At 43.7% G+C, this 72089-nt stretch overlaps 1 protein-coding gene across 2 annotated transcripts; it reads right to left on the reverse strand.

Annotated features, from left to right (window-relative positions):
* Positions 1-12551: 12551 nt before the first annotated feature.
* Positions 12552-40659, reverse strand: ADORA2A (adenosine A2a receptor). Of its 2 annotated transcripts, none has more exons than XM_040416420.1 (3): positions 40514-40659; positions 38338-38889; positions 12552-13599 (listed from the first exon to the last, which is right to left on the reverse strand). In XM_040416420.1, exons 2-3 carry the CDS (start codon positions 38679-38681, stop codon positions 12780-12782), a joined length of 1164 nt encoding a protein of 387 aa, XP_040272354.1. In that variant the 5' UTR covers positions 38682-38889; positions 40514-40659; the 3' UTR covers positions 12552-12779. The 2 variants fall into 2 exon arrangements, with proteins under 2 accessions (XP_040272354.1, XP_040272353.1); XM_040416419.1 differs by having other exon boundaries at positions 38338-38892.
* Positions 40660-72089: the final 31430 nt, after the last annotated feature.

Genomic DNA, 72089 nt, shown 5'->3' on the forward strand with positions numbered 1-72089 from the left:
TTGGGCCCTTGACCAGCACAGTAATACAAGCAGCCATGTTTTTAAGTTTTTACGGCTTCCTCCGGCCAGGAGAATTCACTGGCAGCTCTCCGGGACATGGCTGTCTCCGCAAAGAACAGCTGTCATGGCATAATGACTATTTCGTACTCAGCCTTTCACTGACCAAAACAAACCAAGCAGGGCCACCCACGGAGACTAAATATTTCCCTACCCAAAATAACTGGTGCCCAGTTCGGATCCTCAACAAATTATTATCCCTGTTACAGACAGCGCCTCGTAACAGTCCTCTCCTGCCCTTCAAAGACAAACCCCTCTCTTCAAACCAATTCACGTCCCATATCCGTTCTCTGGCAGCAGGCCTTGGGTACGACCCAGGAGTCATCTCGGGTCACTCGTTCCGCATCGGAGCGGCTTCGTCAGCGTCGAAACACCAAGTCCCTGCTCATGTCATTCGTTCCATGGGGCACTGGAGATCATCTTGTTTCATTAGATACATTCCAAACCCACACAGGGAAATATCCCAGGCTTTTCAGTCATTGGCGTTATAGGTCATGCGAGTTGGAAGTATATGAATAAACCGGTTTAGACAACATAGTGTACTTGTCTTTTTGCCCTCTCCAGGCTTACCCACGCCCGTGGCTCCCGGCACAACTCAGCCATAGTTCAGGTTCGGCATGCCTTACCCACGTCCAAGACGCATTCAGCCCTGCCCATAAGTATTAAGGCTGATTTCAGCCTGTATTTGTGGGCAGGGCGTTGGCTCCCTATATATACCTGCCAATTCCTTCCCTCAGGTGGTGTGTCTCACTTACCCCTCCCTCCCACCCCTTTTTCACACACTCCAATAGGGTACGCCCTCTCCAGGCTTACCCACGCCCGTGGCTCCCGGCACAACTCAGCCATAGTTCAGGTTCGGCATGCCTTACCCACGTCCAAGACGCATTCAGCCCTGCCCATAAATATATGTATGACCCGATATATATATATATTTTATTATACTTTTTTTAACTCTTTTTAAAAAAAAGAGACGTCATCAGCCGAGATAAATTATCAGAATAGATGGTATACAGAAAATAATAGAAAATAATACCTGAAATAACATCCACATCAACTACATTGTGTGATTTAAATTCCAAGAGCCACTGAGTATATATGCATATACATAAAGCCATTCAATGTACTGTATGTGATTTGGAATATATCCCTATAACCTCCTGGAGCCATTAAATGGTGAAAAAATGATTAGGCAATATGGCCAATGGTGTCACATATGGAATAAATAGATATATCCACCTATATATTTAACTCTATTTAAAAATTATTAGACAATATGACCAATGGTATCACATATGGTATAAATAGATATATCCACCTATATATTTAACTATGACAAGATCCCCCCTGATGAATTTACCTAAAGCCACTTTTTGCTACTGCCTGGGCGATGCATATACACTCACCTAAAGAATTATTAGGAACACCATACTAATGCGGTGTTGGACCCCCTTTTGCCTTCAGAACTGCCTTAATTCTACGTGGCATTGATTCAACAAGGTGCTGATAGCATTCTTTAGAAATGTTGGCCCATATTGATAGGATAGCATCTTGCAGTTGATGGAGATTTGAGGGATGCACATCCAGGGCACAAAGCTCCCGTTCCACCACATTCCAAAGATGCTCTATTGCGTTGAGATCTGGTGACTGTGGGGGCCATTTTAGTACAGTGAACTCATTGTCATGTTCAAGAAACCAATTTGAAATGATTCGAGCTTTGTGACATGGTGCATTATCCTGCTGGAAGTAGCCATCAGAGGATGGATACATGTTCTCATTCTGTTTACGCCAAATTCGGACTCTACCATTTGAATGTTTCAACAGAAATCGAGACTCATCAGACCAGGCAACATTTTTCCAGTCTTCAACAGTCCAATTTTGGTGAGCTCGTGCAAATTGTAGCCTCTTTTTCCTATTTGTAGTGGAGATGAGTGGTACCCGGTGGGGTCTTCTGTGTTGTAGCCCATCCGCCTCAAGGTTGTGCGTGTTGTGGCTTCACAAATGCTTTGCTGCATACCTCGGTTGTAACAAGTGGTTATTTCAGTCAACGTTGCTCTTCTATCAGCTTGAATCAGTCGGCCCATTCTACTCTGACCTCTAGCATCCACAAGGCATTTTTGCCCACAGGACTGCCGCATACTGGATGTTTTTCCCTTTTCACACCATTCTTTGTAAACCGTAGAAATGGTTGTGCGTGAAAATCCCAGTAACTGAGAAGATTGTGAAATACTCAGACCGGCCCGTCTGGCACCAACAACCATGCCACGCTCAAAATTGCTTAAATCACCTTTCTTTCCCATTCTGACATTCAGTTTGGAGTTCAGGAGATTGTCTTGACCAGGACCACCCCCTAAATGCATTGAAGCAACTGCCATGTGATTGGTTGACTAGATAATTGCAGTAATGAGAAATAGAACAGGTGTTCCTAATAATTATTTAGGTGAGTGTATATCCATATATAGGTGGATATATCTATTTATACCATATGTGATACTATTGGTCATATTGTCTAATCATTTTTAAATATACAGGGTGGGCCATTTATATGGATACACCTTAATAAAATGGGAATGGTTGGTAATATTAACTTCCTGTTTGTGGCACATTAGTATATGTGAGGGGGGAAACTTTTCAAGATGGGTGGTGACCATGGCGGCCATTTTGAAGTCGGCCATTTTGAATCCAACTTTTGTTTTTTCAATAGGAAGAGGGTCATGTGACACATCAAACTTATTGGGAATTTCACAAGAAAAACAATGGTGTGCTTGGTTTTAATGTAACTTTATTCTTTCATGAGTTATTTACAAGTTTCTGACCACTTATAAAATGTGTTCAATGTGCTGCCCATTGTGTTGGATTGTCAATGCAACCCTCTTCTCCCACTCTTCACACACTGATAGCAACACCGCAGGAGAAATGCTAGCACAGGCTTCCAGTATCCGTAGTTTCAGGTGCTGCACATCTCGTATCTTCACAGCATAGACGATTGCCTTCAGATGACCCCAAAGATAAAAGTCTAAGGGGGTCAGATCGGGAGACCTTGGGGGCCATTCAACTGGCCCACGACGACCAATCCACTTTCCAGGAAACTGTTCATCTAGGAATGCTCGGACCAGACACCCATAATGTGGTGGTGCACCATCTTGCTGGAAAAACTCAGGGAACATGCCAGCTTCAGTGCATAAAGAGGGAAACATATCATCATGTAGCAATTTCGCATATCCAGTGGCCTTGAGGTTTCCATTGATGAAGAATGGCCCCACTATCTTTGTACCCCATATACCACACCATACCATCAATTTTTTTGTTCCAACAGTCTTGGAGGGATCTATCCAATGTGGGTTAGTGTCAGACCAATAGCGGTGGTTTTGTTTGTTAACTTCACCATTCACATAAAAGTTTGCCTCATCACTGAACAAAATCTTCTGCGTAAACTGAGGGTCCTGTTCCAATTTTTGTTTTGCCCATTCTGCAAATTCAGTGCGCTGATCTGGGTCATCCTCGTTGAGATGCTGCAGTAGCTGGAGTTTGTAAGGGTGCCATTTGTGAGTAGCTAATATCCGCCGAAGCGATGTTCGACTAATGCCACTCTCCAGTGACATGCCGCGAGTGCTACGCTGTGGGCTCTTGCTGAATGAAGCTAGGACAGCCACTGATGTTTCTTCATTAGAGACAGATTTCATGTGTCCACATTTTAGCAAATCCAACACTGAACCAGTTTCACGAAACTTAGCGAGCAGTTTGCTAATTGTAGCATGGGATATGGGTGGTCTCGTAGGGTGTCTTGCATTGAAATCTGCTTCAATGACCCGGTTACTGCGTTCACCAGACATCAACACAATTTCTATCCGCTCCTCACGTGTTAACCTCGGCGACATGTCAATGGCTGTAAACAAAGAGAAACTTGTAAATAACTCATGAAAGAATAAAGTTACGTTAAAACCAAGCACACCATTGTTTTTCTTGTGAAATTCCCAATAAGTTTGATGTGTCACATGACCCTCTTCCTAATGAAAAAACAAAAGTTGGATTCAAAATGGCCGACTTCAAAATGGCCGCCATGGTCACCACCCATCTTGAAAAGTTTCCCCCCTCACATATACTAATGTGCCACAAACAGGAAGTTAATATCACCAACCATTCCCATTTTATTAAGGTGTATCCATATAAATGGCCCACCTTGTAGTTAAATATATAGGTGGATATATCTATTCATACCATATGTGACACCATTGGCCATATTGCCTAATCATTTTTTCATCATTTAATGGCTCCAGGAGGTTATAGGGATATATTACACATCACATACATTGAATGGCTTTATGTATATGCATATATACTCAGTGGCTCTCGGAATTTAAATCACACAATGTAGTTGATGTGGATGTTATTTCAGGTATTATCTTCTATTATTTTCTGTATACCATCTAATCTGATAATTTATCTCGGCTAATGACGTCTTTTTTAAAAAAAAGTTAAAAAAGTATAATAAAATATATATATCTGGTTATATATATATATATATATATATATATATATACAAACCGGATTCCAAAAAAGTTGGGACACTATACAAATCGTTAATAAAAAACTGAATGCAATGATGTGGAGGTGCCAACTTCTAATATTTTATTCAGAATAGAACATAAATCACGGAACAAAAGTTTAAACTGAGAAAATGTACCATTTTAAGGGAAATATATGTTGAATCAGAATTTCATGGTGTCAACAAATCCCCAAAAAGTTGGGACAAGGCCATTTTCACCACTGTGTGGCATCTCCCCTTCTTCTTACAACACTCAACAGACGTCTGGGGACCGAGGAGACCAGTTTCTCAAGTTTAGAAATAGGAATGCTCTCCCATTCTTATCTAATACAGGCCTCTAACTGTTCAATCGTCTTGGGCCTTCTTTGTTGCACCTTCCTCTTTATGATGCGCCAAATGTTCTCTATAGGTGAAAGATCTGGACTGCAGACTGGCCATTTCAGTACCCGGATCCTTCTCCTACGCAGCCATGATGTTGTGATTGGTGCAGAATGTGGTCTGGCATTATCTTGTTGAAAAATGCAGGGTCTTCCCTGAAAGAGATGACGTCTGGATGGGAGCATATGTTGTTCTAGAACCTGAATATATTTTTCTGCATTGATGGTGCCTTTCCAGACATGCAAGCTGCCCATGCCACACGCACTCATGCAACCCCATACCATCAGAGATGCAAGGCTTCTGAACTGATCATTGATAACAACTTGGGTTGTCCTTGTCCTCTTTGGTCCGGATGACATGGCATCCCAGATTTCCAAAAAGAACTTCGAATCGTGACTCGTCTGACCACAGAACAGTCTTCCATTTTGCCACACTCCATTTGAAATGATCCCTGGCCCAGTGAAAACGCCTGAGCTTGTGGATCTTGCTTAGAAATGGCTTCTTCTTTGCACTGTAGAGTTTCAGCTGGCAACGGCGGATGGCACTGTGGATTGTGTTCACTGACAATGGTTTCTGGAAGTATTCCTGAGCCCATTCTGTGATTTCCTTTACAGTAGCATTCCTGTTTGTGGTGCAGTGTCGTTTAAGGGCCCGGAGATCACGGGCATCCAGTATGGTTTTACGGCCTTGAACCTTACGCACAGAGATTGTTCCAGATTCTCTGAATCTTCGGATGATGTTATGCACAGTTGATGATGATAGATGCAAAGTCTTTGCAATTTTTCGCTGGGTAACACCTTTCTGATATTGCTCCACTATCTTTCTGCGCAACATTGTGGGAATTGGTGATCCTCTACCCATCTTGGGTTCTGAGAGACACTGCCATTCTGAGAAGCTCTTTTTATACCCAATCATGTTGCCAATTGACCTAATTAGTGTTAATTGGTCTTCCAGCTCTTCGTTATGCTCAAATTTACTTTTTCCAGCCTCTTATTGCTACTTGTCCCAACTTTTTTGGGATTTGTTGACACCGTGAAAATTGGAATCAACGTATTTTTCTTTAAAATGATAAATTTACTCGGATTAAACGTTTGATCTGTCATCTACGTTCTATTACAAATAAAATATTGACATTTGCCATCTCCACATCATTGCATTCAGTTTTTATTCACAATTTGTTTAGTGTCCCAACTTTTTTGGAATCCGGTTTGTATATATATATTAATTTTGCTCATTTTTTGCCCTTTATTCCCCTTTGTGATACTATAGATACAGATCTAATGTACGTTTGACTTGATCTTGATGTGCATACTATGAGATATGTGTTTTCTTTTTGCCTTAACTTTCTGATCATAGAGATGTTTATATGACTTCAATCACAGAATTCCGGAAGGAAATACACCGGAAACGATCTTGATCATATATTTGTAACCTTGTATTAAGTTTTATGTGAAACCACTGATCATGTAATCTACTTATTTGGATATAATTTGTAACTTATTTTTTTTGTCTGTATATTACAGTCTGATAAAGTCCTATGTACTGTATATGGCCGAAACGTCACGTGTAAAATTGCCGCAACTTCAATTAAAAATTATTCTTATTGCACCGCGTATTACTGGAGTTCTCTATCATTGATATTTACGTGATCTAAGTCATGTGGCCTGGGTGCATGTTACTCCTCTACTGATATTGATCCGATGAGGGATCTTATACAAGATGACTGAGCAGACAATTAGTTAATCGAGACAATCTCATGTTCAGTTTCACAGTTATGAAAATCTTTTCTGTTCCTAATCCTTTAACATAGCAGGAAAATATAAATTTTGCATAGGCGGCTATTCAAGGTAACAGGTTTGTTTATAGAGACTGTAGTCCTGTGATTGTACAGTCCACAACACGAATAGTGCTTACTGGGGATGGAGAAGAAGGTCAGAGCAAGCTACTTTATAGAAAGCGGAGACAAGCAGCATATACATATATTATGGTTTAGTGAAAATAATCCATTCCTGAGGTAATGTGAGGAATAGATGTATGAAAGTAGCACACACACAACCCCTAGTATCCAGAATCCAGCCAGTGAGACATCACCAGGAGTCATGCATGTCGCCAGCTGTCTCCTCTCTGGAAATACTCCCTGTGGGACTTGTTTTCTACCGCTCTCACCCTCTGCCCTGTGACCGTAAAATTGTTATAATGTTCTCACAACAGTCTTGGGATGAATAATCTTTCTCACAGATGGCTTATATCAAATATTTAAGTGACACAATAATCTAAAAATTGTCACGTTCAAACTCCCTTGCACATGCTTCCCTACAGACAACCTTTTTGACTCATTTCTTGAAATCAGTGCTATGCAGAAGGATTGTATGTATTATAGGGCACCGTGTTGGGAAAATTTAAAAAAATACACACCGCATAGTCGTAAAATAAAACCCATTCATCATGTTCCAGGATCAAGAAATTCTCATATTCGGTGAACATATCCACAGTTTGCACACTGAAGACAATAGATGACATCTCATGTTGGCCATAACATTAAAATTAAAGGGGTTTAACAAGACTTTCTAACTGATGGCCTATCCGCAGGATTGGCGGGGCTCTGACACCCCGCACCCCTGCCAGTTAGCTATTCCCAAGTAGCTCTAGCATGGGAGCAGCTCCATCCATCATGTAGTGGATCAAGCTGGTTACTACAGCATTGCTTCCATTGAAGAGAATGAGATCAGCGCTGCAGTTACTAACTTTTTCCACCACACAATGGATGGAGCTGTGTAGTTCCAGTGTCCTTATCTGGCACCGGGTCTACTCTGGAACAACTGATCAGCACGGGTGCGGAGTTTCTGATCCCCACTGATAAGATTTTCTGCATGTATAGACTCACAGATGACTGCTTTCCATAGTTTAAATCTCAAATCTTTGGTGTGCTAAAAGTTTTTGATGGTCTTGCAATTAAGTGTGGTATTGACATGCAACACTGGCAAGTAGTGTGCGCCATTTGACTTTCCTTTGCTTCTCTGTACCATGTAACTATATTTTAAAGGAGCAATAGTGTGTAATGCTACCCTCATGATCATGGATTCTCTAGCGAGTGACATGAGTGACATCACTTTAAACTACCTACTTTAGTCCATATTACGTTTAATATTCCAGATCATATTCCAGAGATTGGTGCTATACAATTGCTTTGGCGAATGAATGCTCGGCATGAGGATGAAAGTGATGGAGGTTTAAGGCTAAGAGGGATATTTATGACCTATGCTCAGGATAGGTCATCAATATCAGATCAGCAGAGGTCTGACACCTGGCACCCCCACCGATCAGTTGTTTAAGGTGGCTGCTGCGTTTCTCTGAGCACCACGGTCTCCTTGCATCTTACCAAACACTTGAATGGAACTGAGCTGCTCCTAGGACATGTAATAGATGAACATGACGTCACGAACATGTGATCACGGAGCGCCGGGAGTCGAATCTCTGCTGATCTGATATTGATGACTTATCCTGGGGATAAGTTATCCATTTCTAAATCTCCAAAAAACCCTTTAAATACATTTTTTTAAAGTGTTGATCGTTATGTATGCGAATACATGAGTGGATGCTGTGTGAATACGTTACATTTCGCTTTCACAGCCCCGCTCGTTGTCAATACTTATGTCAGAGCTGAGGTCTCCGCAGGAAGCTCTCACCGAAAATATTATAAAGTGCCAGGCAGAAGGGCTGGATATTGCATGTGCGGCCTGGGATTTGTTAGGATTGTGTCTAATTTTGCTGGACCTGTTATGCATCATCTTGAGGTCTCAGTCAAATTGTTCCATCTTGTGTTTGATTTCTGGAACCTTCTCATATTGTTAACATGGTTTCTGTTATAAAATTTTGCATTTTACACAGAGCAGAGGCAATTACATGAGCATTAAGTGGCTGCTGTTTAGTTAGTAGACATCCCTAGTCTAATGGACTCCAGAGGTAAGATTACAACCCAGAAGGGAGAGTAGTATAATCTTCTGATGAAGCTTTTAGAAATACTGTAAAACCTCTTTGAGCCAACCACCCAAAATTATATCAAAAAGGGTCTTCTAGTGGGTGGTCTTCTCAAAGTGGACAGATAGCGGTTTGGATAATATATAATGGAACTGAAAACCTGCCATGAGAAGTTTAGTCTGGATAAGAGATGGTCTTCTCAAAGAGGTGGTGTTTTTGAGAGGTTTCATTGTGTAGTCCAAGTGAAGGTAGGTGTGTCTTCAACTATGTGATGCTAATTTCACACTATTTGCAAGACTAGGAACAAACTAGTCCACCACAGGAGATGGAGAATCTTACATTCACCATTTAAAATGGTCCCTATGCTACTGATGGGTATCATTTCATATGACCAAGATGCTTAAAGAATTCTATTAGCCAGACATATGTCAAAATGGTGGTCTTGCCATACATCCGGGGGAAAGACTCTGCAGTACTCCTTCCACAGGCATTGCACTCATAGGGTGATATTTATCAAATCAGATACATCAGTCTTAAAATGTCGCAAGTAATGGCCATTGCTGTTTTTTGGTCAAATTTAGCGACATGTCGTAACGTATTTTGTTTCCGTGTCCGTTCTGTTTTTTTTGCGGATAGGATGCGGAGCCATTCATTTCAATGGATCCCAAAAAAAATGCGTACGGCACACTGTGTGCTGTCCTTATGCGTATGTCCATTCCATAGCCCCCCAAAAAAATAAAGCATGTCCTATTCTTGTCCAATTTGCGGACAAGGATAGGTATTGTTACAATGGATCCGCAAAAAAAAAACGGATGTAATACGGAAGCATTTTTTGCGGATCAGTGTTTTGCAGACCGCAAAACACATACGGTCATGTGAATGTAGCTTTAAAGTGGTCTATTGGGCCAGACGAAGCACTGAGGTGCGAAACGGCCGTCGCCTAAACTTAGCTGGAGCACATTTTGTATGTTGTCCACTCTCTACCAGGAATAAAAGAATCTGTTTCAGCGCATCAGCGGTGAGTGCCGTCCTTTTGTCTATTATTTGTTTAAAGTGGTCTATGTTTAAGGGATAATAGTGAGATTAGACCTGGATTATGACGTGTACTATGTGCGACTTTGGCAAAAGTCACAACTCCACGCCAGGCAACCCCCTGGTGTACTTTACACATATAAGTGTAAACCACATTGCAATCATGCCAAATATATTATTAGGTGACCTAGAACTTGCTGTATGTTTGTAGTCATAACTGCAAAATTTACTTGCCAATTCTCTTTTGCTGGAGCATGGGGCCTTAGAGTCCTTTTTCTGGTGGGTCAAAAGTACCTACAGTAAATCAATGAGCTGAAAAGATATTCTTAATACCCCTACCATCTGGACACTATAGCACTGCTTTCCTACACATAAGCCCCCCTGGGAAGACGTGTGAAACAGTCTATTTATGGAAACACACGACTTCTGTTTTGCAGCTGTTTTACGTGTGCAGTTTACATTCTGGAGAGAGGCGATGACAAAATGAACCACTGAGCTTGATGAACCCAAACATATTGCAAACGTACACAATGATGACCTTATAACAAACTGTAAGGTCCCTTTCACACGAGTAAGTTTTCCGCGCTGGTGCAATGCGTGACGTGAACGCATAGCACCCGCACTGAATCCTGACCCATTCATTTCAATGGCTCTGTGTACATGAGCGTCGTTTTTCACGCATCAGTTCTGCGTTGCGTGAAAATCGCAGCATGTTCTATATTCTGCGTTTTTCACGCAGCCCTGGCCCCATAGAAGTGAATGGGGCTGCGTGAAAAAAGCATTGCATCCACAAGCAAGTGCGGGTGCGATGCGTTTTTCACTGATGGTTGCTAAGAGATGTTGTTTGTAAACCTTCAGTTTTTTATCACGCGCGTGAAAAATGCATCAAAACGCATTGCACCTGCGCGGAAAAAACTGAACAACTGAACGCAATCGCAGACAAAACTGACTGAACTTGATTGCAAAATGGTGCGAGTTTCACTGAACGCACCCTGAACACATCCGGACCTAATCCGTCACGCTCGTGTGAAAGAGGCCTAAGGCCTCATGCACACAACCGTTGTGTGCATCCGTGTCCGTTGTTCCGTTTTCCGTGATTTTCTGCGGACCCATTGACTTTCAATGGGTCCGTTGAAAACTCGGAAAATGCACCGTTGTTCATCCGCGTCCGTGATCCGTGTTTCCTGTCCGTCAAAAAAATAGGACCTGTCCTATTTTTTTGACGGACAACGGTTCACGGACCCATTCAAGTTAATGGGTCCGTGAAAAAACACGGATGCACACAAGATTGTCATCCGCATCCGTGATCCGTAGGCTACTTTCACACAGACGGATCCGCAGATCCGTCTGCATAAAAGCTTTTTGATCTGAGTTTTTACTTCGTGAAAACTCAGATCCGACAGTATATTCTAACACAGAGGCGTTCCCATAGTGATTGTGCGTATCATAGCCCCCTGTAAGAGATCAGGTGCTGCCAGGCAGGAGGGGGCAGACCCCCCTCCCTCCCCAGTTTTAAATTCATTGGTGGCCAGTGCGGCCCCCCCTCCCTCCCCTGTATTACATTCATTGGTGGCCAGTGCGGCCCCCCTCCCTCCCCTGTATTACATTCATTGGTGGCCAGTGCGGCCCCCCTACCTCCCCTGTATTACATTCATTGGTGGCCAGTGCGGCCCCCCCTCCCTCCCCTGTATTACATTAATTGGTGGCCAGTGCGGCCCCCCTCCCTCCCCTGTATTTAATTCATTGGTGGCCAGTGCGGCCTCCCCTCTCCCCCCCCTCCAAATTAAAATCCCCCCCCCATCATTCGTGGCAGCGGAGAGTTCCGATCGGAGTCCCAGTTTAATCGCTCTCCCCCCAGTAACAGTTCCACTCTCCCTTTTTCTAGTCATATACAAGATCCTTAATGGAACACTAATCCTAGAAGTAAACAAGACATATAGTTGCCCTCACTGTCAATTGCATCACTTTCTGCATGATACTGACACAATCAGTCTTGTAGAAATCTCACAAGAACAAAGGGGTCAAAGGGGTTAATACCCTGCTGATCTGCTCCATCTTTGGCTTGAGGCCAACTAAGTGGTGGAGCTTAGCCAAACTTGTTATACAGCAGACAAGGCACAGCAGGGTGCTCCTGCTGCAACTACTTGTCTTATAGCTTGTCCTGTGACATTGAGGAGGAGGGACATTGATGACCTTCTGGACACAAAGGACATTTCTTTATATATTTTTCAGTGTAATATAAGACAAAATAGGCATAAGAGAAAGGATGAGATGAAGGGAGGAAGTGTTGGGATTTTTTCATGCCTTTCAAGTTAGAATTATGTATGTATGTCTGCGGTAGAGGCATGGAAGCCTGTATTGCTCAACTACATAATGATGATAATGAGATTTTTCAAGGTATGTACCTGTCACATGGTTCTTACCATCTTGAAATCCAATATCCTAAATACTGAATAAAATGTTAGTCTCTTACTGTTATTTCCAACTTTGACTTAAAAGGTATTCTACCAAGGGAACCCTTTTAAACCCACACAATATTTAGTTATCAGTAATCACAATGATTAGCAGAAATTCTGTAAAATATCTGTAAAATGGACATTTTTGAATGTACAGATCTGTACCTGCTTGTACATTGTATGTTGAGGGGCAAAAACCACAAAAACTTTGAATTTTGTTTAATAAATAAATGAGTGTCAAAACATAGCAACAAAAAGTCCACATAATCTCCAATTTGAGAAGCCCACCATCGTCTCTGTTCACAACATGTAAATGTCTATGCTCAAAGTAAACTTCAAGAATGTATTAGTTTTTCTTTCTGTTGGTTTTCTGATTCTTGATTTGTTGTCCGGTCAACTCTCTCCCCAGTACGATACCCATTTTGATGCCAGGCTTCTTTCAATTTACAGCTACTCCCATTGATTTCCATGCATCCATTGAAAGTAGTCTGATTCGTTCCTGACACTAAATCAGTTCCGTGTGTTAAAGACTTGCCACTGGCTGTACGTGTCTGAGAAGGTTGTGCTCGACCAAAGATATGTTGATGCAATATCTTCCGAAATGTCTGGCGGAACTCACGTATGCGGTAGGCATATATTAACGGATTCACCACTGAGTTAGCATGAGAAAATAGAATTGCAAAGTACATGAGTAAAGGTGGGGGGCGCACACAAGCCTCACAGAAGAGAGTAAAGCAGTTGATGATGTGCAGGGGTAACCAGCAGATTGCAAATAGGCCCACAATAATAGCCAGTGACTTGGCGGCGTGGACTTCTCGTTGCAGTGTTGACCGAGAGCGTTCACCACATGTCACTTTTGACTCAGTCTGTTTTAGCTGGCGTCTGGCTGCCATGAAGATTCTTAAATAAATCCCCAGCATGAGCACTAATGGTACCAACACACATGCAAAAAAATTATAATATACCATATAATCCATAGTCACAACATTTTCAAATAGGCACTCTAACATGGGGGCGCTGCATCGAGATGAGTTTTCTGCTACAATATCCTTCCTGTTCCAGCCTAGCATGGGAGTAAGACCAATAACAAAGGACAGCAGCCAGCAGACAGCAATGATCACGTTGGCTCTTCGACTGGTTACCAGACTGTTATACCTGAGAAGAGAAATGAAGATATAACTAAAGCTGAAAAATGAGCATTAGACCACATAGTATTGTCACATAGGAACCCATTTAAATTCTAGGTACAACTTAAAAAAGCAGATGTGAAGAAAAGATATAAAAAGACAAGTTGGAGATAACATGGAAGTTAGGTCATTGAGGGGAGACAACCTGGGAATTTTCAATGCTTTTTACAGAAATCTTCCCATCCATGGGATAACAGCTGGAAGATTTCTGTTTCCATACAGAAGTGACAGTGTCCAAGTATAAGAGTAGACAAAAACATCTGGTATGTGGTCACTAGGGACCTGCAAAAGCATGGACTTCTCCCTGACCACAACTACTCCAGACAGAGCTTTCTTGCTTTCAATATATTATAGCACGTTCACCAGGTTAATACAAATAACTGAAAATTAATTTTTCTAAAACGTTTAGGCAGTCAACACATAACTTTAGGAGACATGTAGCCAGAAAAATGAAGCAGTCATATGACCTGCAGTCCAAGCTGTAAAGACAAATGAAGTGTATTATTCAGAATGACATGGTTGTAAAGGGCAATAAAGTGAGTTAAATGGAAAGATTATGGTACCAGTAACATTATCATAAAATTGACCTACAAATCTAAATATAGATGCATGGTATATATAACAACCATAAAAAATTTACAAGAAACTCTATATGCAGCAATATTGTATTCATAGCATGAATGTATGTGCATATTGGAGGGGAAGGGGGTTAAAGCGAACCTTTCACCTGGATTTCACTTAATAAACTATCAAAAGTACCTTATAGATCATCCTCATTGTGTTAGCACACGGTCTTGTCCCGCTTTTCTGCCATGTATATGCATGGAAAAATCGCCTTATAAAGTACTCTTGACTCTACAAGTCACGGTAGAAGTCAAGGGGGTAGCCCTTCCCTCACTCCAGGCTGTAACTCCCCTACCCTAACCCCGCCTCTATGCAGTCTAATTGACACCTCAGTCGCCGGGACCGCGCTTGTACAGGCGGCGCATGCGCCGTCGGACTCAAGCGCGATCCTGTAACTGAATCGCGCATGCGCCGTCCTCGATGCCTGCCTGTCTTCTCTTCCTCACGCGCGATTCAGATACAGGATCGCGTTTGAGTCCGACGGCGCATGCGCGGCCTGTACAAGCGCGGTCCCGGCGACTGAGCCGGGTGTCAATTAGACTGCATAGAGGCGGGGTTAGGGCAGGGGAGTTACAGCCTGGAGTGAGGGAAGGGCTACCCCCTTGACTTCTACCGTGACTTGTAGAGCTGGAGAAGAGTACTTTATAAAGCGATTTTTCCATGCATATACATGCCAGAAAAGCGGGACAAGACCGTGTGCTAACACAATGAGGATGATCTATAAGATACTTTTGATAGTTTATTAAGTGAAATCCAGGTGAAAGGTTCGCTTTAAAAAGCATTTACAGTGTACATGAAAATAGGGGGCAAGTATCACAAAGGCACAGGACCAAAATGAAATCCATAAAATTACGTACGGTACTATAAATAATGAAAAAGGCCTGGCTTTTAATTGCACCAAAACGTATAGCATAGAAGTGAATTTATAGAAGATGTTGGTCAAGGGATCTTTAGACACTATAGTATCATTTCACGACCCATTTCTAAAGGTAAGATGGTGATATCACAGATACTTATAATGAATTAGATTACGTCATCATAACATCTTTCTCCATCTTGCTGACATTTCTGAGCTCAGGTGTACCCGGGGACTGTCTTGTCAGTGACTGACAGCTTTCACTATATACAGATGTAGCTGTACTAAACTTGACTCTGAAAACACGAGTCACAGTGTTATCTGGGTTATCTCATGACAAAGGCCATTGAAATCTGTGTAAAAGCAGTTAACATTTTCTTGCTATCCTTTACTTAACGCGTTAGCCATCAAGTTTAGCTCGGCTGCATCTGTACATATGGAGAATGCTATCAATCACTGATAATAGAAAAATGGGCCTTCATGAGCTCCGAAAAAGCAGAGATTGAGGCCTCTTTCATAAGGGCGTCCCGGATTTGCTCCGGATGCCTCGTGCGTGCATTGCGGGAAAACAGTGCGAGTAGGCATGCAATTGCAGTCAGTTTTGACTGCGATTGCGTTCCGATGTTCAGTTTTTTCCACGCGAGTGCAATGCGTTTTGCACGTACGTGAGAAAAAACTGAATGTGGTACCTAGACCCGAACCCGAACTTCTTCACTGATGTTTGGGTTTGGGTTAGGTGTTCTATTCATTTTGTTATTTTCCCTTATAACCTGGTTATAATGGAAAATAATAGCATTCTTAATACAGAATGCTTACAAAAATGTGGATTGAGGGGTTAAAAAATAATAATAATTAACTCCCCTCATCCACTTGTTCACGCAGCCGGCATTGTCTTCTTGCTTCTTCTTTCAGGACCTGCAAAAGGACCCTTGATGACGTAATTGCGCTCACCACGTGGTGAGCTCGGTGATGTCAGCGCAGGTCCTGATCTTCATTCATTCATTACATCATCAAAGGTCCTTTTGCAGGTCCTGAAAGAAGAAGCAAGAAGACAATGCCGGCTGCACGATCAATTGGATGAGGTGAGTAAATTTTTTTTATTTTTTAACCCCTCAATCCACATTTTAGTAAGCATTCTGCATTAAGAATGCTATTATTTTCCCTTATAACCATGTTATAAGGGAAAATAATAAAATGAATACACTTTAATGGGGTCCGGGGTTGCTTTCATCCCTATCATCTCCTAGCAACCATGCGTGAAAGTCGCACCGCATCCGCACTTGCTTGCGGATTCTTGCGATTTTCACGCAGACCTATTTATTTCTATGGAGATTGTGTTGCGTGAAAAACGCAGAATATAGAACATGCTGCGATTTTCACACAACGCGGTCCGGATTCAGTGCGGGTGCAATGCGTTCACCTCACGCATTGCAACCGCATGGAATTCTCGCCCGTTTGAAAGGGGCCTTAAAGAGGATCTGTTACCACAAAACGCAGTGCAATCTGCCAGCAGCATGTTAGAGAACATGAGGAACTGAGCAGATTGATATATAGTTTTATAGGAAAGGATTCAGTAAATTCAGTAAAATATGTAAATTATACATTTATATCCCTGCTTTTTCTAACTGAAGATCACCCCGTGTACACCTCTCAGTAAATAGAGGTGTTATCAGAGATTGATAGCATTCTCATGCACATGAATGTATTTTTTTTCGAGTCCGTTCCAGTTTTTTTGCAGACCGTATGAAGAACCATTCATTTCAATGGGTCTGCAAAAAAAAAAAAAAACAGGAGGTACTCCGTGTGCATTTTGTGTCCATCTGTCTGTTCCATAAAAAAAACAGAACATGTCCTATCACCGCGCAACAATGATTTTGCTACTGAGAGAAAAACATGTGAATTAGTCCTCATGCACATGACCGTTGTGTGCATCCGTGTCCGTTGTTCCGTTTTCCGTGATTTTCTGTGGACCCATTGACTTTCAATGGGTCTGTTGAAAACTCGGAAAATTCACCGTTGTTCATCCGCGTCCGTGATCCGTGTTTCCTGTCCGGACAACGGTTCACGGACCCATTCAAGTCAATGGGTCCATGAAAAAACACGGATGCACACAAGATTGTCATCCGCGTCCGTGATCCGTATCCGTGGCTACTTTCACACAGGTTGATCCGCAGATCCGTCTGCATAAAAGCTTTTTCAGATCTGAGTTTTCACGGGCGCTCCTCCTACTGGTAAGTGACAGGTCTGTGCTATAAGCAATGCGCCACACAGACCTGTCACTTACCAGTAGGAGGAGCGCCCGGCTAGTCACAGAGAGCGCAGGTAAGTATATTGCTTCTAAAATTGCTAAGTAACCATGGCAGCCCGGACTACAGTAGCGTCCTGGTTGCCATGGTTACCGATCGGAGTCCCAGCGATTAAACTGGGACTCCGATCGGAACTCTCCGCTGCCACCAATGATGGGGGGGGGGATTTTAATTAGGAGGGGGGAGGGAAGGCCGCACTGGCCACCAATGAATTAAATACTGGGGAGGGAGGGAGGGGGGCCGCACTGGCCACCAATGAATTAAATACAGGGGAGGGGGGGCCGCACTGGCCACCAATAAATTAAATACAGGGGAGGGAGGGAGGGGGCCGCACTGGCCACCAATGAATGTAATACAGGGGAGGGAGGGAGGGGGGCCGCACTGGCCACCAATGAATTAAATACTGGGGAGGGAGGGGGTCCGCACTGGCCACCAATGAATGTAATACAGGAGAGGGACGGGGGCCGCACTGGCCACCAATGAATGTAATACAGGGGAGGGAGGGAGGGGGGCCGCACTGGCCACCAATGAATTTTAAACTGGGGAGGGAGGGGGGTCTGCCCCCTCCTGCCTGGCAGCACCTGATCTCTTACAGGGGGCTATGATACGCACAATTAACCCCTCAGGTTCGGCACCTGAGGGGTTAATTGTGCGGATCACAGCCCCCTGTAAGAGATCAGGTGCTGCTAGGCAGCAGGGGGCAGTCATGTACACAGTTCTTAGTATATTCTAACTTGAAGCATCCCCATCACTATGGGAACACCTCTGTGTTAGAATATACTGTCGGATCTGAGTTTTCACAATATAACTCAAATCCGATGGTATATTTTAACATAGAGGCGTTCCCATGGTGATGGGGACTCTTCAAGTTAAAATATACCATCGGATTGGAGAAAACTCTGATCCGATGGTATAATAGGGACTCCTGACTTTACATTGAAAGTCAATGGGGGACAGATCCTTTTGCAATTGCACCATATTGTGTCAATGTCAAACGGATCCGTCCCCATTGACTTGCATTGTAAGTCAGGATGGATCCGTTTGGCTCCGCATGGCCATGTGGACAGGTCATGTCACTTACCAGTAGGAGGAGCTCCCGGCCGGACCTGTCACTTACCAGTAGGAGGAGCTCCCGACCGGACGCAGACCATCGCAGCTCGCAGGTAAGTATAATGGTTATACAAATTGCTAAGTAACCATGGCAACCGGGACTGCAGTAGCGTCCTGGTTGCCATGGTTACCGATCGGAGCCCCAGCGATTAAACTGGGACTCCGATCGGTACACTCCGCTGCCACCAATGATAGGGGGGAGATTTTAATTAGGAGGGGGAGGGAGGGGAGAAGGCCCACTGGCCACCAACGAGTTAACTACAGGGGAGGGAGGGGGGGGCCCACTGGCCACCAATGAGTTAACTACAGGGGAGGGGGGGGGGGGGCGGCCGCACTGGCCACCAATGAGTTAACTACAGGGGAGGGAGGGGGGGGGCCGGCCACACTGGCCACCAATGTGTTAACTACAGCGGGGGGGCTGCCCCCTGCTGCCTGGCAGCACCTTCCAGGCAGCAGGGGGCAGTCATGTACACAGTTCTGTTAGTATATTCTAACCTGAAGCGTCCCCATCACCATGGGAACGCCTCTGTGTTAGAATATACTGTCGGATTTGAGTTTCACGATGTAACTCAAATCCGACGGTATATTCTAACATAGAGGCGTTCCCATGGTGATGGGGACGCTTCAAGTTAAAATATACCATCGGATTGGAGAAAACTCCGATCCGATGGTATATTAACTCCTGACTTTACATTGAAAGTCAATGGGGGACGGATCCGTTTGAAATTGCACCATATTGTGTCAACGTCAAACGGATCCGTCCCCATTGACTTGCATTGTAATTCAGGACGGATCCGTTTGGCTCCGCACGGCCAGGCGGACACCAAAACGACTTTTTTTTCATGTCCGTGGATCCTCCAAAAATCAAGGAAGACCCACGGACGAAAAAACGGTCACGGATCACGGAAAAACGGAACCCCATTTTGCGGACCGCAAAAAAATACGGTCGTGTGCATGAGGCCTTAGTTTGCAGTTTATTCAAATTCCTAGATCATTTTCCATGTCAGTGTTACCGAGTGTTTTACCATTTAGTATGTACAGGTGACTTGCATTATTCCTTCCCATGTGCATAACTTTACATTTGTCAGTGTTAAACCTCATCTGCCACTTATCTGCCCAAGCCTCCAATCTATCCAGATCCCTCTGTAGTAGTATTCTGTCCTCTTCAGTGTTGATTACTTTACACAGTTTAGTGTCACCTGCGAAAATTTATATTTTACTATGCAAGCCTTCTACAAGATCATTAATAAATATATTTAACAGAATAGGGCCCAATACTGACCCCTGAGGTACCCCACTAGTGACAGTGACCCAATCTGAGTGTGTACCATTAATAACCACCCTCTGTTTTCTATCACTCAGCCAGTTACTTACCCACATACAGACATTTTCTCCCAGTCCGAGCATTCTCATTTTATATACTAACCTTTTATGTGGTACAGTTTAAAATGCTTTGGAGAAGTCCAATATGCCATTAATATTCTTATATTTTAATAGTATGGGCATTTTCGCATACGGCGATGCCCATGATGTTTATTTTTTGATTAAGTATTTTTATTTTAAGGAAAGGGGGGTGATTTGAACTTTTATTTTTTATTTTTATATTTTTCACTTTTTTTTAAGTGACCTTGGGTGACAATAACTGGCAATCATTAGATTGTCTATTGTGTTTATTGATGTCTATATAGACACCATTGAACACTTCATTTGCACTATACCAGGGATGCTCAACATGCGGCCCTCCAGCTGTTGCAAAACTACAACTCCCAGCATGCGCTAATAGCTGTAGGCTGCCCAGGCATGCTGAGAGTTGTAGTTTTGCAACAGCCGTAGGTTGGGCATCCCTACACTATACCAATACAATGCTGCCACCTAGTGGCCTGTATTGGTATAGTCATCTAATAGGCACCAAAGCCTGCTTGAGGCTTCAGCCTATTAGATCAATGTAACAGGTTCCCCGACTTCCGCTTACGGACTGCGCAGATGCTGTGGTCACATTTGACTACGGCATCTGAAAGGGAAAATGTATGCGATAAGCCACAGCATGTGCCGCAGGTAGGGATCGACCGATATAGATTTTTTAGGGCCGATACCGATAATTTGTGAACTTTCAGGCCGATAGCTGATAATTTATACCGATATTCTGGGAATTTTCATTTTTGAAAAAAATTAAATTCCTACACAAATCCGCTGAAAATTTATATGTTTATTGTTAACGTGTATTTTTTTTTTTTTGTAAATCTTTCTTTTTCATTTATACTTAATATTTTTGTGTTTTTTTTTTTTTTACTAACTTTTAGCCCCCTTAGGGACAAGAACCCTTGTCCTATTCACCCTGATCTCTATCAGGGTGAATAGGAGCTCACACTGTCCCTGCTGCTCTGTGCTTTGTGCACACAGCAGCAGGGAGCTGAACATGGTCGCCAGGGCTTCAATAGCGTCCTGGCTGCCATGGTAACCGATCGGAGCCCCAGGATTACACAGCTGGGGCTCCAATCGGAGGAGCAGGGGAGAGGGGATCCTGTGGCCACTGCCACCAATGATACTGGGGGGCGCACTGCGCCACCAACGTTTTTAATACTGGGATGGGGGTGGGGGCACACTGCGCCACCAATGATTAATACTGGGGGGCTTGGGGGGGCGCACTGCGCCACCAATGAAGAGAAATCTCTCATTAATTCATATACAGGAGGCGGGAGCTGGCTGCAGAATCACATAGCCGGCTCCCGACCTCTATGAGCGGTAGCTGCGATCCGCGGCACCTGAGGGGTTAACTACCGCAGATCGCAGCTACTGCTCATTGAGGTCGGGAGCCGGCTATGTGATTCTGCAGCCAGCTCCCGCCTCCTGTATATGAATTAATGAAAGACTTAACTTCATTGGTGGAGCGGTGGCCACAACCCCTCCCCTTCTTTTGTCCTCTCTCCTCTAATTGGCGGCAGAGGCAGCAGCAGCACAGGGGGAGGAGACACTGCTTCCTTCTCCCCTGTGCTGCTGAGGGAACACGGAGAGCGCTGAGAGCAGTGCGATCTGTGTTCCCAATACGTTATCGGAATATCGGCAAAATAGATGCCGATACCGATAACGGTCAAAATACTGAATATCGGCCGATAATATCGGTAAAACCGATAATCGGTCGATCCCTAGCCGCAGGTCTCTTATATTTAAAATAGCAGAAACCCGGCAGCTATGGCGCCCGCTGCACGTGCGAGCGGGCGCCATGTTTGGGGACTTTGCAAACTATGCTGAATTAGTAGACAACATGCTTACAGCATATGAACAACTTGGCTGCCGAATGTCATTGAAAGTGCATTTCTTAGGCCTCTTTTCAGACGGGCTTTGCGGGAAAATGTTATGGGAACACCCGCGATTTTTCCGCGCGAGTGCAAAACATTGTAATGCGTTTTGCACTCGAGTGAGAAAAATCGCGCATGTTTGGTACCCAAACCCGACCTTCTTCACAGAAGTTCGGGCTTGGGATCGGTGTTCTGTAGATTGAATTATTTTCCCTTATAACATGGTTATAAGGGAAAATAATAGCATTCTGAATACAGAATGCATAGTAAAACATCGCTGGAGGGGTTAAAAAAAAATAAAAAATTAATTTAACTCACCTTAGTCCACTTGATTGCGTAGCCCGGCATCTCCTTCTGTCTTCATCTGATCTCTGTGCAGCAACAGGACCTGTGGTGACGTCATTCCGGTCATCACATGATCCATCACATGATCCATCACCATGGTAAAAGATCATGTGATGGATTATGTGATGACCGAAGTGACGTCACCACAGGTCCTATTGCTGCACAGAGATCAGATGAAGACAGAAGAAGATGCCGGGCTACGCGATCAAGTGGACTAAGGTGAGTTAAATTATTTTTGATTTTTTTTTTAACCCCTCCAGCGATGTTTTACTATGCATTCTGTATTCAGAATGCTATTATTTTCCCTTATAACCATGTTATTAAATTAAATTAAATTAATGCCGGATCCGGCATTCCGGCAAGTGATAAGTATTTTTCGCCGGAGAGAAAACTGCTGCATGCTGCGGTATTTTCTCCGTCAAAAAAACGCAAGAGGGACTGAACTGATGCATCCTGAACGGATTGCTCTCCATTCAGAATGCATTAAGATAAAACTGTGACGGAACTCAATACCGGAAAACAAAAACGCTAGTGTGAAAGTACCCTTAACCACTTGCCGCAACTGTAACGCCGAAAGGCGTCATCGCGGCGGCTCCCCCAGGCTACGCTAACGCCGATTGGCGTCATCTCGCGCGAGCCGAGATTTCCTGTGAACGCGCGCACACAGGCGCGCGCGCTCACAGGAACGGAAGGTAAGAGAGTGGATCTCCAGCCTGCCAGCGGCGATCGTTCGCTGGCAGGCTGGAGATGTGATTTTTTTAACCCTTGAAAGGTATATCAGATGCTGTTTTGATAACAGCGTCTAATATACCTGCTACCTGGTCCTCTGGTGGTCCCCTTTGTTTGGATCGACCACCAGAGGACACAGGTAGCTCAGTAATATGTTGCACCAAGCACCACTACACTACACCCCCCCCCCTGTCACTTATTAACCCCTTATTCACCCTTGATCACCCCTGATCACCCCATATAGACTCCCTGATCACCCCCCTGTCATTGATTACCCCCCTGTCATCGATTACCCCCCTGTAAAGCTCTATTCAGACGTCCGCATGATTTTTACGGATCCACTGATAGATGGATCGGATCCGCAAAACGCATACGGATGTCTGAATGGAGCCTTACAGGGGCGTGATCAATGACTGTGGTGATCACCCAATATAGACTCCCTGATCACACCCCTGTCATTGATTACCCCCCTGTAAAGCTCCATTCAGACGTCCGCATGATTTTTACGGATCCACTGATAGATGGATCGGATCCGCAAAAACGCATACGGACGTCTGAATGAAGCCTTACAGGGGCGTGATCAATGACTGTGGTGATCACCCCATATAGACTCCCTGATCACCCCCCTGTCATTGATTACCCCCCTGTCATTGATCACCCCCCTGTAAAGCTCCATTCAGACGTCGGCATGATTTTTACGGATCCACTGATAGATGGATCGGATCCGCAAAACGCATATGGACGTCTGAATGGAGCCTTACAGGGGCGTGATCAATGACTGTGGTGATCACCCCATATAGACTCCCTGATCACCCCCCTGTCATTGATTACCCCCCTGTCATTGATCACCCCCCTGTAAAGCTCCATTCAGATGTCCGCATGATTTTTACGGATCCACTGATAGATGGATCGGATCCGCAAAACACATACAGGCATCTCCCTGGAGCCTTCCAGGGGGGGTGATCACCCCATATAGACTCCCTGATCACCCCCCTGTCATTGATCACCCCCCCTGTCATTGATCACCCCCCCTGTCATTGATCACCCCCCTGTCATTGATCACCCCCCCTGTCATTGATCACCCCCCCTGTCAGGCTGCATTCAGATGTCCGTATGATTTTTACGGATCCACGGATACATGGATCGGATCCGCAAAACACATACGGACATCTGAATGGAGCCTTATAGGGGGGTGATCAATGACAGGGGGGTGATCACCCCATATAGACTCCCTGATCACCCCCCTGTCATTGATCACCCCCCTGTCATTGATCACCCCCCTGTAAGGCTCCATTCCGACATTTTTTTGGCCCAAGTTAGCGGAAATTTTTTTTTTTTCTTACAAAGTCTCATATTCCACTAACTTGTGTCAAAAAATAAAATCTCACATGAACTCACCATACCCCTCACGGAATCCAAATGCGTAAATTTTTTTACAGATTTATATTCCAGACTTCTTCTCACGCTTTAGGGCCCCTAGAATGCCAGGGCAGTATAAATACCCCACATGTGACCCCATTTCGGAAAGAAGACACCCCAAGGTATTCCGTGAGGGGCATATTGAGTCCATGAACGATTGAAATTTTTGTCCCAAGTTAGCGGAAAGGGAGACTTTGTGAGAAAAAAATAAATAAAATCAATTTCCGCTAACTTGTGCCAAAAAAAAAATAATTCTATGAACTCGCCATGCCCCTCATTGAATACCTTGGGGTGTCTTCTTTCCAAAATGGGGTCACATGTGGGGTATTTATACTGCCCTGGCATTCTAGGGGCCCTAAAGCGTGAGAAGAAGTCTGGGATCCAAATGTCTAAAAATGCCCTCATAAAAGGAATGTGGGCCCCTTTGCGCATCTAGGCTGCAAAAAAGTGTCACACATCTGGTATCGCCGTACTCAGGAGAAGTTGGGCAATGTGTTTTGGGGTGTCATTTTACATATACCCATGCTGGGTGAGATAAATATCTTGGTCAAATGCCAACTTTGTATAAAAAAAATGGGAAAAGTTGTCTTTTGCTGAGATATTTCTCTCACCCAGCATGAGTATATGTAAAAAGACACCCCAAAACACATTCCCCAACTTCTCCTGAATACGGCGATACCAGATGTGTGACACTTTTTTGCAGCCTAGGTGGGAAAAGGGGCCCACATTCCAAAGAGCACCTTTAGGATTTCACAGGTCATTTACCTACTTACCACAAATTAGGGCCCCTGGAAAATGCCAGGGCAGTATAACTACCCCACAAGTGACCCCATTTTGGAAAGAAGACACCCCAAGGTATTCCGTGAGGGGCATGGCGAGTTCCTAGAATTTTATATTTTTTGTCACAAGTTAGCGGAAAATGATGATTTTTTTTTTTTCTTACAAAGTCTCATATGCCACTAACTTGTGACAAAAAATAAAAACTTCCATGAACTCACTATGCCCATCACGAAATACCTGGGGGTGTCTTCTTTCCAAAATGGGGTCACTTGTGGGGTAGTTATAGTGCCCTGGCATTCTAGGGGCCCAAATGTGTGGTAAGAAGTTTGAAATCAAAATGTGTAAAAAATGACCAGTGAAATTCGAAAGGTGCTCTTTGGAATATGGGCCCCTTTGCCCACCTAGGCTGCAAAAAAGTGTCACACATCTGGTATCTCCGTACTCAGGAGAAGTTGGGGAATGTGTTTTGGGGTGTCATTTTACATATACCCATGCTGGGTGGTAAGTTGCATGACCGAGCAATAAACCGCTAAAGTTGTGGAGTGCCGATTTGTAAAAAAGGGCCTGGTCTTTAGGGGGGTATAAACCTGTGGTCCTTAAGTGGTTAAACTGAAAAACGAGACTTTTTGAAATTTTGTTATTCCATTACATTTTCATACACTGTTTACTACGCATACTTTGATGTAGATCAGGTAATTATTGGAGTAAAACTTGTTCTGTTCAAAATTATTAAATGCTTTCCAAGTTCTTAATTCATTTAGGCATACTTATGCATAGCAAAATTTTGTGACGTGTTACAACAATTCTGACTTCGGATTTGTAATCTGCACACTCGATTTAGTATAGGACAAATGGTTTTTGCCCAGTAGCAGACGAAAAGTTTTTTTTTGTTGCGTGGTGTATTGTCCGCATTATAGACAAGGATAGTACTGTTCTATTAGGGGCCAGTTGTTCCGTTCCGCAAAATACGGAATGCACACGGACATCATCCATATTCTTTGTGGATCTGTGTTTTGCGGACCGCAAAATAAATACATTTGTGTGCATGAGCCCTAAGTGTGCATACAGAGATAACCGTCAGTCACTGAGAAGATGGCCCTCAAGAGCTGTTCATAGGGGTGGTCTTAATTTGAGAAAAGCCAGAGATATTACAAGTCTTACTGAATCTCTTCTCATAAAACTATATATCAGTCTGCTCAGCTCCTCCTGCTCTATAACAAGCTGCATGCATTTTATACTGTATTTCATAGTTGCAGGTTCTCTTTAAGTAATAACCCCAGTTTTCTTGCCAGATCTCCTGGGTCAAATCTCAGTATGCAAAATAATAAAAAGATATATTGTATCAAGTATAAACCTTGTCATGTATTTAAAGGTGTTTTCCAGAACTTAGATATTGATGGCCTATCATCAATATCAGATTGTGGAGGTGGGGCACTCTGCAGCCCTCCAATCAGTGTACAGAGCTAAAAGCACAACTTCTACTCTACTATGTAGTGGCCACACTGGGGTACTGCAGCTCAGCACTCATGTATAGTGTTGATCACGAATATTCGAATTGCGAATTTTTATTGCGAATATCGGCACTTCGAGAATTCGCGAATATTTAGAATATAGTGATATATATTCGTAATTTTGAATATTCAAGATTTTTTTTAAATCAGTACACATGATCCCTCCCTGCTTCTAGCTTGTGGGCCAATGAGAAGGCTGCAATATTTTAGACTTTAGGAGTAGTGTTGATTGCGAATTTTCGTAAAGCAAATTTTTGTAATGAGAATCAAAGAGATCGTGAAAACTCAGATCCGATGGTATATTCTAACCCCCAGGCGTTCCCATGGTGACGTGGACGCTTGTCGGGGAGGGGTATGCCAAAGTGGAACAACTGTACAGATTAAAAAAAAAAAAAAGATTATAAAAAACTAATATATTCAATATAGTGCTATATATTCCTTTTTTTAGAATATTCGTAATATTCTAAAACAAGGATATATAGCAATATAGCAAATATTCAAAAAAAAAACAAATGTAGAACAATTTAGCTAATATAGTGCTATAATCTTTTTTTTAATAGTTTTTCAGATGAGAAAAAAATTACAACTATTAGACAAAGAAGATTATAGCACTATATTAGCTAAATTGCTCTATATTTGTCTTTTTCGAATATTCGCTATATTGCTATATATTCATTTTTTTGAATATTCGTAATATTCTAAAACAAGAATATATAGCAAATTATAATATTACGAAAATTCGCATTCCGAAAAATTCACAATTAAGTTAAGCAGGGAGGAATCATGACTTCAGATGGAAAAAAAAGACAAATATTCTAAAAAACAAATATATTCAATATAGTTCTATATATTCGTTTTTTGGAATATTCGTAATATTCTAAAACAAGAATATATAGCAATATAGCGAATATTCAAGATTTTTTTTAATCAGTACACATGATCCCTCCCTGCTTCTAGCTTGTGGGCCAATGAGAAGGCTGCAATATCTTTGACTTTAGGAGTAGCGTTGATTGCGAATTTTCGCAATGCGAATTTTCATAATGAGAATTTTCGTAATATTATGATTTGCTATATATTCTTATTTTAGAATGTTACGAATGTTCTAAAAAACGAATATATAGCAATATAGCGAATATTTAAAAAAAAACGAATATAGAGCAATTTAGCTAATATAGTGCTATAATCTTCTTTGTCTAATAGTTGTAATTTTTTTCTCATCTGAAGTTCAGATTGTAAAAAAATGACAACTATTAAAAAAACGATTATAGCACTATATATTAGCTAAATTGTTCTACATTCGTTTTTTTTTTTTTTCGAATATTCGCTATATTGCTATATATTCTTGTTTTAGAATATTACAAATATTCTAAAAAACTAATATATTAGTTTTTTAGAATATTCATTTTTAAAAAAAATCTGTACAGTTGTTCCACTTTGGCATACTCCTCCCCGACAAGCGTCCCCGTCACCATGGGAACGCCTGGGGGTTAGAATATACCATCGGATCTGAGTTTTCACGATCTCATTGATTCTCATCGCAAAAATTCGCATTACGAAAATTCGCAATCAACACTACTCCTAATGAATATTCGAATTCGTGAATATTCAACGAATATTCTACAAAATATTTGCGAAATATTGCAAATTCTAATGACCCCTGCCGCTCATCAATACTCATGTAAGTGAATGGGAGCTAGGCTGCAGTATGCTGGTGTCAGAAACTACACAGTGGCTAGGTTTTGGACCCCACTAAACCAGTACTAATGACCATCAATGATAAGCCCGTCATCATCTAAGTACCAGAAAACCGGGCTCTGGTTCTTCTGCACCCTGACCAGGGGCATTTATGTTAGAGGTGCTGTGTTCATCTCATCGCTGGGTGGGTTCATTATATGTTTAGATACATTTGAAAGGGTATATTTTTGCTTCGTAAAGAATTCACTATTGTAACATTGCAATGTGTTTAAATGTGTTTAAAGAAATGCTTCTTGTCTAAATATCAGATTTGTATGTATATGGATATCCCTTTCTTGTATTTATTTTTTGTTTTTGTTTGTATTTAGTAAAATTATTAATAATAAAAAAATTATCTGATTAAAAAAAAAAAAGTACCAGAAAACCAATTTAAGAGCTCTATATAGTTCTTACTCAGTAACATTTATTTACGGGTGGCGACCAATATGGTTATCATTAGAGATGGCCTCGCAGTTCGCCCGGCGGTCGTTTCACTGTGAACTTTGCTCGTTCGCTGTTCGCGAACAGGCGAACATATGGGGATATACGTGCCCGCCATATTCTTTTACATTGTGAAGAACTTTGACCTATTGCAGTACGCAGCCCTGCAGGGTGAGCGAATGTGAGGTTACGGTTAATAAGCAGAACGAGGGTTGCTCTTGGTTACTCACAGTTTATGGGCAGGCGTACAGCAGTGATGGAGAGGCTGGCACTTGGATCCTCTGGGGCACTCTCTGTATATAGGGACCAGGCCAGATGGTAGGTGAGGTGCCCTAGGTGTTGTAGGTTTAATGTGCCTGTGGCAAGATCCCTAAAGTTCGTGACGCCAGTGCCGGTAACGGTGGCACACCGATTTGTTGCAGTAATAATGGAGGAACACAAGTTGCAGTGAACCAAAACTTCCTTTTACTGAAACAGTTAACTATTTACAGTTCTTTGTTCAGTTCCACATGTACAAGAAGGTAACAGGCAGGCTTTACATCCAATGGCAGGCACAATGTTCTTGCAAGATACTCAGAGGGTTAAACACTTACAGATCAGGCTGCACTTTTCCTCAGAATCCTGTCTGTCTTTATCCCAAGGCTCGTATGCCCTATTGCTTGCTTTATCCTTGGTTAGGGAAAACTTCCTCAAGTATATATCTCCTTGCTTTGAATAAATCCTTCTGCCCTTCAGCTCTCTGTTTAGCTGGAACAATAGCTCTGCTCTGTCTTCTTGTGGGGACTGGGTTTCTCAGGAGGCAGGCTCTTCTCCTGGTGGCAAGCTAGAAGCCTGGGCTATCTAGCTGCATGTCAGAAGCTGCTCCTCAGCTACTCTCTGGCTGAAGTCACTCTTGGCTCCTGACTACACAACTCTGACTGACTCCTCCCTGTCTGGGCCTAACTATTTATATAAAGGGTTCCCTAGCTCCCTCTACTGTCTAGGAGGAGGAACTACACCCTTAATGGGCCTGGTACTCATGAGATTAACATAGATAACATGACAATATACATTAAAATGCCATATAAAATACAATAATCATGTTCCACAGGAGGTGGAGAACAACGTGGCCCACTTGACCCTTGTGTAGTGCCCACATTTACCTAGTGGGACACTACACTATGACACATCCATCAGGTGGTACAGGATAGCCAATTGAGACGTTTCAGCACATGGACATACCCCCTACCTTATAAATAAACCCGATCTGGCCGCCATTTTACATTCAGTCTTTTGCCAGTGTAGGGAGAGGTTGCTGTGTAGAGCAGGGACAGACTGTTAGGGACACCAAATGTTAGCTAATAGGTCCACAAAAGTCCTTTTAAGGAATGATATAGGTGTGATATCGATAGGTGTGTCTTACTGAGGGGTGTAATATACTTATAATATACTTTCTAACATAGAAAGTATATTATAGTGCAATTGTATTGTGTGCAGTTCTGCTGCGATACTGCAGCCACACAGAGTGCCAAACGCTATTGGAACAAATAATTTCTACTGGTGTGATTTACCAGTTGCCCCCCAAAAAAACTGATTGAGGCAGGGGTGCTATATACCAATAATATACTTTCTATATAGTGCATTTAGGTAGTGCAGCATTTGTCTGCGGTTTTGCTGCGTTACCGCATCTACACAGAGTGAAAAACGCTTTTTGAAGAAATAATTTCTACTGGTGTGATTTACCAGTTTCCCCCTAAAAAAACTGATTGAAGCAGGGGTGTGATATACCTTCTTCCACAAATACTGCTCTTCTATAGATCTTTTGTCACAGGGACATTTTGAAAATAACAGGCAGAGGAAGAGGCAGGCCATTCCGCAGGGGTGTTAGGGGTCCGGCAGGTGCACCAGGCCGGAGCCTAAGTGTGAAGTTGCAGAAGGTGCGTGCGATTACGTCAAAGGACGCACCAGACTTGGTTGAGTGGCTCACTCAGCCTTCCGCTTCTGCACCCTCCTCATCCTCTCTATCTGCACCCTCTTCACTCTCTGCTGTGTGCACCCCCAAAGACACCACCACCACCACCATATCCCCTCCGCTTGAGTCAGAGGAATTATTTTCCCATCAATTACAAACCTTACCAATGCGCAGCCATTCTTGGCATCGGATCAGGAAGAGGAGGTAGCAACGGCCGCCCCCCAGTGATGACAGTACCCAGATCAGCCCAAGGAGGGTGGTCCCCGCTGTTGCTGCCTATTCTGAGATCTCTAATGTCAGTGGTGGTGAAGGTGACGATGATGACGTGTCGATGGACGTCACGTGGGTGCCCACAAGAGAGGAAGAGAAGGGGAGTTCAGAGGGAGAACCGGAGCAGCAGATAGGGAGGAGAAGGAGGAGAAGCAGGCAGAACTTACAGTGCACAGGAGGCAAAAAGCAGACTGCTAATGTATCTGGAAAGAGCCATCCACCATGCACGGTCACATCTGGCGCTCCCAGGACGCTGGCACATGGCTCCGCAGTGTGGGCTTTTTTTAACCTGTCCGCTGCTGACAATAGTGTTGCCATCTGCAGCCTGTGCTGTCAACGCATAAGTCGCGGTAAGCCCAACACTTCCCTAGGGACGACTGCCTTAAGAAGGCACCTGGCCTCCCATCACCAAGCCAAGTGGGAGCAACAACTTCAGAACCCACAAAGCCACACTCCCGGCGCTCCTCATCCTGCCTCTTCTCCTCTCTTCTCCCAGTTGTCCTCCACTCCACCTTCCACCGCGACGTCGTCGCGTTTATCTGGCAAAAGGCAGGCTTCCTTGCCCCAAATGTTCAAGCGAAAAAAGATGATGACGCCGGATAACCCTCTGGCCCAACGGCTGACCGCTGGCTTGTCAGAACTGCTAGCCCGCCAACTACTGTCATATAAACTGGTGGACTCGGAAGCCTTTACAAAATTTGTGGCCATTAAAACACCGCAATGGAAGGTGCCTGCAAGGGCATCCCAGAGCTATATGGCCACGTTCAGCGGCAAGTGAATGTATGTCTGGCACACAGTGTCGGTGCCAAGATACATCTGACCACAGACACGTGGTCTAGCAAACACGGGCAGGGAAGGTACATAACTTTTACTGCCCACTGGGTGAACCTTCTGACGGCCGTCAAGCATGCAACCCGTGGCACCCGTGTAGATTTGGTGTTACCGCCACGGATTGAATGCAGGCCTGCCTCTTCTCCTCCTCCTACTCCATCCTCCCTCTCCTCCTCGGCTGACTCCTCCTTTTCTGCTGCTACCGTCTCTTTTGCTACACCCCCCCAAGCTCCCCAGAACCTATTCGACGTGCCAGGTGAGACGTTGCCATGCTGTTCTGCGTCTGTTGTGCCTGGAAGCCAAGAGTCACACCGGTCCTGCACTCCTTTCAGCTCTGCGGTCACAGGCCGATCAGTGGCTAACCCCGCTCCATTTGACAGTTGGTAAAGTGGTGTGCGACAACGGTGCCAATCTGCTGAGCGTGCTGAAACAGGGCAAAATGACACACGTCCCGTGCATGGCACACATCCTGAACTTAGTCGTGCAGCGATTCGTTGCCAAATACCCCGGGGTCCAGGACGTCTTGCGGGAGGCCAGGAAAATCTCTGGCCATTTTAGAAGATCTTACATGGCCATGGCTCGCCTTGCTGACATTCAGCGGCGACACCACCTTCCCGTCAGACGTCTGATTTGTAACGGCCCGATGCGATGGAACTCCACCTTGTATATGCTTGATAGGCTACTCCAGCAGAAACGCGCAGTTAACGACTACCTGTACGAACTCTGCGGCAGGACAGGTTCTGGGAGCTTGTTTTTTTTTTTACCGCGCCAGTGGCTGCTCATGCGCGACGCATGCAGACTTCTGTGGCCATTTTATGAGATCACCAAACTGGTCAGTCGCAGCCAAGGCGCCATCAGTGACATCGTACAATACGCCTTCTTTCTGGAGTCGTATCATTTATCAAGCCATCGAGGAGCAGGAGCAGGAAGATGAGGAAGTCACAATGCTGGATGAATTCCCAGGGGGAAGAGTCACAAGAGGAGTCAGAGGAGGATAGTGCAGGGGTGGAGGAGGAGCAATAAGAGCATGCTTTAAACTTTTCTGGGATCCCTGGTGTTGTCTGTGGCTCAGGGGATGAGAACGAGGACGACATTATATTGAATGATGAGCAGGAGCCAGGCCACTCCACCGCTTCTAGTTTAGTGCAAATGCTCCACTGTTTGAAGAGGGACCCCTGTATAAAAAGCATAAAGGGCAAGGACCAGTACTGGGTGGCAGCGTACTTAGACCCCCGGTACAAACACAAAATGGTGGAAATAATACCACCATCACAGAGGGCTACCAGAATGCAGCACTTCCAGGCCTTGCTTCGAGAAATGCTGCATTCTGCTTTTGCGGGCACCGCCAGAGAAATTTCCACTGACAGAGAAACAGTTGCGGGTACCAATCCAACAGCGCATGGAAGAAGAGGGCGGTTTGAAGATGTGTTGGTGACTTCGGATATGAGATCATTCTTGCAGCCAACCCATCGACAGCCGTCCTCCGGATCCAGCCTCAGTGAACGCCTAGACCGACAGGTGTCCGACTACATCGGGTTAACGGCCGATGTGGACGCTCTGAGAAGCGATTAACCCCTGGACTACTGGGTGTGCAGGCTTGACCTGTGGCCAGAGCTGGCACAATTTGCCATGGAACTGTTGGCTTACCCCTCGTCCAGTGTCCTGTCCAAAAGGACGTTCAGCGCAGCAAGGGGCATCGTGACCGACAAGCACACTCGCCTAGCTAACGACAGTGTGGACTACCTCACATTTCTAAAAATGAATGAGGCATGGATCTCGGAGGAATTCAACACATGTGACAAATCGACCACGTTTGATTGAATTTCCTCATGACAGCCGACAAATATCCGCCACCACCCAGAACAAATCATGGTCCCTGTCCGGTAAATACAGCGGCATAAAAGGCCTTTTATGTCCGTTGAATGCCTAATTTTTGGGGCCTGTACTGGCCGATAGTTACATATTTATCCTGTGACCGCCTAATGTACCTCCAGCCACAGAATCCAAAGTTCTGTGCTGACAGGTGAATGCCTATTGCCTAATTTTTGAGGCCTGTACTGGCCGACAGTTACATTTTTAAATCTCTAGCCACATAATCACACCCTTGTCTCACTCCTCTGCCTCTTATTATGGTGGCGTATGAACCGCATTCACCATAAGGACCTTCTAATGTCACAGGGTCATGTGACTGTGCCCCGCACCCTGTACTGTGCCCCTCACCTCGTACTGTGCCCCCTTATACCCTGTATTGTGCCCTCTTACCACACCCTGTGCAGTGCCCCTAGTCATTCCCTGTACTGTGCTCTCTTATACTCTTTTATCCAGTCACGGTATGGCAGTGTTATCCGGTCACTGTACAGAGGTGTTATCCGGTCAATGTATGGCGGTGGGATCCAATATCTGGATGGCCATAACTGTATCCCTTTCCCTGCCCACGCCACCTTTTTTAAACCTGGCATGAGCAGGAGAAATATGCAGATTGCGGTGCTAAGGACCTTTGCGCCACAATCTGTGTCAGAAATACGCCTAACATAGACGTATTTCTATATAATAAATGATCACCTAATTGTATTATCATTCGGGGGTAAGGCTAATATCTTTATATTATATAGATTCTAGTGTATTATACTGTGCCCTGTATTTCCCAGTAGAAAATCATCCTTGGGAAACACAGTCCTCATCCCTGACCACCAGGACCAGGTAGCGCTCAGTCAGTACATGGCGGACTCCCCTCTCCGCCACGCTGCTCCGCTGTGTACTGGTGCTCTTTCTGACACTAGGGTTGGGTTCACATCTTATTTTTGCCATCCATTTAATGCATACCAAAAATGTATGCGTTAACAGATGCCTCAGACTGATGCTGTACAGTGGCGTCCGTTCACCATACAGTTCCACGGTAGAAAAAAAAATTACGTTAATGTATGCATTTTTTTAATGGACTCTGCAGGATACAAAAACGTGGAGTGCTGCACATTTGTATACATCAAACCGATAGGAAATAAAAAATTTCTAGGCTCCAGCAGGGCACATTTTTGAAAGTTTCCCTTTAAGATGCATAAAAATGGCCCCTGATTAAAACTCATATTTTTTGTGGGAATTTTTGCCAATGATCCCCCTCTGGTATGTCACTGTCCATGTTGTGGGACTATTTGTGTACTTATAGTAAGTGTTTTCTGGCTGCAAATATGAGCTGAAGGTTTTTCAGGTTCGCCTGCCATCAAAGTGAATGGGGCCCACCGCGAACTTGCGGTTCGCGAACATTTGATCGCATTTGCGCGTTTGCGAACAGTCGCGGCCGATGTTCGTACATCACTAGTTATCATTATAGCTCCTTATCATGAGCTATAGCACCCGCACTGAATCCTGACCCATTCATTTCAATGGGTCTGTGTACATGAGCATTTTTTTTTGTTTCACGCATCAGTTCTGCGTTGCGTGAAAAACGCAGCATGCTTTATATTCTGCATTTCTCACGCAGCCCTGGCCCCATAGAAGTGAATTGACTCCAGTGAAAAACGCATTGCATCCGCAAGCAAGTGCGGATGCAATGCGTTTTTCACTGACGGTTGCTAAGAGATGTTGTTTGTAAACCTTCAGTTTTTTATCACGCGTGTGAAAAACGCATCAAAACGCATTGCACCCGCGCGAAAAAACTGAACAACTGAACGCAATCGCAGACAAAACTGACTGAACTTGCTTGCAAAATAGTGCGAGTTTGACTGAACGCATCCGGACCTAATCCGTCACACTCGTGTGAAAGAGGCATAAGGCCCCTTTCACACGGGCGAGTATTCCGCGCGGGTGCAATGCAGGAGGTGAACGCATTGCACCCGCACTGAATCCTGACCCATTCATTTCTATGAGGCTGTTCACATGAGCGGTGATTTTCACGCATCACTTGTGCGTTGCGTGAAAATCGCAGCATGCTCTATATTGTGTGTTTTCCACGCAACGCAGGCCCCATAGAAGTGAATGAGGCTGCGTGAAAATCGCAAGCATCCGCAAGCAAGTGCGGATGCGGTGCGATTTTCACGCACGGTTGCTAGGAGATGATCGGGATGGAGACCCGATCATTATTATTTTCCCTTATAACATGGTTATAAGGGAAAATAATAGCATTCTGAATACAGAATGCATAGCACAATAGCGCTGGAGGGGTTAAAAAAAAAATTAAAATAATTTAACTCACCTTAATCCACTTGATCCCGCAGCCCGGCTTCTCTTCTGTCTTCTTCTTTGCTGTGTGCAGGAAAAGGACCTGTGCTGACGTCACTCCGGTCATCACATGATCCATCACCATGGTAAAAGATCATGTGACGGACCATGTGATGACCGGAGTGACGTCACCAAAGGTCCTTTTCCTGCACACAGCAACGAAGAAGACAGAAGAGAAGCCGGGCTGTGCGATCAAGTGGATTAAGGTGAGTTAAATAATTTTTATTTCTTTTTTTAACCCCTCCAGCGCTATTGTACTATGCATTCTGTATTCAGAATGCTATTATTTGCCCTTATAACCATGTTATAAGGGAAAATAATACAATCTACAAAGCACCAATCCCAAGCACGAACTTCTGTGAAGAAGTTCGGGTTTGGGTACCAAACATGCCGATTTTTCTCACGCGTGTGCAAAACGCATTACAATGTTTTGTACTCGCGCGGAAAAATCGCGCATGTACCCACAACGTACCCGCACCTTTTCCCGCAACGCCCGTGTGAAAGAGGCCTAAGGGCCAATTCAGACAACCGCTCTGTGTTTTGCGGGCCACAAATTGTGGATCTGCAAAACACAGATGCCGCTCTTGTGCCTTCTGCAATTTACAGAACGGAACAGACAGTCCATTATAGAAATGCCTATTCTTGTCTGCAAAACGGACAAGAATAGGACATGTTCTATCTTTTTTTAAAAGGCCACGGAATGGAGCATCATTTGTGGCCCCATTAAAATGAAAGGGTCCGCATCCGTTCAGCAAAATATCAGATCGGATACATCCCATTCATACGGTCGTGTGAATGAGGACTAAGACCTTATATAGTAACTATTGCAGACGCTGATTAGGAATCAATAAAACCGATCATAGGTGATGCTCTACGTCATAAGAAATGTAACTTGCAGTCCCAGAAAAATTGAAAGACAAGGCACTCCCCATATAGTTAAAATCTTTGTATTGTGATTGCAGGTAAATAGGTGGTGGAAAGTAATGTGACGGCCATTTTGTGCACTCACGCACTTTTCGTCTGGCCTACGAAGGCCAGATGAAGTGCAGGAGTGCACGAAATGGGCGTCACCTAAATTTTTACCTCCTATGTATCTGCGATCACAATAAAAGGATTCTAACTAAATGGGGAGTGCCTTGTCTTTCAATTTTTCTGGAACTACTAGGCAGACTTATGTTCAGAAGGCTAGTATAGCTGAGTGACATCCTCTGTTGAAGCTTTCATAGTGGCCGTACTGGTTGCCATCCGCAAAGAGATTTAATTAAAGAAGGTTTTCTAACCCCACAATAACGGCTCACAATGGTGTCAAATAACAAAAACATTACTACTTAATCAATCCCCTGCTGCTTCTATGTCAACATTTCCCTGTCCCCCCACCGGTCTCTGTTCACCTAGTTCCAGTGATGTTTTAGCAGCAAAACATGTGACTGCTGCAGCCAATCACTCCCTCACTGATGTCAACACATCACCTACAGCCAGTAGTCATGTGTCAACACGTCATGGCTGGAGCCTGCTGAACTGCGACCAGCGGGGGATCGGGGTGGCATCGGCGCAGAAGCAGCAGGGGATTGGTTAGAAATTACTGATTTTGTTATTTTAGATCATTGTAAGCTGTTTGTAAAAAATAAAAAAGCGATTTTGTTACCCCTTAGCAGCATATTTACATTAAGTATACGAGTCAGGCTACTTTCACACTAGCGTTTTGGCTTTCGGTTTGTGAGATCCGTTCAGGGTTCTCACAAGCGGTCCAAAACGGATCAGTTTGGCCCTAATGCATTGTGAATGGAAAAGGATCCGCTCAGAATACATCAGTTTGCCTCCGTTCCGTCTCCATTCCGCGTTGGAGGCGGACACCAAAACGCTGCCTGCCGCGTTTTGCTGTCCCCCTGACAAAGCAGAGCCAAACAGATCCGTCCTGGCACACAATGTAAGTCAATGGGGACGGATCCGTTTTCTCTGACACAATCTGGCTCAATAGAAAATGGATCCGTCCCCCATTGACTTTCAAGGGTGTTGATGACGAATCCGTCATGGCTATAGAAGACATAATACAACTGGATCCATTCATGACAGATGCATGCGGTTGTATTATTATAACGGAAGCGTTTTTGCAGATCTATGACGGATCCGCAAAAAACGCTAGTGTGAAAGTAGCCTGAGTTTTTCATTTATTTTAAGTTATCTAAGATAGAAGCATTGTCATATGGATGCACGCCATGCATATCATTTGAATAGAGGGTATTTTAATGCATTTAACTGGATGTAAACATTTTCTAAAGCTTTCTTACCTGAGTGGGATGCGAATAGCAATGTAGCGGTCTGCAGCTATCGCCAGAAGACTGAAGATGGAACTCTGCGTCAGCACCAAAACGAAGCAAGCAATAAAGAGACAAGCATGGAAGGTAGCACAAAATCCAGTGCTTATCGCAACAGCAAACGGAATAGCAAGTACCCCCACAGCGATATCTGCCGCAGCCAGGGATACCACAAAATAGTTTGTTGCGTTCTGTAAGTTGCTGTTAATCCACACAGCCCAGCACACCAGTACGTTGCCAAGGATGGCCAAAACGGCAATGACCACCTCTAGGACTATGTAAATTAGGTCCTCTGTTTCGAACCCCTTTTTTAACATGGTGATGTTGGCATGGAGTAAAGAAGGGCTGGTGCCTCATCAGTCATTTCTGCAGTCGCTCACTTTCTTGGTAGTATAGCGGTGGTACTCCAGGCATTGGTCAGCTGGTACATTGTTTCAGCAGCCAGAGCCTCTAGACCCATTACTGATCAAAATCCACAGGCAGTCCATACTGGTTAAGTAAGTACAATGCAGCAGAGCCAAATTCCTGCTGGAGAAAGGATTAAGTTAGTACTAAAAGTACTCCAGCAGTATTTTACGGTACGACATGCAGTGGATAAACACAGCGACATTATCTTTAACTATATTAACTACTCAAAGAGCATTTGGCAACGTAATATAATATTGAGTATATAAATGCATCACACACAGCAATGCAAACAGGAAATAAATGTATTATTGATTTACTGACACAATGCTATCAAAGCTGCAGCTGCCAGATCTGGTCATTTGTAATAGGTCTGAAAAGCAGCAGTAGATTAGCTCCTGAACCGTAGAAGTGCTATAGGCTTGTATTTTCATGTTCACGCTCCCTCTAGCTGTGCGCATCCATTATCAGTAAAAACCACTCGTACGCCCCCAGCTTTGTAACAAGTGCACAACATAGATACACTATGAGTAAGCAAAGGCCCACGACGGGTCAAAAAATATATCACTTCACCCAGAACCCAGTGTAATCCACAGTGACACACCCAAGCCTCAATTTACTTGTGTAATCTACACAACTTCATAAACAACCTACATCAATGTATCTGGTGAAGAATCAGACCAAAAACAATAGAGCCGGTTGGAGATTAGTTTTTCCTACTCTGTCCTTTTTTTTCTTCTACAAAATGAAATGTATTCCTTTCTAGACAGGTCATCCATCTTCTCCTATACATCCAGTAGCTGAGTGTAATAATTAGGTAGAATGGGCCTTTGCATACAGATGCCTCGAAGACAGGAGCGCCTAAGCAACATTAGCCTCACCCACTTTAACAGCATAATTTATTGCTAACAACTAAAACCCAAGATAACCTCTTGGATTGTCAAGGTTGCCTAACTATATCTGTCACACATAAAGGATCCTACATGGATTATAGGTTGATATAGGCAGAACTCATTCTGCAAAATAATAGTCTAGAGTGCACTTGTATTTATTATGCTACATTGTATACTGCGACACACGCTGGATTTATAACACTTTTGGTGATAAGTTCACTTTGCAAGAAGTCAATGAAATATAATTTATGGCCTCTCTTAACATTTGCACTTGGACATACATGCTAAACATTGGGATCCCTCACCCAAAGCATGCTGGATATCATTGTGTGGAATAGTGTCGTTTGCTACACTATTGCGTTCTCTTGTTTTCATGGTATATTGATGCTTTACAGCAAGAAGGAGGCCAAGCGGTCCTTCTTTTGGTCTTTGACCAATAAAACCATATGGACTCATTTTTCCAGGACAGATGATGAACGTATGGTAAAAACATAATGTGAATGCAGCATTCCAAAAATTGAATAATCGCTACAAGTTTCTTGCCCCTCAAAACCGAGAACATTCAACTATTCCATCAACTAACCCAAACCACTATGGTGTTTCCATGTTCATCAAACTTCTGATTCCTGTTTTGACCAACACTGAAGTATAATTGCAATCTGCTTGACCACAATTCTGTTTTATTAAAGCCATTAGAATGGAAAGTTATTAGAATGGAGATGATCCAGCGTCAGAAGCCATAATCATCACTACAAATGATCCTGTAGTCATCCACACCTCTGTCCATGTCAACTCAGACCATATCTACCCTGTCTATGTCTACTCTATGAAAGTAACAAGCAGTTTCTTACCTTGCTGGGAAAATCTTGATTTTACTCTGCACAGTATGAAGTTACAGGATATCTCTATTAGTGCTCAGTCCCATGAACTCATCATCTTCTTTGCTCTCTCCACTGCTGGCTTTCCCCAAAGTGCTGTGTGTCTCTCCACCTCCGCTGCTCTGACTCCCTCCACCCTCCTGCTGGCTGCCTCCCGCCCCTGTCACATTGTCTCTCCTGCCAGTCATTCTCACACACACCTCTTCTCTCTCACACATATGCAAATTCTATTTCCTATGTTAGTGTGTGTATTTCCAGCTTAGACTTTTCTCAAAAGAAATGTATGCACTTTTTTTTATTGGCTTGACAGATACTCCGCATTCTTCTGTCTCCTACATTGATCATGCATGGTTCATTATTTTTGCATTTACTCTTGCGTATGCATCTGTTTGCAGCCACTTTTGCTATTTTATCAGTCCATCTTTTATTTCCTGGGACACGCCAGCAAATGTTTTCCTCCTACATGTGCTTTGTAAAGCTGGCCGTACATGGGTAATGTTGGGAAATATTGATGATGTTAAGCACTCGATTTTCCCAACCCGGTCACCCCTAAATTTCACAAATTCAATAATCCTTATAACTAAAACTGTAGTAGCAAAGATATGGATAATTGCAGTATATGACAGATAAACCATATGGTACAACAACCCACACCAACTTATTCACAACAAAGCGGGACAATGTTCTTCTACCTTAGTGGTCCCCTTTAAAGGGGTTGTTCGGGCTACAGATGTTGATGAACTATTCTCAGGTTAGGTCATCGATATCAGATTGGCAGGTTTCCAGCTCCCAGCACCCACGCCGATCAGCTGTATGAAGGGGCTGTGGCACTCCTCTTCAATGCTTACCTGCACATCATCTCCCTTGGTGCAATGGTGCGGTGTAATGACAGCTTCCTTTCTCATTCATGTGAATGAGATGAACAGTTGTAATTACTCCGCACCACCACAAGTGAGATGGTGTACAGGTAAACATTGAAGAGAAGGCAGCGCTTGCACAAGCACTGCAACCTCTTCAAACACATGATCAATGGGGGTGCTGGGAGTCAGACTCCCGCTGATCTCTTGTTCATGACTTAGGGCTCATGCACACGGCCGTTGACCAGCCGTTCCATGCATTGGGGACTGCAATTTGTGGTCCACAATGCATGGGCAACATCCGTGCGGATTCCGCAGACAGATCCAGACCCATTCAACTTGAATTTGTCCATGGTCCGTCCACACCACAAAAAAGTAGTGCTTGCCCTACATTCCGCACCGACCTTCCGGATTGCGGCCCGCAATATGGGCACGGCCAGGCTACGGCCATGTGCATAAGCCCTTATTCTGAGGATTGGTCATCAATATATGTAGACTGGATACTCCTTGAACTTTTGGGCCCCATAGCAGGTGTTATGGCTGCTTTGGCTATAGTAACACCCATAAGATGCATTGTTTATAAAAAATTGCTGAACGTGAAGGTTCCCCTTACCATAACATCTTCAATGAACAGAGTAGTAATCATGGCAGTAAAAGCTGCATCTCCAGGCACAATATGTTACACTGTAATTCACAACCCAAATCCCATATAATCTCCTAAACAAGCTGCTATTACCAGCGTCACACATTGTGCTTCCTCTGCTAGACTCTCTACTCCTTAAGGCCTTATTCTCACTTCAGTGAATCACAGACATGTGCTGTCCATGTTCTTCATGGACAGCACATGTACTCATTGATTTTAACGTGTTTGTCCACTGACTATGGGTCAGTGGAAAAATCACGGAAGCGTGCACTGATATGATCCGTGATGCTGACCAAACACACCCATTGAAGTCTATGGGTCTGTAAAAAAACACCAATAGAACATAGTTCTGTAGCATCCATGTCAGTGGTTTTTGATGGACCATTGGTTAGGAGGTGCTGTGGAAATAAATTTTCAGCTGAGCAGTGTCTATGGAATACACATGACAAACGGAGGCCATAAAACAGACACACGGACCAAACATGGATATTTCACGGACATCTTAATGGACGTCAAATGGACATGAATGAGGCCTTAGGGCCTATTAGATGGAGTTTGAATTTGCTTGAATTCTTGAATAAATGTTCAAATTTCAGAAATTATTGTCGCATGTAATAGCATGCGGCGATACAACAACGGACAATAAGGCCTCTTTCACACAAGCGTGACGAATTAGGTTCGGATGCGTTCAGGGAAACTCGCACCATTTTGCAAGCAAGTTCAGTCAGTTTTGTCTGCGATTGCGTTCAGTTGTTCCGTTTTTTCCACGCGGGTGCAATGCGTTTTGATTGTTTTCTTCACGCGCTTGATAAAAAACGGAAGGTTTACAAACAACATCTACTATCAACCATCAGTGAAAAACACATTGCATCTGCTTGCGGATTTTACTGAAGCCCCATTCACTTCTATGGGGGCAGGAAAAACCCAGAATATAGAACATGCTGCGTTTTTCACGCAACGCAGAACTGATGCGTGAAAAAAACGCTCATGTACACAGACCCATTGAAATGAATAGGTGAGGATTCAGTGCGGCTGCTATGCGTTCACGTCACGCATTGCACCCGCGCGGAAAACTCGCTCGTCTTCCATGGATAGGACAAATCTGCCAGACTGAAAGATTATCGTTAATCATCACCATATCCCCCTGTGGAATCTGTCAGTCTTTATCAATGTAAATGGGGGTGAGTGAGTGAGCAACGATCTCTGTGACGAGCAGACAACGAAAAAATTTAGCGATGATTGATTTGTGTAATCAAACGTTTTCTGAACGCAAATGACGCGCTAAATTTTCGATCGCTGTTCATTAATGAAAAAATATCTTCCATTCTAATAGGACCCGTACACTTTCTCTGCTTTCTCTTCTGCATTCTGTTACCTTTTAATTTTCCAGTGAGTAGATCCATCAGCTTTGCTCCTCTCCATGACTCTGCCTTTAGGGAGTAGTCACACAAAAGCATTCCATTCCATTGTACTCGAAAGACGCTAAAGTATTTCTGTCTTCACACAGGTGTTTGTACTTTCTTTTGAAAAGCTGACCTAAAGACTTCCCCAAATTCTTGGGAAGCTTGTTTATTTTGTCTTTATATTTGTTTACATGCATCTTTCACTTTTGATATTAACGTAAACCGTACAAACGCTAGAAAATGAATAAGTAGAGATCTGCTAATAATATGTGGTTTTGGTGTACCCGACCCATTCATTTGAATGGCCAGCATAAATAATACATTACCCCTGCAGTAGTTATGTTGTATCCCAAGGGTGGCTGCACACGTTGCAGAATAGAAAGGGGGACATTTATTAAACTGGTGTAACGTAAAACTGGAGCTTTCCAAAATGAAAGGAGGAATCTGATTGGGCAACTAAGCCAGTTCTTCTTTACACCAGTTTGATAAATGACCCCCAACGTTTTTTCAGCAGTGTATACAGTACCAGCAAAGTGTGTGGGAGATTAGATAAATCTCATGTACACTTTTTTTTCCCTTGCGGAAATTGACCTGTCATGCAGATTTAGAAATCCGCCGCATGTCAATTGTTTGTGCAATTTTTTTCGTGTGTGGATTTCGCCCTTGCGATATGCAGAAAATCCATATCAAATCCAGACCAAAAACCACAAGTTAGGCTACTTTCACATCTGCATTTTCCTTTTTCCAGTTTTGAGATCCTCTGGAGGAAAACGCAACACAACAGGCTGCATCCGCTCAGAACGGATCCGGTTGTATTATTTTGAAAATGAACATGCCGTATCTGGCATCAAATACCACTGTGAGTCAATGGGAGCTGGATCTGATATTTTTTTTTGTACCATTTGCAGCGTACTCAAGTTAGGTGTAGAAATGTTCCTGGGTGTTGTAGTGCAATAGACACTAACCTGAGACGGCTGACTCTCTGCAAGGGCAGGTGATGATGAGAAATGTTCGTGACGCCAGTGCCAATTAAATGGTGGCACGCCGTTTGCTGATAGCAGGAATAACTGAGGAACCACGTGATGTTAAAGCAGAACTCAAACTTTAGTAGTCATCATATAGGGACATTAACAGAAACGCAGTTCCTTTGCAGACAGTTGATTTTCAATACAGTTGATGCAGGCAATATATGTATAGCAAGGTGACTTCAGAGTGTTAAACACAGGACTTGCAGTACAGGAGCTTGCACTCTATTCCTGACTGATCCTGGAACATAGAAAATCTTCTCCAAGGCCCAATACCCTAGCTCTGGCGTATATCCTTGGTTTTATCTTTATCAAGTACCTCCTCTGTTGTCTTGAGTACCTCTTGCTTTTCTGAGCTTTGCCTCTGTCTCTCTCTCAGCTTCCTCAGGCTCTTTAACTGAGGTGTTCCTGCTTCTGCATAGATGAACTCAGGAGGGGAACCTTCTCTTTGAATCTGGAACCCGGTTACAGGGACTGCAATACCCTCTCCTGGTCTGCAGGCTTCCGGCCTGGACTTGACTCTGACATAGTCTAAACTCCAACTGCTGTAGACTGGCTTTAGACTAGACTGACTTTAGACTGACTCTCCTTTCCCTGACTGGGCCTTATATAACCTCGGGCTCCCTAGCTCCCTCTAGTGACTAAGAGCTGGAATGACACCCCTAGCAGGCCTGTACATGCAAGTTTCACAGTAACAGGGAAATACATAGCATTACAGTTTATAAAGATGACTTATACCAACTTCCCCATAAATAAGGGGGGACGACAGCACACAAGTGACCCTTCTGTAGTGACGGGCATTACAGTCCCCGTACACTACACCATTGACTTACATGGTTTTCGATGCCGGATCCGGCATGTTCAATTTCCTATTCCACACACAAAAACTCTGCTTGCAGCGATTTTGTGTCCGGCGTGGGAGCACAACAAAACGGAACAGAATACATTCTGGTGCACTCCGTTAAGGTTTGTTCAGTTTTGTCCCCATTGAGAATGAATGGGGACAAAACTGAAACGTTTTCCTCCAATTTTGAGATCCTCTGCTGGATCCCAAAAGCGAAAAGGAAAACGCATAGGTGAAAGTAGCCTAACACGTGCGGTTTTTGGTGTGGATCTAGTGTGAAAATGCACAGAAATCTGCACAAATTTTTTTTTAATCTACACTCGTGTGCAGGTACCCTAAGAGCTCATGCACATGACCGTGTGCCGGCCGTTCCGTGCATTGCGGTCCCCAATACACGGCAACATCCGTGCGGCTTCAGCAGACAGATCCAGACCCATTCAACTTGAATGGGTCCGTGATCTGTCCGCACCGCAAAAAAGTAGTGCATGCACTACTTTTTTGTGGTGCAGAGGAACATACAGTAAACCCACGGAAGCACACCGTAGTGCTTCCGTGGGCTTCTGATCCGTGCCTCCGTTCTGCATCTCCCGGATCACGGACCCATTGAAGTGAATGGGTCCGCAATCCGTGTTGCTGGATGCACACGGCCGGTGCCCGTTAATTGCGGATCCGCCGTATGCGGGCCGCAATGCGGTAACGGCCGGCACACGATCATGTGCATGAGCCCTAACACTTCCAGTGCATTGTTTCCCCTGTTCCCCTGGAGACTAGCGCGTTATGGTGCCTTCACACGCGGGAGATTTTGTTGCAGAAAATATCTGCGATTGAAAATCACTTCCATTTATCAGAATAGGGTTTGCAGAAATCTGTGCGCTACAAAAAAAAATTAAAAATTAGCTCATACTCATACTCATACTAATATATTTTTATGACCTCAACCTCTACATTTTCCAATCATGTAATGCATTGAACTTAAAAATGCTTTAGCTACCTAAACAAAGAGAAATCCTCTAAGGGGAAAGAAGAGTCAAACCAAAAAGTGTCAACAGACATTAGCTTCCATCTAAACAACTCTTTTTTCAGACCCCATCAGGAATGTTACCTCTCTCTCCATTCCTAGCCAGTGGCGGTGGGTTCAGCCAACCATCTAATAGGTATGGTGGCCCAGATAAGGGTTAGGCATGATGGATTTGTCCCCTTTTCCCATTCACTACAGCTCTGCATATGTGTGTGTGGATTGACCGTTATTTCACGTGTATCGCCAACTGTTAGTGTTGATCGAGCACCAAAGTGCTCGGATACTTGAGTGAGTAGGACACTTTGGGATGGTCGGGTGCTCTACAGAGCACTCGAGCACAATGGAAGTCAATGGGAGAACCCGAGCATTAAACCAGGGGTCCCCTGCTATGAAGAGGGGAGGGTGTCTGGTTCACAGGAAAAGGTCAGAAATTGATGGAAACACCCCTGAAATGGTTCGGGAACAGCATGGGGAGGATGTCCAGATGCATCTTGGACTCCCAGGTCGCTGCTGGGAACGATGTTGTCCGAATAGCACGCCACTTTTACAGACTGACAATAATACGCACAAAACCGAAGATAAAATCGATTTTAGAGGAAAAATTGTTAGGAAACATTCTTTCCTGTATATTTACTTGTATATAAAGTGCAAGTGCTGCCAAAAATTACAAGAAAGAGGTACTCCGATACAACCTGTATATCACATAAAGTCGGGCCTCATTTACATTGTGGTACAATTATTCAGGTAGTGGGACTCCTACACTCATAAAGACTATGCACTAAGTGAAAGGGCTGCCAAAAATTACAAGGAACCGGCACTCCAATACACCCTTTATTACACATAAAGGAGGGCATCATACACCCTTGAAAAATTATGATTGATGGCCTGCTGGTGACCCTCAAAAACAGGCATCCTCAAACTGCGGCCCTCCAGCTGTTGTAAAACTACAACTCCCACAATGCCCTGCTGTAGACTGATACCTGTAGGCTGTTCGGGCATTCTGGGAGTTGTCATTTTGCAACAGCTGGAGGGCCGCAGTTTGAGGATGCCTGCTATAAAACATTAGGGGTGAGGGTCTGCTGCTGAGCTGACCCTCTAAAACATTAGAGGTGAGGGCCTGCTGCTGATCTGACCATCTAAAACATTACGGGCGAGGGCCTGCTGCTGATCTGACCATCTAAAACATTAGGGGTGAGGGTCTGCTGCTGAGCTGACCCTCTAAAACATTAGGGGCGAGGGCCTGCTGCTGATCTGACCATCTAAAACATTAGTGGCGAGGGCCTGCTGCTGATCTGACCATCTAAAACATTATGGGCGAGGGCCTGCTGGTGACCCTCTAAAACATTAGGGGTAAGGGCATCCTAATAAGCATGTTGATATGATAGAGGAGGAGGACGAGAAAAGGAAGATTGAAAAATATATTTTTTACAGTGGAAGGGGTGCATGGGAATACAGTGTATTCAATACACCATAAAAGCCACATCTAAAGTGCCTTTATGTTCAGCCGCTTTCCTCTGGTGGAACAGAGAAGTCAGGGGCAATCCAGGCCTTGTTCATTTTGATAAGAGTCAACCTGTCAGCATTTTCAGTTGACAGGCGGATGCGCTTATCAGTTATTATGCCCCCAGCAGCGCTAAATACCCGCTCTGACAAAAAGCTGGTGGCAGGGAAGGCCAGCACCTCCAAGGCGTAGAGCGCCAGTTCGTGCCACGTGTCCAGCTTGGAAACCCAATAGTTGTAAGGCACAGAGGGATCATTGAGGATGCTGACACAGTCTGCTATGTAGTTGTAAGCCGTGTACCGGGGTGGGCTCCCCAGGATACACCGAAGTCACAGACAAGGAAAGCGACTCTGACGCCAGCTTAATATGCAAGAACAGAAACTTTACTTTGGCAAAAGTAATAACACATGAATAACCGCAACAATACAAACATGCATAGAAAATGCTATATCCCCAACCCACAGTCACTGTCCCTGCTCACTGGACAGGCCTAGCCGATGGCGGACACAGCAGAGCCTCGACCCTATCACACAACCCTAACTATCTATTTAGTTAAAGGCCTAGGCTTAGTCTCTGTTGCTTCAGGCGCCACTAGTATAAAGCAAGGAGTAAACGGGTGTACTGACCTGCGTCCGTTCTGGGCCTTAGGATGCCGTTTACCCGGGATGGCCACCAAGCTCTTAGCAACCGTGCGGCCTTGCTTGATGATGAGGCCTTCTGTCCACACACTGCAATGCTTGATAAAGACCAACCATGGTTGAAACGTCGCTATAACCTTGCTGTCTGAGTGAATAAATCACCATTTTACATCAACTACTGGCGAGTGCTGCGGATTATTGAAGCTTCTGGTTGTAGGTTGAGTGGCGAGAGCCACAGCTCAGTCTGATACCCTGCAACAGCTCTGCGGCGATGTGCTGTTTGTCACCTAAGCAAATTAGTTTCAGAACGGCCTATTGCCGCTTTCCCACTGCAGTGCTACACTGCTTACAGCTACTGACTGATGGCTGACTAGTTCTGCAAGATGAGGATTCAGAGGTGGAAGTGGAGGAGTAGGTGGAGGAGGAGAAGGGGGGGGGTGGTTGCAGCCACTAATGTAGGTGGTAGCCTAAATCCTTAATGGAAGTTGGGCCCGCAATCCTTGGCGTCGGTAGCCCCTGTGCCATCCCAGGGTATGACTCGCTCCCAGCCTCCACAACGTTCACCAAGTGTGCTGTCAGAGAAATGTAGCGTCCCTGGCCAAAAGCACTTGTCCATGTGTCAGTTGTTAAGTGGACCTTTCCAATAACTGTGTTGGTCAGGGCACGGGTGATGTTACGGGACACATGCTGGTGTAAGGCGGGGATGGCACACCAGAAAAAATAGTGGCGGCTGGGGACTGAGTAACAAGGGACGGCTGCCACCATCAGGCTGCGGAAAGCCTCAGTGTCCACAAGCCTAAATGGCAACATTTCCAGGGCTAGCAATTTGGAAAGGTGAGCATTTAGTGCTATGGCCTGTGGGTGGGTGGCTGGGTATTTGTGCTTTCGTTTAAACGCCTGGGGTATGGACATCTGTACACTGCGCTGGGACACAGAAGTGGATGTGCTAACTGATGGTGCTTGCGAAGGTCCAGGTGTAGGGCAGGAGGCATCCGGGCCTGTGTCTTGGACAGGGGATTGGCCAGCACGTAACACAGGGGAAGAGGAGGTAGTGGTGTGACCCGCAGACACTGATTGTGGACCCAGACGTTCGGCCCACCTATTAGGGTGCTTTGATGCCATGTGGCGGATCATGCTGATGGTGGTGAGGTGTCACTGATGGTGAGGGAAGGGAAGAAAACCAAACACGACAAAATTAAACAAAACAGCAGGCTATGCCCAACAGCTATGGAACAGGGAAAGGTCACCTCCTAACAATCCCTGAGCCTTCCCCGGACTGCTACCAACATGAACAAATCTCGATGGTAGAAGTGTTCATGCACTCGAACCTAAGCCCTGCTGCAACTGACACAAACCCTCAGCTAGGGAGCAGGCGAAAAGACAATTGGTTCCTTGCACAAGATGAAGGAACCAGCGTCTACCTAAGGCCTAGCCAGTACAAACAACAGAAGGGAAGGAAGGAGGACTTAACTGAAGACGAACTGGGAGCAGGAAATCCAACAAACACCAGCAGAGAACTCCAGGAGAAACTATAAACCGCAAGGGCTATAGTGAGAGGCAGGTATAAATAGCATCACTAACTAATGAGCAGAACCTGTGAGGGGGTGGTATCCAGCCCAAAGCCACAACAAAGCAATCTGACAGATAGATTCATGTGCAGCAAGTCTGACAGATCTTCTCAGATCACTCACAGGGCAGGGCGTGACAGTACCCCCCCCCCCTCCCTACAGGTGCCCTCCGGGCACCCAGAACCAACTTTATCCGGGTGTGCCCTGTGAAAGGCGTTCACAAGGCGGCTAGCATTGACTTCGGTAGCCGGACCTAAATTCTTTCGTCAGGACCGTATCCCCTCCAATGCACCAGGTACTGAAGGGAGCCCCGAAAAACACGCGAGTTAAGATCTGAAACTCCAGATTACCATCTACCAAGACAGGAGGAGGAGGCAAAGGAGATGGTTCAGCAGGTTCAACATACTTCTTCAACAAGGACCTGTGAAACACATTATGGATCTTCCAGGCCTGCGAAAGTTCCAGACAAAACGCCACCGGATTAATAATGGCCTAGATTTTATAAGGACCAATAAATCTTGGGCCCAACTTCCAAGAGGGTACCTTCAACTTAATGTTCTTAGTGGACAACCACACCAAAGCACCCACACACAGGTCCGGGCCAGTCATTCGTCTCTTGTCAGGCATCCGTTTATATCTTTATATGTTTCTATTACAGTCCTAACCTCAGTATCTGAGGAAAGGGATTTAGGGGTCATTATTTCAGAAGACTTAAAGGTAGGCAGACAATGTCATAGAGCAGCAGGAAATGCTAGCAGAATGCTTGGGTGTATAGGGAGAGGAATTACCAGTAGAAAGAGGGAGGTGCTCATGCCGCTCTACAGAGCACTAGTGAGACCTCATTTGGAGTATTGTGCTCAGTACTGGAGACCATATCTCCAGAAGGATATTGATACTTTGGAGAGAGTTCAGAGAAGAGCTACTAAACTGGTACATGGATTGCAGGATAAAACTTACCAGGAAAGATTAAAGGACCTTAACATGTATAGCTTGGAAGAAAGACGAGACAGAGGGGATATGATAGAAACTTTTAAATACATAAAGGGAATCAACAAGGTAAAAGAGGAAAGAATATTTAAAAGAAGAAAAACTGCTACAAGAGGACATAGTTTTAAATTAGAGGGGCAAAAGTTTAAAAGTAATATCAGGAAGTATTACTTTACTGAGAGAGTAGTGGATGCATGGAATAGCCTTCCTGCAGAAGTGGTAGCTGCAAATACAGTGAAGGATTTTAAGCATGCATGGGATAGGCATAAGGCCATCCTTCATATAAGATAGGGCCAGGGGCTATCCATAGTACTCAGTATATTGGGCAGACTAGATGGGCCAAATGGTTCTTATCTGCCGACACATTCTATGTTTCTATGTTTCTATCTTCCGCCAGATAGAAGACAACGAAGAAGAGAATCTATCCTCTTCAGGTATACCAGAAGACTCAGTCCCAGAAAAAGTATCAAACTGAGGGTGAAAACCATATGCGCCAAAAAATGGTGACTTATCAGTTGAGTCCTGTCTATAGTTATTCAAGGCAAACTCAGCCAAGGACAAAAACGAGGACCATTCTTCCTGATTCTCAGCGAGAAAACACCTCAAATAAGTCTCCAGGTTTTGGTTAGTGTGCTCGGTTTGTCCATTCGACTGAGGATGGAAAGCCGAAGAGAAAGACAACTGAATACCCAGATGAGTACAAAACGCCTTCTAAAACCTGGAGACAAATTGCGTCCCCCTATTAGACACCACATCAGAGGGGATGCCATGTAATTTCTCGATGTTATCAATAAACACCTGAGAAAGAGTTTTAGCATTGGGCAAACCTGATAATGGTACAAAGTGAGCCCTCTTACTGAAGCGGTCCACCACCACCAAAATCACAGTTTTCCCAGAGGAACTTGGTAAATCAGTGATGAAGTCCATGGACAAATGCGTCCAAGGACGATATGGAATGGACAAAGGAATAAGAGATCCTAATGGCCGAGTGTAAGCCACATTAGCGCGTGCACAGGTCTTACAAGCTGCTACATGGCCCTCAACACATTTACGCAAACCTGGCCACCAGAATCTCTGGGAAATAAGATCCACAGTGGATCTACTCCCAGGGTGTCCCGCAAGGACAGTATTATGATGTTCCTTGAACACCTTGTGTTGCAGTTCTGAAGGAACAAACAACTTTCCTGGAGGACAGGAATCAGGTGCCTCACCTTGAGCCCCCAACACTTCCGCCTCCAGCTCGGGATAAAGAGCGGATACCACCACCCCATTAGCCAAAATTAGAGCGGGATCCTCCGAATCTCCCCCCACAGGAAAGCTACGTGACAAAGCATCCGCTTTGACGTTTTTGATCCCAGGACGATAAGTGACCACAAAATTAAACCTGGTAAAGAACATTAACCACCTGGCCTGCCTAGGGTTCAGACGCTTTGCTGATTGCAGGTAAGCCAGATTCTTATGGTCAGTAATTACCGTAATTGGATGAATCACTCCTTCTAGCCAATGACGCCATTCCTCAAAGGCCAATTTGATGGCCAACAACTCTCTATTCGCAACATCATAATTTCTTTCGGCAGCAGAGAGTTTCTTAGAGAAAAAAGCACACGGACGCCATTTGCTAGGAGAGGGACCCTACGACAAAACTGCTCCGACTCCCACTTCTGACGCGTCAACCTCCACAACGAAGGGTTGAGACACATCAGGTTGCATCAGAATGGGAGCGGAAGCAAAACATTCCTTAATTGCAGAAAAAGCCTGTATTGCCTCTTCCGACCAGACAGAGAAGTCAGCGCCCTTCCTAGTCATATCGGTCAAAGGTTTGACAATAGTGGAATAATTCAGGATGAACTTCCTGTAGTAATTAGTAAATCCTAAAAACCGCATCAGAGCTTTCTGATTCCCCGGCTGGACCCATTTTAGTACCGCACGGACCTTTTTGGGATCCATGCGAAAACCTGAGGCACAAAGTAAGTAACCCAGAAACTGCAGTTCCTGAACAGCAAACACATATTTTTCCAACTTAGCATACAATTTATTATCTCAAAGGATCAATAATACTTGTCTTAAATGATCCTGATAAGACTCCATATCAGGTGAGTAAATCAGTATGTCATCGAGGTAAATAACAACAAACCTCCCCACCAAATGATGAAAAATGTCATTGATAAAGTGCTGGAAGACTGCCGGGGCATTAGTTAAACCAAAGGGCATAACCAGGTTCTCGAAGTGACCCTCAGGGGTATTGAAGGCCGTCTTCCATTCATCCCCTTCCCTGATTCTTATAAGATGATAAGCTCCTCTTAAATCCAACTTAGAAAACACCTTGGCACCGACAATCTGATCAAATAGATCCGGAATCAAGGGAAGGGGATAAGGGTCACGGACAGTAATGAGATTCAGTTCCCGGAAATCTAGGCATGGTCTTTACAAAAAAGAAGCCCACTGCCATAGGTGATTTAGATGGTCTAATATGTCCTTTTGTCAAAGTCTCGGCAATATACTCCCGCATAGCTACTCTTTCAGGTTGGGAAAGATTATATAACCGAGATTTTGGCAATTTTGCTCCGGGAATAAGATTGATCAGACAATAATACTCTCGGTGGGGGGGCAACTCCTGATCTCCACCCTCCGAGAATACGTCTGAAAAATCTGAAAGAAACGGAGGCAACACCTTAGTGGATACCCCAGAAATAGATGCGCCGAGACAGTTGTCCATACAAAAATCACTCCGATTACTGATTTGTCTAGTTTGCCAATCAATGATAGGATTATGTTTGGTCAACCATGGTAAACCCAGAATCAGCAGAGCAGGCAAACCTTTAAGAACAAAACAAGAAATGGATTCAACATGAGAATCACCCACCCTCAAATGAATATTCTGCACAATATGAGTTAGACATTTTTGCAAGAGAGGAGCGGAATCTATAGCAAATACTGATATCTCTTTGCTTAATGAGCTAGTTCTAAAACCATGACTCTGAACAAATTGATAATCAACAAGATTAACCCCTGCGCCACTGTCAACAAATACTTCTAATTCAATATTTTCAGAGTCTAGCGCCACCATGGCAGGCAGGAGGAATCGGGTACTGCAGGTAGAATACAAATATACCTGTTCTGACTCTTCATTCACACTTCAAAGAGTAAGGGAATTTTTTTTTTTTTTAAAGAACCCCCCTTTTTGTTTTTCGTTACCACTTTGAGGCTTAATAAAAGGACACACATTAACAAAATGTCCTTCTTTACCACAGAAATAACACAGTCTTCTCGGCACTCTAGAGTACCTATTACCAAGGCAAGAAGAGACCTGACCTAACTGCATAGGTTCCTCTCCAGTCCCTGGTTCAAGTGTCACTGTACCACGAGGGACAGAAGGAACAGATTCCCCAACTGACAGTGCCTCATGCCTGAGGGGAACCTTGCACCTCTCCCTCAGACGTCTATCAATCTACATGGCTAGAGCCATGGCCGCCTCCAAAGAATCGGGATTTTCATGAAACACAAGGGCGTCTTTTAGTTTCTCAGACAGCTCCTGACAGAACTGACTACGGCGTGCAGGGTCATTCCACTTCAAGTCAGTCGCCCATCTTCTAAATTCAGCACAATATGACTCAGCCGTATGTTCTCCCTGACACAAGCTACGCAGCTTAGATTCGGCCAGAGAGACCCGGTCTGGGTCATCATAAATCAGGCCCAGGGCTCTGAAAAATCCGTCCACCGATCGTAGGGACTGAGAACCGAGCGGCAGAGAAAAAGCCCAAGACTGCGCATCACCTTTTAGCAGAGAAATGATAATCCCCACTCTTTGATTTTCGTCACCAGATGAAATCGGAGATAGACGAATATATAATTTACAAGATTCCCTGAACCAGACAAAGTTATCACTTCCCCCGGAAAACCTATCCGGGAGAGCGACCTTTGGTTCAAGGCTGACCTGGTTCGCACCGGTGGCGCCAGACGCCAGAGATCTCTGACACAGTGCAACCGAATTGCGGAGGTCAGCAACCTCCAAAGACAATCCCTGCCATGCGATCAACCAGAGCATCAACAGCATCCATTTTGCACAGAGCAAGGAAGAAAAGAAATAACAGTATGGGCGGTTTATAATGTCAAAGATGGTGAGGGAAGGGAAGCAAACCAAACACAACAAAATTAAACAAAGCAGCAGGCTAGGCCCAACAGCTATGGAACAGGGAAAGGTCACCTCCTGACAATCCCTGAGCCTTTCCCTGACTGCTACCAACATGAACAAATCTCGATGGTAGAAGTGTTCGTGCACTCGAACCTAAGCCCTGCTGCAACTGACACAAACCCCCAGCTAGGGAGCAGGCGAAAAGACAACCGGTTCCTTGCACAAGATGAAAGAACCAGCGTCTACCTAAGGCCTAGCCAGTACAAACAACAGAAGGGAAGGAAGGAGGACTTAACTGAAGACGAACTGGGAGCAGGAAATCCAACAAACACCAGCAGAGAACACGAGGAGAAACTATAAACCGCAAGGGCTATACTGAGAGGCAGGTATAAATAGCATCACTAACTAACTAATGAGCAGAACCTGTGAGGGGGTGGGATCCAGCCAAAAGCCACAACAAAGCAATCTGTCAGATAGATTCACGTGCAGCAAGTCTGACAGATCTTTTCAGATCACTCGCAGGGTGTGACATGAGGTTGCTAGTGTTCACGCCCCTGCTCATTTTGGTACAGCACAGGTTGCAAATGACAATTCTCTTATCGTCCGCACTTTCCTCAAAAAAGCGCCAGACTGCGGAACACCTACCCCTTGCTCCGGGGAACAGTTGCGGGCCTGTTTGGTGTGGCCCGCCTTCTCCCTTTTGCCACCCCACTGCCTCCTCCAGCCCGTTGCGGTGCTGTGGATCCTCCCCCTCTGTACTGCTGTCCTTGCTCGGCTAGCCACCTTCCCAGGTTGGGTCAGTGATTTCATCATCCACCACCTCCTCTTCCACTTTCTCACTCTGCTCCTCCTGATTGTTGACCAAACAAGAATCTCACTTATTCACAACTGTGTCTCATCCTCATTATCAACCTCGAGACACTAATTGCCGTTGACTTATTGGCAACTGTGTCTTATCATCATCATCCACCTTGTGAAACACTAATTGCCGTTCCCCATCGTCATCTTCTTCTGACTGTGGATGCTCAAGAGTTTAGGAATCAGTGCACAAGATCTCCTCATGTCACTCTTCAAGCGGGCTTGGTGAGAGGCCCAAATCAAGGAATGGTGCAGAAAAGAGCTCCTCGGAATATCCGAGTGTGGGATCACTTGTTTGCCAAGACTCTACATGGTGGGAGGAAGGAGGATCAGGGTGAGGATTCTGTTGACCAACTGGAAGCATTATCTGCGGCAATCCTACCGACCACCTGGTCGCACTGGTGTGACTTCGAGAGTGGTGTCCTGCGCCGCCCTGCAAACTGGGACATGAAGCTAGGTATCGTGGATGAGTGTGTTTCTTGTGCTCTGGCAGCAGGCACAGTTCTATCGCGCCCAGGGCCACGTCCTCTGCGTGCACCATCAGCAGCACGGCCACTTTCCCATCCCTTACTGCTCGCCTTGAGGATATTAAATGGTATACAGTACAGACCAAAGGTTTGGACACACCTTCTCATTCAAAGAGTTTTCTTTATTTTCATGACTATGGAGGCATCAAAACTATGAATTAACACATGTGGAATTATATACATAACAAACAAGTGTGAAACAACTGAAAATATGTCATATTCTAGGTTCTTCAAAGTACTTGCTTTGATTACTGCTTTGCACACTCTTGGCATTCTCTTGATGAGCTTCAAGAAGTAGTCCCCTGAAATGGTCTTACAACAGTCTTGAAGGAGTTCCCAGAGATGCTTAGCACTTGTTGGCCCTTTTGCCTTCACTCTGCGGTCCAGCTCACCCCAAACCATCTTGATTAGGTTCAGGTCCGGTGACTGTGGAGGCCAGGTCATCTGGCGCAGCAACCCATCACTCTCCTTCATGGTCAAATAGCCCTTACTTTCAAAGTTTTCCCAATTTTTCGGCTGACTGACTGACCTTCATTTCTTAAAGTAATGATGGCCACTCGTTTTTCTTTACTTAGCTGCTTTTTACTTGCCATAATACAAATTCAAACAGTCTATTCAGTAGGACTATCAGCTGTGTATCCACCTGACTTCTCCTCAACGCAACTGATGGTCCCAACCCCATTTATAAGGCAAGAAATATCACTTATTAAACCTGACAGGGCACACCTGTGAAGTGAAAACCATTTCAGGGGACTAACTCTTGAAGCTCATCAAGAGAATGCCAAGAGTGTGCAAAACAGTAATCAAAGCAAAAGGTGGCTACTTTGAAGAACCTAGAATATGACATATTTTCAGTTGTTTCACACTTGTTTGTTATGTATATAATTCCACATGTGTTAATTCATAGTTTTGATGCCTTCAGTGTGAATCTACAATTTTCATAGTCATGAAAATAAAGAAAACTCTTTGAATGAGAAGGTGTGTCCAAACTTTTGGTCTGTACTGTATATGCTTGCAAGTATGTCACACGTACAGTAGCGCAGGTTTTGTAAATGTATGCGCATATAAATTAGACTGAATGTCACAGATATTTAGGATGCGCAAACGTTATACAGGAGATGTAGCGCAGGTAATGTCGCTGTCACCAGCTGGGAAAAAATTTGACTTAATGTCACAGATATTTAGGATGCGCAAACGTTATACAGGAGATGTAGCACAGGTAATGTCGATGTCACCAGCGGCGAAAAATTTGACTGAATGTCACAGATATTTAGGATGCGCAAGTGTTATACAGGCGATGTAGCAGAGGTTGTGTCACTGTCAGCAGCGGCCAAAAAATTGCACGCAATTTATCGCAGATTGCGCTAATAATATATATTGCAGCCAGATAAAACAATAGTCCATAAAAGGACTTTTGGGTCTCTAACACCTTTCAACACTAAACAATTCCTGTCCCTACACTATCTGTCCCTTCTGCTGTAGCTCTCCCTGACTAAGGCCTCTTTCACACGAACGTGTGTGCTCCGTGTCCGTATTGCGGACCGCATTTGCGGATCTGCAATACACGGGCACCGTTCCGGGTGCATTCCGCATCACGGATGTGGACCCATTCACTTCAATGGGTCCGCAAATCCGGAGATGCTGAATAGTGTGGAACGGAAGCATGGAATGGAACCCTACGGAAGCAAGGGTTTCGTCCCATACTTCCATTCCACAAAAAGATAGAACATGTCCTATCTTTTTGCGGAAAAGCCGGATCGCGGAACCATTAAAGTAAATGGGTCCGTGATCCGCTGCCGCTGCCCCACGGTGGTTATTCGTGCATTGCGGGCCGCAGCACGGCCACAGATTGCACATTTTCGTGTGCAAGAGGCCTAAGACTGAGCCGAACCACGTGTCATTGGGTGCTATATAGCACCCGATGACGCGTTTCGTTCAGCCAATTACTGTAATGCCAGTAACCAACATTGCTACGGCATTACAGTGAGGGACAGTATTTCCCCGCACGTTTATTGGCTGCGTAGCGCGATGCTCGAGTGAAAATGGTTTTCGGCCGAGCATGCTCACCCAACACTGCCAACTGTACTGGACTTTTCTTTGAGCTCTAACAATGCTTCTAAAGATCCCCTTACATGAGCAGATAATTGATTAGCTCAATTAACATTCGACCATCAATCCTTTAGATGCGCAGAGTATTGTGTAAAAATTCATGACTGTGATCATGTACCGTAATAGATCATTGTGGGGCACACCTCCACTGTGGAATCGACTGTGTTGAAAACCATACCTGTCTACACTTGTGGAGTTCTGGATAATGACTTAGGTGGTTATATCAGCGATCGCAAGAACGTCAAACTAAACAATTGTTGCTTGTTGTCTGATGGTTCAATGCTTTTACACTACTGGATAATTGATCATCTTCGCTTAATTTTATGATTTTTTAAACTATTATCTACTCATGTAAAGGGGGCATTAGAGAAAAGGTAAACTTTAAAAAAAATTGATCTGACGTGACTTCACTATAAATTATGGGGGTCATTTACAAACAGATATACACCACTTTTTGGCGTTTATCTGTTGCAGTTTGTGGTGCAAAGGTTATTTGCACCACAATCTGTGACTTTTCCCCGCTCACGCCAGGTCTAAAAAAGGGGGAGTGTGGGCGGGGAAGGGGGCGGCCTGTCTCATTTATCATTTTCTTTGCCTGTTTTAGGCATGGTCTGAATCTACGCCATCTAGACAGGCAGTGGATATGCCGAAGTTATGTAGAGGCCGGCATCTCTACATAAATTTGGCACATCCACCGCCAGCTAAATGAACATTAAGGCCCCATTCATACGTCCACAATTTCGTTCCGCATCTTGCAAAACCGAATTGTGGACCCATTCATTTCTATGGGGCCGCACGATGTTGGACTACTGAATACGCACCTGATCCTGTTCCCTGACGATCCTTTGCCTGCTCCTCCTGTACTGCGCATCCCTCCTAGTATTTTGACCTTGGCTCCCACTTGACTACTCTTTGCGGACTCCTCTGGTACTTCTCTACTCTCCTGGTATTTGACCCCGGATTCTCCTGACCATTCTTTGCTTAACCCTTTGTACTGCGTAGCTCTCTTGGTTTTGACCCGGTCCGTTCACGTTCCGTATTTTGTCTTGTCTGTCTTCCCTGCACATCCTAAGTAAGGGACTGTCGTCCAGTTGTCCCCTGTCATCAGGACTCGTGAGGCAAGTAGGCAGGGCCAGGGGTGAGGGTGGAGCGCAGTGGTCACTATCCTTCCCCCTGTGTGTGTGTGTGGACCGTTACACATGTTCTTCAGTGACCAGGGTTGCCAACCAGAATTATTATTTTTTCTGGACAACTTATCCCAAAATCACAGACATCCAATATTTTTTTTGAGACAAATTAAAAAACCATAATAAATGATAAAGATTTCAAGTAATACATGTCTATAACTCAACATACTGATAAGAAGTCATTACCAGCTGTAAAATGATGATAATTACCACCAAAATAATCTGGTCAAGAACCACCAGCCTCCAAAAAATCAGACCCATCAATTTTTTATTAAGGACACAGGAAAAAAGTCAACTAGTTTTAAGGACTATCCAGAAATTTCGGGATGGTTGGCAACCCTGTGATCATGTACCGTAATAGATCATTGTGGGGCACACCTCCACTGTGGAATCGACTGTGTTGAAAACCATACTTGTCTACACTTGTGGAGTTCTGGATAATGACTTAGGTGGTTATATCAGCGATCGCAAGAACGTCAAACTAAACAATTGTTGCTTGTTGTCTGATGGTTCAATGCTTTTACACTACTGGATAATTGATCATCTTCGCTTAATTTTATGATTTTTTAAACAATTATTTCTATGGGGCCGCACGATGTTGGACTACTGAATACGCACCTGATCCTGTTCCCTGACGATCCTTTGCCTGCTCTTCCTGTACTGCGCATCCCTCCTAGTATTTTGACCTTGGCTCCCACTTGACTACTCTTTGCGGACTCCTCTGGTACTTCTCTACTCTCCTGGTATTTGACCCCGGATTCTCCTGACCTTTCTTTGCTTAACCCTTTGTACTGCGTAGCTCTCTTGGTTTTGACCCGGTCCGTTCACGTTCCGTATTTTGTCTTGTCTGTCTTCCCTGCACATCCTAAGTAAGGGACTGTCGTCCAGTTGTCCCCTGTCATCAGGACTCGTGAGGCAAGTAGGCAGGGCCAGGGGTGAGGGTGGAGCGCAGTGGTCACTATCCTTCCCCCTGTGTGTGTGTGTGGACGTGACCGTTACACATGTTCTTCAGTGACCAGGGTTGCCAACCAGAATTATTATTTTTTCTGGACAACTTATCCCAAAATCACAGACATCCAATATTTTTTTAGAGACAAATTAAAAAACCATAATGAATGATAAAGATTTCAAGTAATACATGTCTATAACTCAACATACTGATAAGAAGTCATTACCAGCTGTAAAATGATGATAATTACCACCAAAATAATCTGGTCAAGAACCACCAGCCTCCAAAAAATCAGACCCATCAATTTTTTATTAAGGACACAGGAAAAAAGTCAACTAGTTTTAAGGACTATCCAGAAATTTCGGGATGGTTGCCAACCCTGTCAGCGACTCATCACTCTGATGTACTACACAGTATTGCAGGTCTTGCAATAAACAAAGACAAATCTTTGGTATTCATCATCAGTGAGGGTCAGTTCGCAGTGTTCGCCAGCGAACACATGCGGGCTGCCATCTTTAGTAAGGTAGACTCACCCGTCCGAAGATGCACAGGTAAGCCCTTACCTGTGTCTGTGTCGGGAGCCGGTCTGAAATCAAATGCAGTCAACGGGAGCAGGCAGTTACGAGAACAGCCCGATAAAAGGCCCCGGCGGCTGTTCTCGGAACTGCCTGCTCCCGGTGACTGTATTTGATTTCAGACCGGCTCCCGGCACAGGCACAGGTAAGGGCTTACCTGTGCATCGCCGGACGGGTGAGTCTACCTTACTAAAGATGGCAGCCCGCATGTGTTCACTGGCGAACGCTGCGAACTGACCATCACTGTTCATCATTATTTGTTACATCTTTATCCCTTTTAAGTCTTAATTTCCCTTTTGGAATAGTTTGACTGCCAAAGAGTTTTGTATTACACCCTCTTACATGCAGCTATTTTCAGCAAACTCTCCACCCCTGGTAAAATAGCTCATATCCCTATTAGACTACTCGAAAATCTAACCAATAGTATGGTTTCAGTGGATCTACTCCTAACTTTTTTTTCTCTTTTTTGTTGTTGTTCTCTTAACTCTCACTTTGAGCATCCTATATTCCCGGCTGTAAACTCCAAAGAAAAATGTTGTTATTACTTTGACACATCTCATCATACCCATCTTACCACGTAGATGTACTTTACTTCCTTAGATATTACCAAGTTGCGGCTATAGCTTATTTAGCTTCCATACAGCACAGTAGCAATAACCTCTTGTGGGGGCTTTTTGAGACGCCATGTTCTCACCCTTTAACCAATTTGATTACCTGCCAGCTTGTTCTATCAGGTAGAAAGTTAGAAAATGATACTTTACCCTCATTTACTCAAAAGCTGATTTCCAAATGACAACTAATCTGGTTGCATTTCCTATGCTCCATATTGATCAAATGGCCACCATACCAGAAAAAAATAATCTCTGTAAGAACAAACATAATAACCAACCATCAGCCGTTACTCTATCCATTTTCTGTATAGAAATTGCAATAGTGGGGAGGCAGCGCTTCACTCCCACTGAACGAGCAGCCAGTTGTCGAGAAGAAACACTTCCTTTCCCGATAATCATCTGCTCTTCACGCCGTCTAAACCCACCATAAGATGTAATAGGACAGTACTGATGCGGCCACGATGCATCCAAAAACCATAGTGGAATGCGGCTGCAACTGTTTTCAGATTGAATGTAAAGTGGATGATAAAGTTGCTGGAAATAAAGGTGAAACTCGAAAAATGTGAATATCGTACAAAAGTCCAATTATTTCAGTACTGCAAATTTAAAGGAATTGCATTAATGCATCTTAAAATTAGAATTTTGTGGAAAGGTTCAATATTCTAGGCTCAAAGTGTCACATTCTAGTCAGCTAATTAATCCATACCCCCTCAGCAAAGGGTGCCTCAAAATTGTGACTTTGGGGTTTCATAAGCTGTAAGCCATAATCATCCAAATTATACCAAATAAAGGCTTGAAATATCTCTCTTTGCATGTAATGAGTCTCTCATATGTTAGTTTCACCTTTTGAGGTGCATTACTGAAATAAATGAACTTTGCACGATATTCTAATTTTTCGAGTTTCACCTGTAGCTGTTTCATCTGTAAAACCATGACGCCATTACAAACCTAAAAATGTAGGGTTTTGCATGAATAAAAATATCTGCTTCACATCTTGGGCATCTATATATCCAGCTTCAGGAGTCTTTAGGATTCCGAGAGGTCTCCCTTTTTTCAAGTAGCCCACCGAACATTCTGGCAACTCAGGCAAGATAAACTTATTAGAGCTGTCACCTGGACAAACCTTAGCCAGGTCTAGGAGCCAACTCCAAAAGTTTGGGTTCCCTGCCGGATCTCACACACATTATACACCATAAGACATGTGTTCAGAGCAAGCACCTTCACGTTGCCTGGAGCTGCTGCTTGATTTGCTGAAATTAGAATGTCTCACCTAGTGAGAGGGAAGGAAAAAGCAAAAGATAGCACGATTTAAATACCGCAGTATGTGCAGTGGAGGGCCATGACCTACTGTAGACAGAATCAAGTATCAAGATGGATAGCTTCACCAATTGCTCCATTAAAGTCTAAGCTATTAACTTGACTGCTGCAATTTTGTAGACACTCAATGCTCATTTACTCCCATTACTGCATTCCCTACAGACACCGATTTCACAGAAATTTGTTTGTTGTGTGACATATTTAGTCCTGAGCTTTGATGGATAAACATGTCTTATTTAGGATATATCCACATGCACAAGTTTTCATCACTTTTTAAAAAAATTTTTTTATGAAGTTCTTATGAAGAGGAGAAATCATATAAAGTATAAAGTACAGATACTACTTCTACTTCTTTGAATTCATACCTGGCTTTGACTTCAAAAACGTAAACTATACCTGCACATGTGAATAAACCCTTAGGCCCCTTTCACATGGGCGAGAATTCCGCCGGGTGGAATGCGTGAGGTGAACGCATTGCACCCGCACTGAATCCGGACCCATTCACTTCAATAGGGCTGTACAGATGAGCGGTGATTTTCATGCATCACTTGTGCGTTGCATGAAAATCGCAGCATGTTCTATATTCTGCGTTTTTCACGCAACACAGGCCCCAAATGAATGGGGCTGTGTGAAAATCGAGAAAATCCGCAAGCAAGTGAGGATGTGGTGCGATTTTCACGCATGGTTGCTAGATGATGATAGGGATGAGCAACCCCGGACCCCATTAAAGTTTATTCACTGTATTATTTTCCCTTATAACATTGTTATAAGGGAAAATAATAGCATTCTTAATACAGAATGCTTAGTAAAATGTGCCTTGAGGGGTAAAAAAAAAAAAAAAGGTGAGCGCGGTGACGTCAGCACAGGTCCTGCTATCTTTATTCAGCAGGACCTGCACTGACGTCACCACGCTCACCACGTGGTGAGCGCGATTACGTCATCAAAGGTCCTTTTGCAGGTCCTGAAAGAAATAGAAAGAAGACAATGTCGGCTGCGCGAACAAGTGGATGAGGTGAGTTAATTTTTTTTATTTTTTAACCCCTCAAGCAACATTTTACTGTATTAAGAATGCTATTATTTCCCTTATAACCATGTTATAAGGGAAAATAATAACATCTACACAACACTGAACTCAAACCTGAACTTCAGTGAAGAAGTTCGGGTCTGGGTACCACATTCAGTTTTTTATCACACGCGTGCTAAAACTGAACAACGCAATGCAATCGCAGTCAAAACTGTCTGAAATTGTGTGCGCAAATCCGGGACGCCCGTGTGAAAGAGGCCTTAGTGTGTGGCTAGTTCTTATAGGAAACATATACCTGTTGTTGATATTTCCACTCATGATAATTTTTGTTGTAGTTTTTGAAGCCAAAGCCATGATTGGATTAAAAAGGAAGATAATATTTAGCCTTTTCTTTATATGTGTCTTTGGTTTATGAGAGCTTGCTTTTTGTGGGATAATCTATAGTTTGTGGTACATATGACATTTCATCACTTTTTATTCCACTTTTTGGAAGTGATCATGATTTAAAAAAAAAGTGCAATTTTCTTCAAGCTTTTTTTTTCTACTTTTGTAAGCGTACCTAGAAGAATTGATGCTTGTCACATCAAATATTGATTTGATTAAAGGCCCCTTTACACTGCTCAATTGAGGAGATGATTGTTGGGAAGGAGGTGTTCCTTATCAACACTCGCCTGCCCATCAGTGAAGGAGAATGCTGTATTTACATCAGCGATCTCCTCCACAGTATGGGGAGCAGTGATCGCTAATGCCATCGCTCGTCCAGATACAGAATCATTGTTTGCTGTCAGCAGAGGCTGTTTAGTTGGCACGATCTGCTGCTGGCAAACGATGATTTAGGTGATCGCACCTATGATCTTATTACCCAAAGAACAACTGTTTTGCTTGTTGATCAGGTAATCGGCAGCACTTTTGCACCTGCAGATTATCGCTAACGAGCATTATTATTATTATTCCTACTTTCCTACGATTCTCTGGCAGTCTAAAGGGGCCATTAGATTTTTCTTTTGCTTATTCACTTTGCCTTTTATTAAATGATAAACTATTAAGACTTCTGTTTTTAAATGCATTCTAAAGGTGAATTCACATCTGCTTTGGAGGCTCCATTCAGGACCAATGGACCAAGAAGGATCAAGAGAAGACCACTTTCATTTGCATTATCGGGTATATTGCATGCAGGACTTTTTCTTCTGGTAAAAAAAACTGAATCCTGAATGGAAACTGAACAGACTCCATTGTAGCCGTTCGGGCAGTTATGTGCCCTATGCAGCACGTTTTTTCTGTTGTTGTGCTCCTCTAACAGAGCAGAACAAAGGGGAAAAAAGCTGATGTGAATCTGGCCTTACTTTATTTTTCCACACCTGTCCAAAAAAAATTCACAGGGTTGTGCATATATATTTAGTTTTATTCCTACAAATATTAATATTGCATACTAATAATATGCATATTATTACAGTAATAAAATGTATATATATATATAGTGGCTATGGTAGCTCTTCCTGAATCTTCTGATGAATATATACAAGCAGACTTGGGATGAAGTCATTTTCTTTGCAACATCACTTAAATCCCTGCCCAGCCTGCAGGGTCTGGAATCCAAAAAGCAGGAGCTATTCCTCTAACCTGCTGGGGCATGCCATTGTGCAACCTCTCATTAGGGTGAAAAGTCAAAGTTTATGACACTTGCAACCCTTTCTCTGTTGTAGGTGCTCACACTCCACAATAACCATATTAAATAACAATATGAAAGGGAACAAGTGTTGGCTTGCCATGAAAGATTGAAAATGTCTGAGGTCATAAATGTCATTTCTAATTCATGGCAGGATGCAATATAGTCATGTAGGTAGTGCACAGCAAACTATAATGCATTTGGAAAGTCTCTTCCGACCCTTTAACTTTTTTTTCTCACATTTTGTTATGTTGCAGCCTTGCACTAAAATAAAAAAAATCTAGTTTTCCCCCACCAATCTGCACTCTGTAATCCATAACGAGAAAGTGAAAACAGAAATTTCGAAATTTTTGCTAATTTATTAAAAAGGAAAAACTAAAATTTTGCATGGGCATAACTATTTTGACCATTTGCTCTGGCCCTTGAAATTTAGCTCTGGGGGCCTCCCATTTCTTTTGATCATCTTTGAGATTTTTCTGCATCTCGATTGGAGTCCACCTGTGGCAAATTCAGTTGATTGGACATGAGGTCAAAAGGGACAACCCTGTCTATATAAGGTCTCACAGTTGACAATGTAAATCAGAGCAAAAACCAAGCTACGAGGAGGAAAGCACTACATGTAGAGATCAGAGACATGATTGTGTGGAGGCGCAGATCTGAAGAAAGGCACAAAAAGATTTCTGCTCCACTGAAAGTACCCAAAAGCACTTAAATGGAAGAAGTTTGGAACAACCAGGACTTCCTAGAGCTAGCTGCCTCTCCAAACTAAGCAAGAGAAGTGCCTTGGTAAGTGCCTTGGTAAGAGAGGTGACCAAGAACCCAATAGTCACTCCGGCTGAGCTCAGAAGATCCTGTGTGCAGATGGGAGAAACTTCCAGAAAGTCAACCATCACTGCAACACTCCACCAATCTGGGCTTTATGGCAGAGTAGTCAGTAAGAAGCCTCTCCTCAGTAAAAGACACATGAAATTATGCATGGTGGTGGAAGCATCATGCTGAGAGGCTGTTTTTCAGTGGCTCATACAGGAAAACAGGTCAGAATTGAGGCAAAGCAGAATGGAACAAAGTACAGAAATATTGTTAATGAAAACCTGATCTACAGTGCTCTGGACCTCAGACTGGGCCAAAGGTTTACCTTAACGTCCTTAAGTGGCCCAGTCAGAGGCCTGACTCGAACATCTTTGGAGAGACCTAAAAAAGGCTGTCCACTGACAGTCCCCACCCAACCTGACCAAGCTTGAGAAGATCTGCAGAGAAGAATGGCAGACAGTTTCTCCATCCAGGTGTGCAAATATTGTGGCTTGATATCCAAGAAGACTGCCGAAGATCCTTCAAATAAGTATTAAGTAAAGGGTCTGAATACTTATGTCAATACAATATTTCAGTTTTTCATTTTCTTTTTTATCACATATGTTTTTATTATTGATTTCAAACAATACAACATATTAGTGTTTCATATGTCATATAATAGATATACAAATCATGTATAAAATAGCAGATATATAAGTCATGTGTGAAAATTTTTACATTATGACATATCCATTACATTATTTGTTGGTTTATAACAGATAAACAATGTACAAAGTACAAAAACATACAAACTTTCACCTTGCCTGTTCCTTCATTAAGTTATAATCTATGACCAATACAATAAGCTAGTTATAGTTGCGGTATACCCCTATGAACCTTAATAATAGGTGGAGTTATCCTATAAGTGAAGATACGTGACATATAATAAATAATAAGAATAAATAATAAAAAGGTCTTGCCCAACTAGATTGTAGAGAATGGGATATACATTACATTGAAAACAGTTAGATAGATTTTTTCCCGGACAATCAATCCTGTAGCATGTCAGTGTATTTCAACCATGGATCCCATATTTTTCTATAGGACTCGTGTTTGTTCATTTGCCAGCTGGTCAGCTCCTCCATCCGACATATCTGATGCACTTTTTGGAACCACTGCTGTATTGATGGTGGTTGTGGTTGTAGCCAAAGCAGCGGAATAAGGCACTTAGCCGCTGCCATTAGATGGGTTATTAATGAGTTTCTTGATGGTCTAAATTGTGGTGTGGAAAGGGCTAATAATACTAACTCAGCCGTCAATTTAGTCGCCGACGGCATAAGTGCATTTGTATGTTTTTGAATTTCTGTCCAGAAGGAGCTCACCACCGGGCATGACCACCAAATGTGGCTTAGCGTCCCAGCTTGTACCTGACATCTCCAACATCTATCAGAGGACGACAGACCCATTTTAAATAACAGTTCAGGGGTTTTGTACCATCTGGATAAAAGTTTGTAGTGGTTTTCTTGAATCTTCACACAATTGAAAAGCCATGTGAATATTTTAATATAAACTTGCTGTCGTCCCCTGACAGATTGATGCCCAATTCCCTCTCCCATGCTTGCAAAAATTGCGGATGCTCTACTGAGTTGGAAAAGGACAAGTGTGAGTATATCGCAGACAGTCTTTGCTTTTTACTTTTTTGAAGGAGAATTAACTGTTCAAACCACGCCAAGGGCCTAGTAGCTGGATTATGAGATAGAAATAGTGTGCATATGTTCCTAAAATGTTCAATGTACAAAAAGTTGATTTCTGATGATTTGAATAACGTCTGTAGGGAAGTAATATCTGGAGTTTTATTATCAGCAAGACATTCAGCTACAGTTATATCTTTTAATTGGGACCATAAGGACCTTGAGATAGTTTCATCTTTTTTCACTACATATGGGATTAAACTTGCCGGCAATAATGGTGATGTGTCCTCCCATAGTGCGTGCGTTTGTTGTAGTGATTTCCATACACGTATTGTGCCCTGCACTAGTGATAGTGAAAGTTCCCGAACTTCTTTACTGTCTGGAAGCCATAACGTTTTTAAATAAGTCGGGCCTAGAACCGCCAAATCCGATTTTTGTCTTGGGTCTGTATCTGGCGAGGTGTTACTTATTATTTCCAACCATCTTTGCAGATGAAGTGCTATATAGTATTGTTTAATATCGGGGAGACCCAGACCACCCCTAATTTTTTTCCGAGTGAGTGTCTTATACGCTAACCTAGGCTTCCTTCCCTTCCACAGAAACTCAGAAAAGAGTCTTCTTATGTTAGTGAAGAAGCTCTCAGGTAAATACATGGGTAACATCATCAGGAAATATAGTATTTGGGGAAGAACATACGTTTGCAGGAGGTTTTTACGCCCCATCCATGACATGAATGGAAGATTATATTCCTTGAGTTGCTTTGAGATTTTTGACGTTAGGGGTTGATAGTTCACTGAGTACAAGTCTTCCAACCTGGTAGGTATATGTACTCCCAGGTATTTTATTGACTTTTCTGCCCAGTGAAACGGGGAGATTTTGTTCAACAGGGCCGCCTGGGATTGGGATAAGGAAATGTTCAAAAGATCTGATTTGGAATAATTTACTTTAAAGTTCGATATGTCACCATATTGTTGAAAGATATCTAATAATCTGGGCATTGCGACAAGCGGGTTCGTAATTAATAGCAAAAGATCATCTGCAAATGCCGATATCAAATGCTGGACTAAGTTATGTGAGAAACCTTTTATAACATCATCCTGTCTGAGCTTTTGGAGTAGTATTTCCATTGCCAATATAAATCGTTCCATTAGTTATCATGAATGATTGGGAGAGAGTCCCATTTATCTTAATACGTGCTGATGGGGTGGAATATAATGTAAAAATTGCTTCTATGAATTGAGGTGGAAAGTTAAATTGCCTCAGCGGGAAACGCATAAAGTCCCAGGCGACCCTGTCAAACGCCTTCTCCGCGTCTGTGCCCACCAGTACCAGGGGATGCTTTTTTGCTTTTGCTAGAAAAATGGAGTTTAATAAGCGTATGACATTATGCCTCCCTTCTCTATTTTTAACAAATCCCATTTGATCTGGCTTAACTATTTTAGGTAAAATACTCGTGAGCCTCCTCGCCAGTAGTTTAGCCCAGATTTTGATATCAATATTTAATAATGATATGGGCCGGTAGCTGGAGCATAGATTCGGGTCTTTTCCTTCTTTCGGTAATATCGTTATATGTGCTTCTAGTGCTTGTTTCGGGAGTTGGCCCCCATTAAGTAGGCTGTTGCACAATAATGTGAGGCGTGGTAGTAAAATACCCTGGAATTCTTTATAATATTTTAGTGTTAGCCCATCTGGGCCCGGACTTTTTCCCATTGGGAATGATGATACTGTATCTTTTACTTCCTTAATCGTTATTGGAAGAGTGAGAGTCACCCTATCAGATTCTGAAACTTTGGAAAGATCCAAGCCTTCAAAAAAGGCCAAGATTTTTGTTTGTTTAATAGAGTGTGTTGAGTTGGATTTTTGATTCTCTAGATTATACAGAGAGGAATAGTATTCCTTAAAGGCTGCTGCTATATCAGAAGTACGAGTAACTGTATTCCCTGATTGGGTATTAACTGATGATATAAACGTTTTCTCTTTACGCTTTTTTATTAATGCTGACATCAGTTTGCCTCCCTTTTCTCCGTGAGCATAAATTTTCTGTTGATAAAGTTTTTTGCCATTTTCGTGTTCAGTAATAATTTAAGCTGTTTCTGTCTTTTGGTTAATTCCTCCAACAAACTAGATGTGGGTGTTTTCCTGTGATTCTTTTCTGCGTCTCTAATTTGGCAAAGGAGATCTGTTATTAACTGTTCCCTTTTTCTTTTTACTCGTGAACCAAGAGCTATTAGTAACCCTCTTATATATGTCTTGTGTGTTTCCCATATTATAGGTTCTGGCATGCCCGGTGTCGTGTTTGTGTCAAAGAAGAACTGAAGTTGTTTCATTAAGTGCTCCAATTCCACCTTGTCATCTAACAACGTTTCATTTAAACGCCATGATGAGTCCCTTTTGGGGAGGTCTTTGATCGTTAACCTCAGTAGTACAGGCGCATGGTCCGAAATAGTGGTTGGGCCTATTGTAGCTGACTTTAATGCTGGTAAAATACTATCATGAATAAAGAGGTAGTCTATGCGTTGGTGAGTTTTATGTGGCCTGGAAAAAAACGTGTAATCTAGATCCGTTGTGTGCAATGTCCTCCATGCATCAGTAAGACCCATTAGACGCAAACTATTGTTCAGTCTATTCAGAGTATTCTTTGACTGTGCTGTGCGTTTTGAGGAGGAGTCCATGCTAGGGTTTAAAGCTAAATTAAAATCACCTCCTATTATAATAGGACCTTCTGCAAAAGCTTGTAGTTTCTCCAATCTTCCTATTAACCACTGAATCTGTCTAGAGTTTGGCGTATATAAATTTGCAAACGTATAAGTAGAAGTGCCAATTTTCCCTTTTAGGATGAGTGCTCTCCCATCTGGGTCCTGGAATTTAGAAGTTAATACAAACGGTATATCTTTATGAAAAGCTATAGAAACCCCTTTAGAGGCAGATGTATTATTTGTGTGGTGAAACCACTGCTTAAACATTGTGGTAGGTAATTTAGGGATTTTTTGTGTTTTGAAGTGCGTCTCCTGCAACATCAATACCGACACCTTATCTTTTTTTAGTAAAGATAGTAGGTGGCTACGTTTTGCAGGGGCATTCAAGCCCTTAACATTATACGTGCAGATTATGATGTCCGCCATTTAATAGAACTTAGTGTGGTATCCCTCAAGTCATAAAGGTCACTGACAAGGTGTATAACAAGAAAACATACACATAAACATAAAAACAATAACTTATAGGCCTATAGGCCCAACAATCCCTGGTTGCCCAGGCAATCAGGTACACACATATTGATGCTACGTGTGCTCCTGGTCCCCCTGGAATTGCAGGGGTTGAGGGGTAGATGTACATCCTGAGCCGAGACACAGTTGCCAACCCTGCTAATATTGCTTTCTCTTAGCTCTACTAATACTAATGGATGCTCAATATAAGTGGTCTGGTTTGCTGATCTCTTATTAATATATACATATTCTGCCCTAACCCTCTATAAAAAGTGGAGAAGATGGTTCGGAGAGGATGGGGATGGGGCGGTGGAGGTGAGGAAAGGAAAGGGGATGGGGGAGGGGGGGGGAGGACAGATGAAAATTAGGCGGGAGAGAAATAGGGTGGAGGGGATGGGGAGAATCGCAATGAATAAGAGAATAATAA

This window comes from Bufo bufo, chromosome 2, assembly GCF_905171765.1.
Source record: "Bufo bufo chromosome 2, aBufBuf1.1, whole genome shotgun sequence".
Lineage (NCBI taxonomy): Eukaryota > Metazoa > Chordata > Amphibia > Anura > Bufonidae > Bufo > Bufo bufo.

Coding starts and splice junctions, on each gene's coding strand:
- ADORA2A (XM_040416420.1), bottom strand. CDS start 38,681: ATGTTAAAAAAGGGGTTCGAAACAGAGGACCTAATTTACATAGTCCTA. Junction 13,600..38,337: donor GCTATTCGCATCCCACTCAG/GTAAGAAAGCTT, acceptor TTCTCTTCTCAG/GTATAACAGTCTGGTAACCA.